This window comes from Poecilia reticulata, chromosome 5, assembly GCF_904066995.2.
Source record: "Poecilia reticulata chromosome 5, P_reticulata-male-v2, whole genome shotgun sequence".
Lineage (NCBI taxonomy): Eukaryota > Metazoa > Chordata > Actinopteri > Cyprinodontiformes > Poeciliidae > Poecilia > Poecilia reticulata.
Genome location: NC_088834.1, coordinates 32,894,601 through 32,966,689, shown reverse-complemented (window position 1 = coordinate 32,966,689; position 72,089 = coordinate 32,894,601). Strand labels below are relative to the sequence as shown.

General features: G+C 43.0%; 3 long non-coding RNA genes across 3 annotated transcripts; all 3 read right to left on the bottom strand.

Annotated features, from left to right (window-relative positions):
* Positions 1 to 18,735: 18,735 nt before the first annotated feature.
* Positions 18,736 to 19,444, bottom strand: LOC145551581 (uncharacterized). Its single transcript, XR_014087450.1, has 2 exons — positions 18,894 to 19,444; positions 18,736 to 18,824 (listed from the first exon to the last, which is right to left on the bottom strand). It is a non-coding gene; the product is annotated as an uncharacterized LOC145551581 (long non-coding RNA).
* A 10,466-nt stretch (positions 19,445 to 29,910) lies between these two features.
* On the bottom strand, positions 29,911 to 67,458 carry LOC103465596 (uncharacterized). Its single transcript, XR_533822.2, has 2 exons — positions 66,740 to 67,458; positions 29,911 to 30,112 (listed from the first exon to the last, which is right to left on the bottom strand). It is a non-coding gene; the product is annotated as an uncharacterized LOC103465596 (long non-coding RNA).
* Positions 32,589 to 41,865, bottom strand: LOC108166286 (uncharacterized). Its single transcript, XR_014087693.1, has 5 exons — positions 37,821 to 41,865; positions 34,606 to 37,786; positions 33,606 to 33,691; positions 33,443 to 33,495; positions 32,589 to 33,031 (listed from the first exon to the last, which is right to left on the bottom strand). It is a non-coding gene; the product is annotated as an uncharacterized LOC108166286 (long non-coding RNA).
* Positions 67,459 to 72,089: the final 4,631 nt, after the last annotated feature.

The window sequence follows — 72,089 nt, the reverse complement described above, 5'->3', positions numbered from 1 at the left end:
TTCACGACTGTCCTCATGCAAAGGTAGCTGGAAATAAGCACTCTCCAAATCTATGGTAGAAAACAGTTGCTCCTTTTAGCAGGCTAAGCAGTTCATCAATGTGTGGGAGAGGAAAACTATCTGTTATCACAGCTCCATTTGGCTCTTGCAGATCCACACATGCAAATTCTTCCTGATTTATTTTGGACCCAAGGTGATGCGTCAATTTTCTCAATCACACCAGCCTGCAGAAGACACTGAATTTCAGCACTCAGTGCATCTGATTGATGTAATAGACGTAGTTTTTTATGAACTGGTTGAACAGTCTCTGACACTTTTACTTTATGCACAAAACCTTTTGCACATCCAAAAACAGTAGTTAATGCAGGAGGAGAGGGTGTTGCAATAGAAGGCAGTGGAAGTTGTCATGATGGAACTGCATTCCTTAGAAGCAGCAGGTTGAACAGAGGATCCGTGAAAACAAAGATGCAAACCATTGATGAGATCCATGCTAAGTAGAGCAGTGCCAGTTTCCACAATGAAGAAGGAAGTTTTGTATGTCTTGTCTTTCTTAAGCACAGTTGCAGGTAAGCAGCCTATTTATTACAGGGATAGGAGCAACGGGAGTGTGTGACTAATTTCACCTTTGGAGGTTGCGGCTTGTCTCCTATGAAGTCTCTCTCATAGAAAGCTTTCTGCAGAATTGACACAGAAGAGCCTGAATCAACAGTTAGTTCAGCAGGCACAATAGCACATTTAATCTCAATCTTTACAGTGCAGCTGATCTTATCAGGTGCTGAATGTTCATGTAAGTAAAGGATCTGCACTTAAGGCAAGTCAATTTCACGCACAGAAACTGTTTGAGCTGAACGACATACTCTGGTGAAGTGTCCAATTTTATTACAGTTATTGCATTTAACTGATGCAGCAGGACATGAAGTGTCGTTGACTAGGTGCTTGTGAGATCCACATCAGAAACGGGTTCGGTTGCTGATGGGTCGAGCTGAAACAGGAGGAGCAAAATTAGGCAGATGTGAGGTAGTTGACGTGGGAGGGCTCTTCGGAGGTGCGGATTTACGTCTCCGGGAGGAAAACGTTGTGCCGACGGACACAGATTGTACTGACGCTGAGTTTTCTCCAGCAATAAGTCTAGACCAGGGGTCAGCAGCCCACGACTCCGGAGCCGCATGCTGCTCTTTAATCCCTCTGGTGTGGCTCAGCTTTTGAAAATAATGAGTTTTTAATTAAAATGTATATTATTTTAGTTCGTTCATTTTCAAAACGTAGAATTAAGGTGATCTTGTAACATCTAAATAAAACGTGTTAAAATATTTTTGTCACTCTTAAGACACGTCACGACTTCCAGTGACATCTGCCAGTGTTAGGTTTCTTGAACTTTGACGCCAGGTAGGCTAGCTATGGAGGAAAAGAATTGGAAGAAAAGAAAAATATCTAAAGGAAATAGGACGTTCAATGCTACGTGGGCAGATTAATTTGCTTTTGCTACTGACGAGACTGGTTTATCAGTGTGCTTAATATGTAATGAGGAACTAGCTAACAAAAAGTCAAATGTTGCAAGACATTTCCACCATAAACACGCAGTCTTTGCTCAAAAATATCTGTATTGAGATGAGAGAAAAAAGCTGTTTCGGAACTGATGCGGAAGGCTGATCTAAGCAAAAAGCACTTCAAGAAGTGGATGAAGTCAGCAAATTCAAGTACATATGCTAGTTTCATTGCCGCTCAAGAAATAGGAGGAGGAAGCCGTTCACAGATGGAGAATATCTAAAAGAGTCCTTTTATTAAGATTTCAGAACATCTCTTCGTGGACTTTAAAAACAAGAGTGACATTGTGCAGAAAATCAGGGATATGCCCCTCTCTGCATAGAGTGTGAAAGACAGGACCATAAAAATGGCAGAAGACAGCAAATGAAAGACATCAGTTCAGCTGTGGTCTACTCAATTGCCTGTGATGAATCTAAAGACAAAGGTGATATTGAACAAATAGCACTGTTCTGTCGCTATGCAAACTCTGCTGAGCCACAGGAAGAATTGGTTGAGCTGATACCACTAAAAGGCCAAACAAGGGCGGCGGACGTCTGTGAGGCCGTCTTGAATTGTTTAAGAGCCAAAGGAATAAACACAACCTATCTGGTGTCAGTGGCTACAGACGGGGCACCGAGTATGACAGGAGGAACAAGGGCTTTGTGGCTTTACTGCAGAAGTCGCTGGACAGAAAGTTGCTGACTTTTCACTGCATCCTGCACCAAGAGGCACTGTGTGCTCAAATATTTCCTCCAGAATGCACAGACGTTATGAATGTTGTCATTCAGATTGTCGATAAAATAATGGCGAAAGGTTTAAATCACCGTCAGTTTTGTTTGGTACTGGATGAGCTGGAAAGCACGTATTCTGGTCTCCTGCTGAACAAAGTCCGGTGCCTGTCCAGACGCGAGGTGCTGAAACGTTTTGCCGTGTGTCTGGAATTAGTGGAAACCTTCCTGTGCTTGCTCTTTTTCTCGACACCCAAGTCAAACAGTATCCCACCCGCGTGGGACACTACTGATGTTGCACTGGGCAACCTGTGCGGCTGTGACCCTCTGTTGGCTCAGTGGAGAGCCTTATCGTTGCTTTCTGACAAAGTGGCAGATTTGGAAAAACATATTTTCTACAGCCCAGACAAATTTTAGAGCCTCTTTCTCCACTGTGCAATATCAGCATTCAGCAGGATTTAAAGTTCTGGAAGCAAATGTAACAGTGCGTTCCATGCCATGGAACGCACTGTTGCTCTTTTTCTCTCAGCGAAGGCGGACGCTTTTTTCCTCTGCTCCGTCCCTGCCCGCCTTGTTCCTGTCCTGTCTTTTTCTATATTTTTGGAGCCTTTCTTTGCACATCCTCCGAATATACAAATTATGGATCTGGTCAACCGATCTCTCAATGCAATTGATCAAATTTTCGACAAGACAGGTCACAGGAGAGCCCTCTTGTCCTGCGGGACACACCCGGCGGGACTCGCAACATTGGGATTCATAACACCTTTATTGGATTTCTGCCGGGAGGCTGAGCAACGTGGTTTCATGGCCCTGTGATGTCACCGCCTTCACTTATGTCTTTGTTTTCTCTGAATGTTGGCATTTGCCCTAATGTGTCATTTCCTCTTTTTTGTTTCTTCTTTCCTTTGGTTTGTTATTTTGTTTGTATTTCCTTTTAACTCATGTAAAGCACTTTGAATTGCCTTTTTGCTGAAAATGTGCTATATAAATAAAATTACCTTACCTTACCTTACCTTACCTGACCTTCCTGGGCAGCAAAGGGCTCACGTTTCCTGAGCTGGAACAGCCAGAGTGACTGGAAAAGCTACACTGCTTGGTAAACATGACAGCACACCTCAACACGCTATACACAGCTCTTCAGGGTAAAGGACACACAGCCCTGCACATGTCGGAGGAGGTTTTGGCATTCGAGCGCAAGTTGACAGTGTTTGCCAGAGATTTACAGAAAGGTACACTGTCACACTTTCCCAGTTTGAGAGAGTTTAAAAAAGCTCACATGATGTATTTGGAGTATTTGCAATCTGTAGTCATCGCAATGCAAACATCATTTGGGAAACGATTCAGTGAGTTCAGAGGAAAAAAACTCACTATCCTTCCCTGCCACTCCCCTAAGCCTCAATCCATCCCTGTTGAATATGACAGCATTTCCAGGTGTGAGTCCACCAGATCTTGAGATGGAACTGGCTGACATAGCCGACAGACATGTGGGTGTCCAAGTTCAAGTGCTTGACAGCAGACCTTGAAAATGTTTCACGTCAGAAGGCCGTTCTTGCTCAGAATCATAAATGGCGTGATATTGAAAACCTCCCCAAACCAGACAAACTTGTGTTTGAAACTTGGAATGACATTTATGTGAACATTCCTTTCGATCTTTGGATCCATATATGTGTGTGAACAGGTGTTCTCCAACTTTATTAAAAACAAACATCGCACACGCCTCGCAGATGACGGTTTACAATCCTGTGCGAAGACGAAGGTGACTGCATACATCCCCGACATGCAGGTGGGTGCACTGAGGTTCAGGAGCAGAAATCACATTGACCAAATATGATAAATATTTTAATTGCCTATTGTTTTGCATATATTCATATTTTTTCATTGTTCAGACATTTTCTTTTTCAGGTTGACAGCTGACTGCACGGTGCCAGTAAAAGGATGAAAGCACACAGAGGGAACACGGCATTTTTGGTTTGAAGGCAGTGGATTATTTAAGTTTGGCGTTATTTTTTTATTACTACAAAAAGGGCTCAAATAGACATTGAGTCTACTTAACCTTCAACCCTACGTCTTTTTGGAGTTAAAAATATTTTGTTGCATGCAAAAATGTTATTTCATTTTCTCTACAGTCATTCATCGATTTCATAAATGTAACACATTATAATTTGTTTATACATAGCATAAAGTAAAAATGGTTCAAAAAGGTTTTGTGGCTCCCAGTGTTGTCTTTACTGTGTGAAACGGGTACAAATGACTCTTTGAGTGGTAAAGGTTGCCATCCCCTGGTCTAGACTGTTCCCAGAAGCTTCCAACTGTTTTTTGCAACTGTTATAGCCATCTGTAAAGTCAACTCTGGCTCAAGAAGTAGATGTTCTCTGATGCAAAGTTGTGAGTTTAATCTTTTGAGTTTGAACAAATACAAATTAGTAGACTGCAATTATAACTGATTGCTTTTTAGGTTGGCCCATTAAACTACTCGCTTCTCCCAGATTAAATCTAACACAGAAGCTGTTAGAGATGCAGATGTTTTTAGCAGCAAGAGGGGCCCCAAGTCAAATTCTGCTCATGGCCTCATACAGTCTCAGACCGGCCCTGCACGATGAATTAAATCCGCTGCACTGCGCAGAGATGCGCGACAAATGAGAGATTTAATCCATTGCTGCTAATGTGGCATTGGCTCTTCCATTTCATGTTTGTTGAGTTTTTAATAAGAGTCACAGAAACTGTTCTGGTTGGTCGAGTTTATGACTGCGGTAAAGCTAGCAGGTGTTCTGACTATCCGGCATACCCGTCAATCGAGCATACCATATGGTAATGCGCATCGATGTTACATCGCATACTGCTTACTCAGCAGATTTCTTATAAATCCGTCATACCCGTTTCATTTTGTGTGTTTTATTTCTCAGAAGTTTACAGTAAATTTTATTTAATCAAGCTGCTTTGTTAATCAAACATATTAACATAAATGACTTTTACCGTTTCCAATATTGTTATCATATTGTAAACAAGACATTAGTCCCGTCACTATTACTACAGATACTGTTTGACTACAAATTTGGTCGGGATATTTTGTCCAAACTGCACAGAATATGTCCTAAAAAAAAGCACATGAATAACGCTGGTTGCTGACCAAAGCAGCGTTAGGTAACAGGCAGAACACCTCTTTCTGGACACTGCGTGGAAATAACTAGATTTTTCTTATTAAATTTTTTTATTTTTCCTCTCTTTTTCCTCTCCTTGGGCTGCCACCTTATCGTGGTGGAGGGGTTTGAGTGTCCCAATGATCCTAGGAGCTATGCTGTCTGGGGCTTTATGCCTCTGGTAGGGTCACCCAAGGAAGACAGGTCCTAGGTGAGGAACCAGACAAAGCGCAGCCCAAAGACCCCTCATGATGGAGACAAACTTTGGATCTGGCGTTCCCTCGCCCGGACGCGGGTCACCGGGGCCACACTCTGGAGCCAGGCCTGGAGGTGGGGCACGATGGCGAGTGCCTGGTGGCCGGGCTTTTACCCACGGAGCCCGAAGAGGAGACGTGGGTCCCCCTTCTGCAAGGCTCACCACCTCTCCGAGGGGCCAAAGGGGTCGGGTGCATTGTGCTATGGGCGGCAGCCGAGGGAGGGGACCCTGGCGGTCTGATCCTCGGCAGAAGCTGGCTCTTGGGACGTGGAACGTCACCTCTTTGGTGGGGGAGGAACCAGAGGTAGTGTGCGAGGCTGAGAGGTTCCGGCTAGAAATGGTCGGCCTCACCTCGACACATGGCTCTGGTTCTGGAACCAGTCTCCTTGAGAGGGGCTGGACGTACTTCCACTCTGGAGTTGCCCACGGTGAGAGGCGCCGGGCTGGAGTGGGCATACTTGCTGCCCCCCATTTGGGCCCTTTGATACGGGCTGTCAGGTTCCTGTATGACTGGTCAGAGTCTGGTCCGCATTGCCGGCAGTAAGTCGGGCTCGTTTCCGGTGAGAGTTGGACTCCGCCAAGGCTGCCCTTTGTCACTGTTTCTGTTCATTACTTTTATGGACAGAATTTCTAGGCGCAGCCGAGGTGTTGAGGGGATCCGTTTTGGTGGCCTTAGGATCGCATCTCTGCTTTTTGCGGATGATGTGGTCCTGTTGGCTTCATCGGAACGTGATCTGCAGCTCTCACTGGAGCGGTTCGCAGCCGAGTGTGAAGCGGCCGGGATGAGGCTCAGTGCCTCCAAATCCGAGGCCATGGTCTTGAGCCGGAAAAGGGTAGAGTGCCTTCTCCGGGTCAGGGGGGTCGTCCTGCCTCAAGTGGAGGAGTTTAAGTATCTGGGGATCTTGTTCACGAATGAGGGAAGAAGGGAACGGGAGATCGACAGGCGGATTGGGGCAGCGTCTTCTGTGAAGCGGGCTCTGTACCGGTCCGTCATGGTGAAGAGAGAGCTGAGCCAAAAAGCGAAGCTCTCGATTTACCGGTCGATCTACGTTCCCACCCTCATCTATGGTCATGAGCTTTGGGTCATGACCGAAAGAACGAGATCACGGGTACAAGCGGTCGAAATGGGTTTCCTCCGCAGGGTGGCTGGGCTCTCCCTTAGAGATAGGGTGAGAAGCTCGGTCATCCGGGAGGGACTCAGAGTAGAGCCACTGCTCCTGCACGTCGAGAGGAGCCAGTTGAGGCTCGGGCATCTGGTCAGGATGCCTCCTGGACGCCTCCCTGGTGAGGTGTTCCGGGCACGTCCCACCGGGAGGAGGCCTCGGGGAAGACCCAGGACACGCTGGAGGGATTATGTCTCTCGGCTGGCCTGGGAACGCCTTGGGGTTCCCCCGGAGGAGCTGGAAGAAGTGGCTGGGGAGAGGGAAGTCTGGGCCTCCCTTCTGAAGCTGCTGCCCCCGCGACCCGACCCCGGATAAGTGGAAGAAAATGGATGGATGGAATTTTTTTAATTACCGTAAACTTATGAGAAATAAAACACACAAAATGAAACTTCTACAGTTATGATGGATTTATAAAAATGAGACTTTCAGATTTTCAGATCTCCGCGCAGCTGTGCGCATCAACTCTGTTTGACTAAGTGGACAAAGCATCTGATATGGTTTGATGCATCGTGTAACCGGAAAAATACTACTACTTAGTAGTATTTTTCCGGTTATTATTATAAAATATAATACCAGCGTGATACGTGACAACGAGAAGAGTGCGAAAGCTCCTCAATGGGCTGAATCTGCATGATGAGGTTAGCGTTCAACATGCAGATGAACCCTCACCTCATTAATCACTAACGTTCCGGTCAACCGGGACTACATACATAAACTTTGCAGGTGTAGCAGTGTGATGTTGTTACACTAGATTGTCAAGTGATAAGCTATTCCGGTGGGAACTCGTATGAGCACTGGTAGCTTTTATTTTGAGAAGACAGCAAATCCATTGCAAACAGCGGGTAACTTCCTGTTTCAAAATTATTATTTCTATTTAAATGTGGTGTGTTGTGAATGAAAATGTGAATTGTTTTCTCTACTATTGAACATATTGAGTTCATATATTGTTGTTTTGGGTGTTAATTTGGGGTTTAAGGAGAAAAATTAACGGGTCATACCATTATAGTTTATGAAAGGTTTTCCCACGCTCTCCGTCGCGCTCTTTCTGTTCGGATTCCATGGGAGAAGGTATGAAGTTTTGTTTTCTGTGTTTAATAAGTGCATTTTAAGTATAAGTAATATGTTCTTGTAAATAATGTGCTTTGGGGCACTCGAACCTTGCTAAACAGTGCTAGAACCGTGTTGGCAGACATTTAGCTGCTCTTATACTTCATAAAACATTGCTAATGAAAATGCTACATCCACGTGCTGAAAATAGTACTGTTCATGGTTAAACAGGCGCTGTGGAGCACTGATCAGAAAAGGCCTGTTTTGACCACTATTTTCTGCTGTTTGGATGCAGGAGCATTAAAAGTGCCTTCAGCTCAGCTGTTGTCTGGCTGTTATTTTCACAAGACACAACGCAGATTCAACTACGCTACACAGGGAAGACAGAACCGTACGCTGGGCAGCGTGTTGAGATGTAAACGGGCCATATAATTCTTTGTTCAAAGATAAATCATTCTCACCGCACCTCTGAATTCGCTACAAGTTATTCCTGTGGTTCACATAGAGCTGCGCAACCAGAGCTAACGCGGCAGGTTTTTAACTCCTACCTTCATTTCTCCAAAGAGACATAATTCCTCACAGTAAGTCGATGTAACTATCCATACAGTTCAGTCTGTATGGATAGTTACACTAATTTGATCCAGTTTGAGTGAAGGGAGCCGCGCGCGGTCCCGCTGAGGTAAAGTAAAGTAGCGGCAGCGCTCAAGGCAAAGCATAGAGATGCCAGCTGTGTTAATGGTCCATGTGCTGCCGGCTTTAAATACATAAACTAAACCTATCTATTATCCTATCTATTTTAAATCCATCCTTTAGGAATAAACCTGCTCCGCTAGTGAAATGCTCAGAGCAACAGAGATGCTTGCTTAAAAAAAATAAATAAGTGATCCCTCCCTCCCCCCTAAAAACATAAACAAGCAATGCTTAGCCTGGCAGTGGGGCTGGTAAAGCATGGCGGGCTGCCAGGCTTATAATACACTGGGGGAAACCCTGCAAAGCCACAAGGAGAGCACTGGGGAAAGATGTGAGTAGTTGAGGGGAAGTGATATCTCGGACTGGTGATTTGTGACAAATCATCACTCCTAGATTTAATTATGACGCCCCACATAAATATACAGGGATCGGAGTTTTTGCAAACGACCTCAGTGATCATTGTGCTGTAGGTACAGTCAGAAATCTCAAGTTACCAAAACCTAAGCCACGTATTTTGACCAAAAGAGATTTAAAATGCCTAAATGAACAAGCTTTTGTCCATGACTTGCTACATTGTAACTGGAATAGGCTCTCTCTTTTTGACAATGTTGATCTTGCCTGGCAGTATTTACATGAAGAGTTTTTAAGACTAATAAATAAACATGCTCCTGTACGTAAAATTAGGGTAAGAGGGTGAAATAACCCATGGTTTTCTCCTGATATTAGGGATCTGCTTAAATGCAGCTGGGCTAGAAAAATAAAACTGAAGAGCGCTGGCTTTGTTATAGGAAATTGAGGAATAAGTGTACCTTATTTATTAGGAAAGCAAAGTCAGACTATTTCCTTACAGAGATGACAAAAAATGTTAATAATCCAAAGAAATTTTGGACAACAGTGAAATCAGCTGCTGATCAGGCGCCACTGAGTGACTTTCCAAATTTTGTTTGGAATAAAAGTAAAATTGTGTTTGATAAATTAGCAATTTTAAATTGTTTTAATGAGCATTTTATTTCTGTTGGCTCTCTATTTTATAATTTAAATTAATCCGATGAGCAGTTTTTGAATAATGATTGTAACTTCACCACTTTTAATTTTTCCCGTTTGTCCAGTTGAGGTTCTCAGAGAATTGAAAAGTATGGACACCAAAAAATCAGCAGGGCCAGATAACCTGGATCCTTTGTTTCTAAAATTAGCTGCAGAGTTCATAGCAGAGCCACCGTCTCATATTTTTAATCTCTAATAAAATTCCTAGTGTCTGGAAGTCAGCATTCGTTTTGCCTCTATTCAAGAGTGGAGAATCGTCACAGGTAAATAATTACAGACCAATTTCTAAACTATGTATCCTAGCAAAAATTTTGAAAAATTAGTTGCAGATCAATTGAAGATTTTTTTAGATTCCAATTGTGTTTTACAAAATGTCCAGTCTGGTTTTAGGAAGAAACATAGTACTGTTACTGCCACTTTAAAGGTTATTAATGATCTTATTCAGGCTCTTGATAACAAAAAGCATTGTGTTGCTCTGTTTATTGATTTATCAAAGGCATTTGACTGTAAATCACAAGCTTTTAATTGACATTGTACACAGGATTTGCTCTCACATCAAGCCACCATGTGGTTAGCTGATTACCTGTCAAACAGAACCCAGAGAGTTTAATTGGCCGGCTTTACTTCTTCTAATCGTACAGTTTTAAATGGTGTCCCACAGGGCTCAGTTTTTGGCCCACTTTTATTTTTTATTTATATAAACAGCTTGTGTGAAAATCTGTCAAATGCTTCTTATCATTTCTATGCAGATGATTTAGTGATTTACTGCTGTTCTCCATCACTTGTACAGGCGATTCAGTACTTGCAGTCTCCTTTTACTATAGTTCAAGCTCATTTACAAACTATGAAGTTGTGCATAAGACAAAGGCAATGTTTTTTTCACACGCTAGGAAACTATCAGAGATCCCTCCACTGCTGTAGGGACACAAATTGAGTTTGTCAGAAATTATAAATATCTTGGCTTTATTTTAGATAAAGAGCTTTCTTTTAAAAATCACATTTGCTACAAACATTGAAAAATGAAGATTGGGTTTTATTACAGAAATGAATCTTGTTTCCCTCTTAAAGCTAGAAGTCAACTGGTGGCTGCAACATTCCTGCCACTCCTGGATTATGGAGATGTTTTATATATGAAAGCTTCGACCAAATGCCTTCAGTCACTAAATACTGTATCGTTGTGCTTTAAGGTTTGTAACCGGTAGCAGAGTCTCTCACATCGTTGTGAACTGTATGCAGAAGCTGAATGGCCTCCTTTAAGAGAAACAATCACCTGATGATCCTGATTTATAAATCTCTACTCGGTTTGGCTCCAGCATATTTAAACTCTCTTTTACATAGATCTGTTAATTCCCATTCTTTACGTTCCAACAACATTTTTCTTTTGCATGTTCCACGTTGCTGAACAGAAAAAGGGAAGCAAGCTTTCAGTGTGATGCTCCTTCAGCCTGGAATCAGCTCCAGTCTGAACTCAACATGTCAGAACTGGTTTCACTGGACTCATTTCGAGTGATTCTTAAAAACAGGCAACGAGATTCTTTTAAACAGTGTCACTGTTTTTAAATTGTTTTATACTTGTGTATATGTATTAATCAATTTTGTTTTGTAACCAGATTGCTGTGCACTGCAGACTTCTGCCCAGGCCCCCCTTGAAAATGAGATCTGGATCTCAATGGGGTTCATCTGGTTAAATAAAGGAAATTTAAAAAAAAAATGACAAGATTGTTGGACCGATGGAAGTTAAAGCCTGGACAAGCAGAGAGGGGAGTAATATTTCCAATGAATAAGTAGAAAGTTTCATTTTACCAATTAGTGAAGTCAGTTCATTTAATGTCATTGGAACAAAAGAAGAAAACAATCCGAACACTCCGCTCCGCTCCGCTCATCGGGAAAAGTAGAGCAGCTCAAAGATATTGGTTTTCAGGTCCATCACCTTCTTTATAAAAAAAACTGAAGGAACACATTACAGTTGACATTTGAGGTCAATGAAACATGATGTGTTGGAAGAGACAATACTACTGATAGTATTAAATAACACTTTATTATTTTTGTTCTGATGAATAATATTGCTAAAATAAAATGATCTGGCATCACTAACTGCCTTGTTATTGTCATGAAGTGTGGGTGGTGGTGAGGTAGAGAATGCAGGGAGATCCAGGTAGTAAGATGAATAATGGTTTAGCTCAGCAGTCCAGACAACAGGCAGCAAAGGCTCAGCATCAGTAGCAACTGAATGAACAAAGATTGACAACGTGAGCCGACACTGACTCAGGACTCCACAGTGCAACTAAGACGGCAAACAGCAATCTGACTACTATGACAACTGACAAGGACAACAGGTGGAGTTAAATACACAGGAGGTAATCACAGGGAACGAGACACACCGGGGAATAATCGAGACTTTTTTAAGAAGACCTAGTGATCTTGTGAACAATGTGAATTTTTGCTTGTATCTATTTAACAACCAGATTGTTATTCTGTGAACCTAATTCATTTGTTCACTATTGACTTTTGCTCAATTAAGTTTCTTAGATCTAAAACCAAGGCTGCTACAGCAGCAAGGCCAGAGGCCACACAGAACAATCCCAAACAACCCAAAGCAAACAAGACGAACAAAACTGGGGAAACGAAGCAGCAAGGTCTCCACCAAGCTGCAGTAGCTATTTATTTGAAAAGAAAAGACATTTTAATATGGTGGTTTAGGCAAATGGTAGCATGCAGAGGGAGAAGCAGTTTTCACCTACAAGCTGGATGAGCTCCTTCTGACAGAACAGCAGCAGGAGGATCCGCTTGCCAGTGATTTCTATGTACAAACAGTTGTCAGGGTTTTAGTACTATTGAACTATATGAATGGAATAAACAGTACATATCCCTTCTATGCTGCTATGATCAACTGGGGAGGTGAATTACTGCCAAACAAGCAGGAGACTCCAAGCAGTTTCTAAATCCACAAACAATTTGAATTAAACAACTGCCATCTCAGATCTTATGCAGGAGAAACAATACTTACTGAAGTTAGTCAAGTTATGACCAGTGCAAATCAAACAAGCTACACTCATATTGAAGCGTGACCATAAAGAGACAGGTGAAAGAGCCTCCTTTTATACTCCACACCCCTGTTGGAAGTTAATTGGATGCAGGTGTCCTCAGTCCTGGAGGTCAGGCTACATCCTGCTACACTTACATATAATTGATGTCACCACTGGACATCAATTATGGAGGTTTGGATATGCGCACATTGTTCTTAGTGCTCTTGCAGCCACTAGGGGGACCACAAGAGCAATTTAGTTTTTGATTTTACCCATACCAATGTTTTCTACCTGACAAAATATATGTTATTGTATAAAACATCTCAAGTTTATAATGAAAATTATTACTGTCACTCATATAAAAATTAATACGTACTATAAAAAAAATCAGCTCCATGTCCAGGACCCCTAGCAGCTTAGTTTGCTTATGCCTTGGGCTCAGACGTTCCAGAGATTTATGGATTCAGTCCTGCAGGGTATGCTGTTTTTGTTTGTCTATTTTATTAATTTCTTTTTATTATTTTTAAATTTGTGACAGTTTTGTCTGTAAGTATCCAAATAAACAAGACTTTAGTCTACAGACTAAATCTGTCTGCGGACTAAAGTCAAGCTGCTGTTGTTGGGATTCTGGATTGTTTGGGTTGTTTTGGGTTTTGTTGTCCTTCCTGTTGCTCGCCATCACCACCAGATGGCACCGTGGAGGCAAGGTCGGGAGGACTGGAGTGCTGACGTCACTGTCACACCGGTTCCCAATCTGCTCCTCAGCGGGGCTTCAAGAGATGTCGACTGCCAGCATACCGACGCTGGAGTGTTGGCCAGTCATGGTAACTCTGAGCCCTCCTGAGATCGAGTTTGTGTTTCCTAGTAGAATTGAAATAACGCTTTCTTGTTGTCTGGGTTCTTTTCAGATGTTTCTGCAACTCCAAGTCTGGCTCTGACTTTGAGTTTCCTTGTGACTCCGTGGATAAGTACCCATTGGTGCCCAAGACCTATACTCACCTTCCTCCGTTGAAAACCTCTTCAGTGTCTGAGAATCCCAGCTGGCAGTCCGCTTGCTCTCCGTGACGTATTCAAGTCCGACTACCTGTCCGCCCTCCACCTCCAGACTTTACTTATTGTTGCCGGTACCAGGGCTCGCTGTCTGGTGGGATCCTCCTCCAAGACTCTAGCCCAGATCCTGAGCGCCTCAGCCCTGGCTGCTTCGTTTCCCACAAGAGTAAGCATACTACTTTCAAGTGAACTGAAAATTACCATAGCCTCTGAACTCTCCTCCGGATCTGTTCTCATCAGCGTCCTGGAGTTCCTGTATGTTTTGACCACCACGAGTTATATGAGAACCTACTTTGAATACCTGTTTGTAAATAAAGCACTTTAACTGATTATTCGCATCCTGAATTGTGTTCTGCATGTGGATTCCTAATATTAAAACAAGCATGACAGGTGTTTAGCTTGACTGCCTTTGTATTTATATTTGAATAGTATTACTTTGATGCCTATCCTCAGTCCCTCAGTCCCTTTACCCTTAAAATAAAGTGAAAAACCAGTTAAACATGTCATGGCTGATGTTTACCTGCAGCGGAGCTCGATTAAGGAAGCCTGTGACTTTACGCTGATGCTTCTGTAATCTGGATGAGTGGCATTATAATTTCCCTGATGCTGCCATTCAAAGCACAAACATGAAATGTTGGTTTTAGAACCAGAAGACCTGCCAGAGTGAATTTCTAGTGCTTATTCAAATATTTCATTAAAATGTAAATTTCTACAAGCTGGTACATCAAGCTGTGCACAAGGCATTACTTAAGAAGTTATGAAGTTATTGAGAAATTTCTCCGATGCCATTTAACTGGCAGGTGTGTGTGTTAATGTCCTCACCTTGTTTCACTGCGATATAACGAAACTAAAGCAACTGAACTGAGGAGGGTATCGACAGCTGAGATTGGTGGTAGTTTGTGGGAAAAACGGTTTATATGAAGGCAGCAGCAGCTAATCAATTCTGTTATCTCTTAAAGTGCAAATGAAGTGGCTGAAATGAAAGCAGTACTAAAAAAGCAGGAGGAGGACGAGGTTTGTGCCTGCTCCACCCTGACATTTGTCGGCTGGAGAAAAATCCCGCTAAAGGGTTCACTGCACTCAGACGTATGAAAGCAACAAAATACGACAACAATGTGAGAATGTGACTGTGAAATTTAATGTAAGTCATGGTGATATAATCTTGAGATTTACGTCAAGATATGGTGGTTGGATGGGATCACCTCAGTTTTTACATTAAAGTTAGATTTTTTTTTTTCTTAGATTACCTTTGTGTTGTATTGAGATTTCTTGGGTGGCGAACGGATTCAAAATTAGATATTTTAACTCAAATTTGATTTACAGCCGTAAAAATTACTAAGTGAATTTTAGCAAGTTGAACTTTCCAAAATTTTGTAAATGAAATTCAACACAAAAGGGGAGAAATATTTACACAAAATATTTGACTTTTTTTCAGAAGATATCTTTATTTTAAAGCTTTTCAATGCCTTCTGTTATAGAATTTATTACAATCTCTAGATCATAATAAGCACTTACAATTTGTCATTGTTACAATTTGCTTTTATTCAGGCATTTTTGACAACTCAGTGCTAGAAAACATAGATTTTGTAAGACAAACATTTACAGTCACAGTGTAAAACTCAGTGGTGGAGAAAGTACTCAAAAAATGTACTTAAGTAAAACTACCACATTAACATTTGTACTTAAGTAAAAGTAAAAAAGTACTGGCTTTTAAAAATACTTAAGTATTAAAAGTAAAAGTACTTGCTGAATGCATTACCTAATCGCTAATATCATTAAGTGTACCAATTGTATTTAATTTTAATACATCATAAATGTGCCATTTTAATGAACAATGCCACAGATAAAGCATGTTTTTATTGAGTTTACTCTGTAACATAGTTTAGACTTAGATATGTGATTCTATGCATCATAATTTCAGGGATGGAAACATCTGGTCTCCTGTCCTAACATAACATGAACTTCACTTTTTCCCCCCACTAGTGGCTTTTATTTATAAAGAAATCCAACAGAAAGGGGATGGAAAGAAGGCGAGTGGAGGAGGACAAGGAACCAAGGAGCCAGTGTTGTAGTCTAGACCACCTAACTCAAGACCAGCACCCCGCGCTACGTGACACAAAAAAATGTAGTTTTACCTTTCAAAATTGCTTCTCAAATTGATCTCAAAGATCCACATTCCCATAAAAAACTAGATATTACATACTTAGAGCTGAAATAGATTTAATCAGTAAAGATCCATCCAGAAGAATCGGATCGTTCCTGAATGTTATATCACTATATTGCAGACTTTGGTCACAGCGTTGTCACATATATGCAACACCTCAGTCAAAACCTCCACACAATAATTCAGCGCATGAGTGACAACTTTTTTTTTATCGCAGATGCTACATGTGTGTCTGTCAGTACAGCTAGCTTTGCTAGCATCACGTCCACAGATCTTACCTTTCTTTAAGCTTTCCTTCCAAGTGACGTTAAAAATTGGACGAAGTTCCACCGTCTGTGAAAGCGAAGCGCTGCTGATTTTACATGTCGCCATATCTTATGATTTATGAAGCGCTATTATATTACTGACGCTCAGAGGAAACCACTGCACATGTCTGGAGCTCCGCGTGCGAGTAAAGGTGGAGCCGATGGGTGACAACAGACACTAAGTCACGTTATTGCTCGGATTTTACGGCGCCACTTTAAATCCCTGAACTTCACATTTTAATGGAAAAAAAGCTCAATGCGACTTGGATGTAACGAGTAACGCGACACTTTTGTAGAAATGTAGTGAAGTAGAAAGTACAGATACTTACTGTAAAATGTAGTGGAGTAAAAGTAGAAAGTACCCATTATTAAATCTACTTAAGTAAAGTACAGATACACGAAAATTGTACTTAAGTACAGTAACAAAGTACTTGTACGAAAACTCTTATGGAACAATTTGCTTGTCAGGTTGCTCCTCCTGGTCATACTTACCTGAAAACAAACAGTGAGCAAACAGTCGACTTTTGTTGATAACTGTGTAGCTTATTGGTGCAGTTTTTCCCCTCCTTCATCAGATGCTGAAACTTTATCGCTGAGTGCCTCAGGAGCCGTGTCGCTCGGGGTTCTTCACTCTCCCCTCTTATTCCTTTATTTAGGCTTTCATTTTTAACTTGCGGGGGTGAGGGGAAGAAGAAGACAAAATGGTTGCAGGTGGTGATGAAAATAAGAGCCATCCATCATTATTTATTAGGCATGAAAAAGATACACAATAATGTAATTTCATCTCTCAGCAGACAATTATTTCCACATATTGATAACGCAATGCGAAAAGTGCCATGAATCCTAATATGTTTGCTTTTTATTGGTGTATGATACAAGCAGAACAAATAATGTAATTGTATCAGCTCCAAAATGTGATTATTTCCACAAGCTAACATTATAATACCAATCTGCCTCTGACAATGTTATCATATTATTTTTGCTTTGCTTAACTAGTTACAATTTGCATTAAGTTATTATGTCTGGTTGGCAATAAAGGTGCCTCTCTCTGCCTCTGGAAGGTGCTTTTCTTAGCTCCTCATTACAGCTCATCAAACACTTTTGAGGCTTCCAAAAGCCAGCATGATTTCTGATTATAAGAGGGAAAACTTTTGTGTATTCATTTTTTTGCTTTCTGCATCTTTACCATATTTACTTTTTGTGCACAGCTTCAAGAGTGGTCGACTTATCTGCTGTTCATCCAGGCCAGACTGAGATTAAAGAAACCCAACACTATAAACATGGTTACTATGCAAATTACAGTGCTGGAAACAAAAACACATTTTCCATTAAAAAATAAAATGTAGGGTATTTGCATACAGGTGCACTGATTTGGTTTATTTGCAGTACCAAAATGATTAACATTAATGAAGGAGCAAGCAGTTTGATGTCAACTGTCAGGCCACTTCTGTTACCTCCTCCATGTATGTGTGTACTGATGGTGGTGTGTTCATGTATGTACACACATACATGAACACACCACCATCAGTACACACTGATGGTGGTGTGTTCATGCTGCAGTGAACTAATGACCAAGTCGGCCCCATGTAAAATTAGATGCTGCATCTACACATGTGTCTCTGACATTATGAAAATGTTTTATTGATAACTCATCATTAGCTGTCCCATGGTGAAGTGAGTTTGATCCACACGGAGGATGCAAAGTGTAATAATAATATTGCCTGGTTAATTATTAATACTCCAAACCTAATCCATCGCTGTGAAGAATATGTGCACATCTTATTTGAATATGGGGCAGCAAACACACCTAAAAACCATCAGATGGCCATGATAATGACAGGTATAAACGGGACGACTTTTAAGAATTATTATTTGCAAGCTGAAGGAATAGGGTACGTTTCCTCCTGGTGGGATTTGGGAAGCATCTCCACAGAGAAGTGAGCAGAGGCGTTGATCGACACCGGAGGCTAGACGAGTGTTTGCAAGTCATTAGCGGTTTGTAAATGATGTTTGGTCCCATGAGACATATCGTTTGAAAGGCTTTTCTAACACCCGGCAATAATAAAATAAGAGGGTTCTCATGTTGTGATCATGCTTTTCATAAATTTGCTGTGGAAAAACAGAGGGAGACGGTTTGGGATAAATTGAAACAAATGTTGCTCTCAGATGACAGGCTGTTGGGAACAATGGTCTGACCCCATCTGTGCTGGAGAGCAAAAAGCTGCTCGCTGACAATACCATTGGTTTTACCCGTTTTTTATATAATGTTCAAAATCTTAATGTATGTGTGATATAAGAAAAAGCAATGCAGTGCTTTGCTACTAATTGTCAACACTACGACAGCTAGATAACGAGAAAAAAGTTTTAAATAAACAAATAGCGAGGGAAAGAAGTAGTTCAGCTCTCATAATATTCTGTATTAATCATTATTGAATCATTGTTTTTCTATAATATATTGTATTATATTTGTATATGTGTGCATTACTAAATATATATATCAAATGTATGAGCATTTTATGCTTTGTAAAATGCTCATCATTCTGTCATGATGGGTTCAATTCTTTTAACCCACTTACGTAGAACACAACTCTGGAGACAAGCATAATTTAAAGGTTTTATTACGAAACAAAGTACAACAGAGTGTACAGGGGTCTGGATCAGGAACTTGTCAACGGTGGGGTGCTGGATCTCTGAATACAAAGAGGACCGGTAAGGTGAGTTCAGGTGCTGTGGGAATTTGAAGTAACTAATAGTCTTACTTGAAGGGTGGACTGGACCGAGGGGAAAGGCTACCGTGTTCCGGGGCTGGTGGTGAAGAGAGGGCGGAGGCTGCGTTGGAGGACGGAGAGGTGAGTGGAGGAGCAAGTTCTTTCTGGATCCGGGAGGGAGCTGCCGACCGGGAGGTTTGATGCAGGTTTGCTACAGCAAAGAGGTCCACAGCGTCTCGAGGGAACAGATCAGGCTGCCAGTAATCCTGGCAGTTCAGGTAGCCAAAGGCTTCACGGAGGTATAACCTGAGAAGAGGCAACACAGAGAGGATTACACAAGGATCAGGTTGGTCAGAGGTGAGCTCACTAATAACTACCATTACTAGCTAACACTGCTCCCTACTGATATACTCCTCCAAATGAGGGTAAGTGGCGGCAGGTGTGCAGGTAGGGAGCCGCAGGTCACGCCCTCCAGGAAAACCCCAGGATGCCCTCTGGTGGAGAAACTGAAAAATAGCACCAACAAACCTCCTCCAGATCCCAACACATTCATCAAATTAGAATCTTCTACTCTTATTCTGTTCTGTGTTCACCACTAAGAATAATAAAATATTCTGAACCATGTATCAGTCCAATTCAAAAATACTTTAAAAAATGTCCTTGTACATGAAGCTGTGATAGCTGTTTCAATAAGGTTTCCAGTAGAGATGTGCCGATCAGGTTTTTTCCTGCCGATATCGATACCGATCACCCATGAGGGCCGATCACCGATACCGATCACATAATTATTATTTTTTTATCATAAACACTACCGCTTACATTATGTGGAAAAAGGAATTCACCTTAATTTAGATAAAAACATGTTTTTAATAACTTTTTCCAAGAAGAAAACTAAACAAAACAGGCATTGTGCAAATTGTCCTGCTATCAATAAAACTATCTTTAACAGACTGATAACATATGGAGGCTCTGAAGAGGCTAAATAATGCAAAGAGCCAAAATAAAACCTCTCAACATTGCCCAAAAAATTCAAGTATAAAACTTAACATTACAAAGGCAAATACAGGTTCCATTACAATAACCAATCCTGAGTTACTGAATGAAGACTTCCTGATAGCATGGCGGCTAGCTGATTACTGCTAGTTCTGAGTGGCTGTTTCTGACTGAGCGGAGTACTTATGCAGAACAGGGAGGAGATCGATTATTTTTTTAGAGATTATCTGTCTCATGTTAGGACAGCGAAAGTTTTAATACTTGTATAAAATGTATTTTTTTGGGTTAGAATCTGCAGCTTTAAACAGGTTCGGTGTGAGAGTCACTACCAGGTGGAGCAGAAGCGGCGCTCCATCTGTGAAATATCCTGTAGTGCGTAGCAGCAGTTCAACAGCGAGAGCAGAACCAGCGTCTTACATCGCAGCTCGAAGACTTGAATAATTTTACAGGTTATTTGTTTAGCTTTCTGACCGTCATGCTAATCCGGGTGAGTGTTTGTAGCTGTGCGCTGCTTTACCTGCTATCTGATCCTCCATATGTCTTTTTTACCTCAGTGACCCTCGATGTAGCCAAACTCTATCAAGTATGGCATTGTTTTTATGTCGTATTAGCTCCGTTGTGTTGATGCATTTTGACCTGCTTAAATTTTCTGCCGCAACTCGCAAACTTCCCCATTCACTCAGTGCGTCATAGTTCCACATCGCTTAGGATTTGTTGCTGCGCTTTTGCGCAGTGTGAAGGAAAGAGGAGACCAGCTGCACAGGCAGGCTGAGAAATGAGATGCAGGTGATCGGTATCGGCAACAAGTGCCAATGATCGCTGATCACCGATCATGTACTTTTCACGAAAATTGGCCGATTATGATCGGTGACCAATCGATCGGCACACCTCTAGTTTCCAGCAAAAAAGCATGAAAATCTGTTTTGTATTTGAAAACAACTGTTATATCTGTCAGGAGAGTCTTGATCTCTTTATACATGAGTGGTGGTAAGGGACGATACCTTTGTTTAATGGGTAGTGTATCACCTGTGTGGATTTGGTGTTGAACCAAGTCAGTTCTTCCATATTCCTCTTCATTAACTGCAAACACCTTCCACCATCTCTGAAGTAGGGCCTTCTGTGGGGTCAAGCCTTTACAGTTAGTTAGTTGGCTCACCTCCTCCTTGGACATTGCAACCCCAGCTGCCTCCACCACAGCAACTACAACCACTCCATCTGATCCCATCGTCAAGGAAAGGTAGTTGGTCCCCTGGACATCAGACTCATTCACCCAGTACAGCTGTCCGAGTTTCTGATAACGTCCTATAGTTAGGATACAGACCCTGATCGGGACCCTTCCTGCTTTGACTATAGACAAGGTTCTGGCTACTCCCCAAGGTTCAGCATCAGGCAAAGCTTCTATCAACCCCACTCATTCTGCTGCGTTCTTGTATGTTCGTCCCCAAACCTTAACTTCACAGTTTGGGGGCACCCGAACTCCTCTGTCGAACTCCTCTGTGGCCAGTAGGGCGGACGTAGCCCAGAAACCCACAAAGACTGTCTGTTTATCAGTCTTTGTGGTAACAGTCTGCTGGCAAACAGCAAAAGCCTCTTTCCACGCTTTGTGGAATTTAAGCTTCTGGAGAGGAAAAGATTTTCCTTTGGTGAAAACATCATTCCAGCATGCACTAGTGGCATTCATCCTAACAATTAAAGGATGTGTGGAACAGACATTTCTCACAACCACAACCCCTTTACCCCTTCAACTTCAAAATCCATAACAGCATAACCTGAATATGGTACGTTAAGACCATTTGATAAGGTCTTAGATAAGGACCATTTTCAGAGCAAAAACCAAAGGTGTATCAGTCCTGTTCACTTCTCTCAGGTCAACAGTGTGACCTGAGAGACAGTGTCCAATAATTCAGTCATTTTAACTCCTCCCATGCACACTTCCATAAGAGGACATTGTCCAACAAAAGATGTGATGGACCCCTATTTATTCAACATGCACCCCATTCCCACCACATGGGCTTCTGCAGCAGGGTTCATTAGTTTAAAGGCCGTTGCCTTCTTTGTTGTTGTGGAAGTAATGGCTTCTTCCTCTGAGAATGTCTTTTCGGGTGATGTTGCTACATGTTATAACAGATAAGGACACTGCCTTAACTGGACTTGTTTTGGGGATGACACACACATTTCTCAAAAAAAGACATTCATTTCTGGGACTCTGAACCATCAATGATGGCTGGATATTCCCATAGGACCAATACTTATATAATTCTTTAAAGATTTAGAAAATGAGAAAAAGAAATGTCATGATCGTCTAGGGCTAGGCTTTCCCAGATTGCTTAGACTGTTGTCCTTGCATTTTAAACTTCTGAATTTGAAAAAAAGTAATAAGAAATTGAACAGCCTTTTTAGCTCATTATTCCTGCACTTAGAAAATAGAAATTCATTTGATGCTTGTATATTTGCATGGACCATTGATTAGCTTAAGTAGTTAGATGAAAGACCAAATGGTCTTTTCTTCTAAACCTAGTAGTGCTACCTATACTTGAACAATCTGCAACCAAATAATAATAATGGAATACAGTAGCTTAAATTTCATTGTTTTACTCATTTAAAAAAGGGTTAAAAGCTTTTTCACTAGCAAGGACCACGCCACAAACCTGTACGTTTAAAGATTTATTTATGAATGCATTAGGGATGAAGGGGAGAGGGATTAAAGGGTGAGGGAACATGGGGATGAAGGGATGAAAGTATGAAGGGATGGACGATCTTGATTCGGTCGTCTGGGAGAATGACGGAGGGCTTGGGATGTGGACACTCTGAGTGGGGGTATGTCTTCGGGAGGCGGTTCCTCTTATTTATTCCCGAGCCAACATAGGAGCCCCAAAAGTGTCTGATTTGAATTGAGATGAGAAAGGAATGGGTTGTGAAAAATCACAGAGGTGATACAGATGCGTGAAAGGTACACCTGTGATGACCGGCGAACTAAAACTTGAACCGTCTTGTAGGAGATAGCCTGAGTAGATGTTGAAGAGGCGGCTCCTACGTGAAGGAATAGGCGGAATGAGGTTTGAGAGAGATGCTGGACTTGACTAAAATAGCTTGGGCCGGACTTAAGTGACTGCATTACGGGATGCTGATGTGAGGCGTGGACCTTGAGAAGAAATGGTTGCTGAATTTCTGATCTGAATGCGAAGATGGGCTCATATGGGTTGAGGATGGAAGAGATGAAGTAGGTGAGAGAAAGCGAACTGATCGGTTAACTACTCTGAAGACTGATGTCTAAATGTTATGACGATGAATACCTGACGAGTATGGGTGGATAAAGAATTATGCTTGAAGAAAGGAACGGGGGAGTCGGTTGGACATTATAGAAGACTGAGAAATCGGAGATTAGTGAATTTCTGAATCTGAAGCTGAGTCGGAATTTGAAGGAAATGATGGAACATCGGGGATGTTCTGAGTTGCTGAAATGTGAGCTGCTCGAACCTGGAACTGATGCTGCGCTGAGACCTGAATGAGTCTGAATAGAAAAAAGTAAGCTTCTTACGCTGATCGTGTCCCCAAAGTTTCGCTGCCGTAGTGATGAATTCAAATGCGAAGTGAAATGGATTCTAGGCTGTTTGTTTCGTCCGTTTGTTTCTGGAATGGCTGCCAAGCGTCGGAGGGAGTTGGATGTCTTCGGGTTGAAGAGAAGTCATTGCAGGAGAGAGAACTTGCCCTTGCTAGAGAAATTGAGGATGAGTGAGTCTTGAACGAGAGGGGTGTTGACTGGAATGTAGGGTTTCTCTGAGGAGTGATATGAATGGCATGGTTCGTGGAACTGTTAGAAACGACCTTCAGTGGGTACGATTGAGAAGAATAAGTGGTTTCGGGGTTACGTGATGAACGGAGGTGAAGTAAAACTGAATTGGAAGCCCCTTCCTGAGACGTGCTGATAATGTCGGAATCAGGGTGAATGAAAAGGACTTTGAAGTGCGGGTGATATCTGCTTTAGAGAGCCCGTTGCCTTGACTTGCTGAGCGAATGAATTTGGTGATCTTATCTAGCCTACTTTTGGCTTCCGTGGCTACAAGTGAGATGACTGAGTTAGGGCTTAGGAGACGATTGAGATGAGAACGATAGTAGATAATGGATGGATGGATGGAAGGAGATTGAATTTGGAATGTCTATGCAGGAGAGAAACCCTCGGATGAATCCGTAAGAGAGAATTAAACTCTCCATTAGAATAATGTCTTAGGTAGGAGTGAGTGCGTTCACCTTGGTTTGAAGTGAAGAAATTGTTCTGAAAAGCTGGGAGAGGACTGGGACTGAGGAGTCGGAGAATCCTGCAAGGAAGCTGATGTGGATTGGTGGGCGGCGGGTTGCAGCTGGAGCCTGAGCTTCCGGGATCATTGAGGTATTGCAGATCATCTTGCCCCCCGGGTATGGGACGGTGTGGCCCAATTGTCGGTGCCCTCAGAAGTTGATGGGCTTTCGAGAAAGATTGATGTCTGAGTTTTGGGTTGATGTGAAGGGGAGGGGCGGTGGGGGATAGCCATTTCTCGTCGTATAGAGAAAGGGATGGATGGATGAATGTGGATAGGTATAGAATGAGGATGGATGGATCGATGAATGAATGAGTGGATGAATAGAGGGCAGGAGGGATGGATGTGAATGGATAAGCAGATCTGGATGGTTGGATGGACGGATGGATCTGAAATGGATGAATGGATGCAGGTAGAGGGATGGATGGATCAATGATTGAATAATTTGGTGGGTGGATGAATGGACGGAGGGATGATGGGGGAAGGACAGAGATGTGAATGGATGGATGAATAAATTGGTGGGTGGATGAGTGGATGGAGGTAAGTGAATGGATGGATATGATAATGGGTGGATGAATGAATGGATAAATGAATTAATAGATCGATGGGATGAATGAATGAATGGGTCAGTCAGTGGATGGAGGGATGTGAATGGATGGATATGAGGATGGGTGGATGAATGAATAGATCGGTGGGATGAATGAATGAATAAGTCAGTGAGTGGATGGAGGGACGTGAATGGATGAATATGAGGATGGGTGGATGAATGAATGAATAGATCGATGGGATGAATGAATGAAGAAGTCAGTGAGTGGATGAGTGGATGGAGGGATGTGAATGGATGGATATGAGGATGGATGAATGAATGAATGAATGAATGAATGGATCAAAGAGTGGGTGAATGGATGGAGGAATGTGAATGAGTGATGTAGGGATGGATGGAGGGATTGATGGATGAAACGAGGATGGAGAGGGAGAGTAATGGTACGAGTAGTTGCTGGATCAGAGGACTGCCGCATAAACTGCGTGAAAGACATGCAGGGGTGATTCGGGTTGAAAGAGCCCGGTATGGCCCTTGATAAAAAGGTAGAAAGCTGCCTGATATCTGGGCTGTGGACAGCATGCGATGTAGATGGGAGCCTGATCTTCTAGATTGAAGAATCATGTGAAGAATGATGAAGAGATAGCTATGGAATTCAGACCTGGGACCTGGATACTTGATGTGAAGTTCCTTTAAGGAATGTGAAGTTCCTCTACGATTCTGTTGTTGAGAGAGTCGTCTCTTCTGCCATCGTCTGTTGGAGTGGCAGCACCGGAATCGGGGACCTAGAAGTTCGACGGCCTGTTGAAGATTGGTTCAGTTCTGTAGAAGACGAGATAATTTGGATGGCTCCGGCTGAGCCGAAATGCTGTGCTTGTGTTTGGCTTAAACCTAGAATATAGAGCACATCGCTATGGTTCTAAGGTCTCTGCTCTGGCTCCCTGAAGCTCGGAGAGTAAACTAAGAATACTGCTAATTGTTTATGATACTTGAATGGCTTACGTCAAAATACGTAGAGATTTGCTTTTGAGATGGTTATTTGAATAATGCTCGCATGATCCCCGGCCTGAGAAACCCAAGCATCTTGGTTAGAGGTTTCTTCGGCTTTGTGTTGGACAGATCGCTACGGAGTATCTTTTCTGCCAAGGTACGACAACATCGTTAGAATTTGATGGTGAAATTAATGGTGAAGCGGGAGAGGGATTTTCTAATATGTTATTGCATGAAAGGGACGGAAGGGGGAGCTTTGATTATGCATGTTAGAGGGATGAAGAACGAAGAGAGAAGAAGGGAACGGAGGGCGGATGGTAGTCGGTTTGGAAATAGAGTGAAACCTAATGTAAATCGCTACTGCTCAGACTGGTAGCGGTGTATTTAAAGACAAGTGAAGATGTACTACTGACCTGCTGAGGTATTATGGAGTGGACAAACTTATATATATATATATAAATTCGAACTTTGAGAAGCTTGGGATTATAGTAATGAAATGACGATGCAGAAAGGGTCTTTGAACTGAGAGGATGCAGGCAGAGAGTGTGATACAACCTGGCTCCGCTAGGGGGAGCTGTCAGTGCAGGTAGAGGTCCGAATCGGAGCGAGTGAAGGTGGAGGTGACGTCATCGAGGATGCTGTTGGACAAAGCGGGAGCCTGGGATGTTTGAACTTTGGTGGTGGTGGTGCGGTAGACTGTTGAGTTTCGGAGGAGGAACGCTGAAATGAGGATATGTTTGTGTTGCTTGGCTGAGAGGCTCTGGAAGTTCGCGGGGATCCGAGAAGAGTCTGGCACTCGGGTGGATGTCTGAGCCGGCGTCGGAAATGACGTCACCGGGGATCGTAGATGAGGAAACGGCCGTGAACTTGCTGGGCGGCTGAAAAGGATTAGTTTCTCCTGTAGAGAGCGTTGGTGGTGAGGAATTGAGGCTTGGATGGGTTGATGCGCCTGCGATGCAGTGCTGAGGTGAGGAAGTGCTGGTGTTGTTCAGCTGAATGGCTCTGGGCGGTGCCCCGGAAGAACGAGCCTGCTGTCTGGCGTCTCTTGGCCTTCTGCGTTCGCTGAACTGGAATGTTGGAGGTGGAGGGTGAACCTCGAACTGATGTAGGAACGGCACTGATGAGGTGCGAGACTTGGAGCTGACTAATTGCTGGAAGAGGAAAAGAATGTCCGCGGCGGAAGGAATATTGAAGAACATCGTCTGAATCTGAAGGGAAGAGCTGGGTAGCCACGTCGCTTTCAGTGGTGAGTTGGATTGTAGGCTTATAATCGTAGCGGAAGTCACAGGTCTGACGTATGACGAAACACAACAGACTGAGTAGAGTGGGTGAGCGGAGTATAAATAGGCCACTTGGAGAGTTAGAGGTGTGGTTTGGGCGTGGCCCTGCTCCTGAAACTAAGTTAAAGTATTTAACTTTTTTTGTCAGGATCCTCCAGGCTCATATCTGACATCACCAGCATAGTAGAAATGTTACACCAGTATTGATCAAATACCATTTTTATGTAAAAGTTTTCAAAGTCAGAACTTTATCTATTATTTAAGCCACTGAAATGTTCTACTTCCAATATTGACCAAACCAGAAACCAATCGCATAGAATACACTTTTAATTTGTCCTGAAAGCAAGAAAAAAAAGCATCCAATGAATCAAAAATTCACTCCCAGCTATTATTCACTTTTAATAAATATTAACTTTATATAACACGCTGTCTTCTATTAGTAAACACAGACGCTTATGTAATGAATATATTTTGCATGATCAAATTATCAACCCCTAAATTCAGAGTATCTGAACCACTCTTTCAGCCACTCTCACTTATCGCCTCATGCACTGATTTCTCTTTCCAATTCTACCAGTCACTTAGACGTCCATTTACATAATGTCAGATGAGAAAAATTTGTCAGACAGATTGTAATTTATATATCCACTCTGTGCTCTGGTCGGCTTCAATACTTCACTTAGATCCCTCACATTTACATTTTATTCTGTGATTATAGCCTCTTCTCCCCTCAGCCGGCTGAAAGTAAATACTGGACTCCCCTAACTCCCACTAAACTACATTCGATGGGACCACTGGGATAGACATGAATATTCGCTGTAGTGCATATCTAAGTGCCACAAAATATTAAGTGGACCCTTTTATAGACTGCTGGGCTGTGTACAACACTGTATTGCACTAAAAATACCAAGCGACTGATCTGATTAAAATATTGGATTTTGGCTTTGGCCAGTTAACAGAATGCCACGTAACATTTTTCAAAGCAAATTTGTCCAGCACAAGCATTGTTGGCACTAATCACCTTCTTAAGAGAAAAGTCAGAACTAATGGCCGTGTAAGTATTCAAGCAGGTTTACCCATTTTGCTAAGGTAGAAACTCAAGTTGTAAGGTTTTTTATTGGGGTTTTATATGATACTCTTATAGTACTATGAAAATAACCCCTTAAAGATTTTTTTGTTTTGCTTATTTTAAACTTGGAATTTTTCAGATCATCGAACAATATTTATGTTAAGCAAAGACCACCTAGATGAATAAAAATACATTTTATCTATTAAAAGATAAAGGCTATTCAACACTAGCCTGTCCCTTGAAAAAGTTATTGCCCTTTTGTTATATTATCTATAATCTGTAATCCACCAAATATTTTGGCTAAATTCAGTAGCTGTCATGATCTGTGTTTCTGTGTGTTTATTTTTGAGTTTTTCTGTGTGATCCTGTTCCCTGTGAGTCCCGTCTCTGCGTCTTCCCCGTTGTCTCCCAGGTGTGTCTCGTTCCCTTGATTAACCCCGTGTGTATTTAGTCTCACCTGTTGTCTGTGTTCTTCGTCGGATCCTCGTCAGTCAGTCAGTCAGTCAGTCAGTCAGTCAGTCAGTCAGTCAGTCAGTCAGTCAGTCAGTTTCCTCAGTAGAACTGTGAAGTCCTGAGGTTGCTTGTTTCAGTCTTCAATCTTTGTCAGTTGCTACCGGTATTAGCTGTGTGCTAACTCCCTGCCGTGCCGCCTGTGTTGGACTGTTTTCTTCATCATTAAACATCATCATCTTCACCATAACCTGGGTCCCTGCGTTCATTCTCACCACACCCCCTGACAGTAGCCAAAATATGGTTAGAGAGCAGTCAAGAAACAGTGTTGCTCTCACCCAGGCCTGACTTAATTTCTCTCTAGGGTTCATAAAGTATTTTTTATATTTAACTGTTAGCTCTCTACATGAAGTAGGTTAAAAAGTTCTAAAAAAGTTCAAAAAATTGAAGGAACTTAGCAATTTTTGGAATCAATCTGGAAAAGATTGCAAAGCCATTTAAAGTCAGAGTTCATGATTCAACAAAATGTCATTAATAACAGTTTTGAGACAAAAACCGCTATTGAGCACCTGTCTCACTTACCAGAAAAACATCTTGAAAGACATTTGTTAAAATTTGCTGACTGAAGTGATAACAGCAGAACTACTTAGAAACTAACACAGCATAATAGAGAGAGAACATTTTATCATCTTTGCATCAACAGTAGTAAGATGTGTTGAAAACATGCATTTTACAAGACACATGCAAGAGTGCATCTAAAATGAATGCTACATGTATTACTTGTGACTCTAAGTGGAACAAATAAAAGTGGTGTTTGGTTATGAAAAGTAAAGATTAAAATAATGTTTGTAGGAGGTACTGTGAACAATGTTTATGGGCATTGCCATGTTGAAATTCCAACTCGTTGACCAGAATGCTGTTATATCACGTAAGACACCAAACCCAGGTCAGGTCCCAGTTCCCACTTCCAAGGTAACTGGAACGCAACATTAGACATCTTCTGACTAATGTAAAACTTACAAAAATAAATAGACAGTCTTCATCATTTCACATTGCATAAAAGTGAAAATGTAATTTGTTTGATGTTTCTTTGATTATCCCCACAGACAAAAGTGTTAAAAGAGAATTTTCTTTGTGAAACTCATCTAATGACTGAGTCCACAAACTGCAATGCTACTTTGTGTTGGCCTACGTTGTTTGTGGTTTGGAGGTAATAAAATGTCACAAAGGTCAAGGTGTGGCATTTTCACACCCTGGTTTTTACTTCTACTGCGGCTCACAGAACATCAGCAATATCTTGGAGCTCACGAAACACCCCACCACTTCCTGTCTGTCTCCATTCAGCTGCAGATGCAAGTGGAACATGTACCTATGTTGTTGCTTAAAAGTAAACTTTTGACATCCCTAGTGAGTTTTTTTTTTTTTTTTGTTTTTTCATGCAGACAACTAATAAAAGAACAAAAAGTGTTTTGTGAAACGGATGCCCACAATGGCAGTTGCTGGTCAATGTCGGATCGTGGAAAGCAGCCTTAGATCTCCAGCCTGCTGGAAGCAGTTAGAGGAAAAGTCTTCTGCCTTTTTTAGATGTCTTCACGTCCATGTCGTCCACTGCTGTTGGTAGACTTCTCCTTCGGTGGTAACTGAATATCCAACTTAATGGGGGGGAAAAAAATCTGTTAGTTGAGTCACCATGAGGCTTACAATCATTACTCTTTAATTACTTTCTAAGTGGAACATGGTTTGATTCGGGGCCCTGGCATCTGTAAGAAGAGCTCAGTGCTGCATGGAGGAAAAGTGTTTGGATGTTGTTTTATTTGCTTGCTTTGGAGCGGCTCTGGGCATCCAGCACCCTGCCCCTCTGTATCACACTGGAAGAAGAGGAGAAGAAAACCCCCACCTCCCAAAAACAGATACATTATAAAAATCACGCTTTGCCACAAGCTGCCTTCTGTTTTTCTAAGTCTGGTTAAAACACGTGTTGGCTCTGCACAACATTTAAGACATTTATAGGAAATAAATTGGGAGATGAATGCAAACCATATGGTATTCAGGGGCTTATTTGTAAAGTTCCTGCATCAAAGCTTTTTCCAGATCACACCGTATTAGCTATGTTTTTCCAGTCCAGTAAAATCAGGAAGCTAACCACAGACTTTCCCTGATGGGAAACACATGAGCGACCGTCAGCGGAGAAGCTGGGGGGGTGGGGGGGGGTAGTCTTTGCGGATGAATGGGAAGGGGGCTTTGTTGGAGCATCAGTGAAAAAAATTACTCCATACATTTTTGAATGTCATGTAACCATGGATTGACATGGATCAACAGTTTAACGACTCTACTTAACATGTGAATAACAACAGGAGACCCACGTCAATTGTCAGTTATTGGATGAAAAAACAATGACATCACAATTCATTACTGACACGTGATTGGTTGGTAGATATCTCCCTATTGGACACACTAGACTAGCGGTTCTCAACGTGGGCGGTACCGCCCCCCAGGGGGCGTTCTGAGGACGGCAGGGGGCGTTGGCAGACATTTTTACAAAAGGGGGGCGCTGGGATGCCTTTGGGGGGCGTTTGGTCGAAGGTAAACTTTACGCCTTAAATCCACAACAATACCAGTTTAGACTTTGAGCAACTTGGTAAAACTGTATTGTGTAACATTAAATCATGCTTGGCTGCAGCTGTATCGATGGCAGCTCTTCTTCTATTCAGTGTTTGTAGCTTCATGGCGCAGCTCCGCTCCGCATCAGTTCAGCGTTACACCGGTTGATGACGCTGCTGTGATTCACTTTGTCTGGTATTTATGTAGGCTGCATATGTTTTGGTAGTTCTGTGATCATGTCAAAGCAGCAATTTATATTAAAAAGTGTGTTTTTGTCCGTTTGAAAACTGCCCGCTTCCATGGAAGGACAACAGAAAATCACTCTTATAAACATGTAATTACTAAAATCACGATGCCCTGACATTGTATCCCTCTGAAAAATGAACCCATTTAAATAAAGAAATCCATCCATGGGTGATTCCATGATAGAGAGCGTTCATTTTATAGCGTTAACACCGGTGCTGTAAGTGGTCTGACATGAAACGGGTTTGATTGAACAACGGTACCACAGCACTTACATTTCAATAATCAGAACACCGGAATTGTTTCCGTTGTTTTAAAAGGTTTATGTCAGTCTGCCTTTTCCCCATCGATATGTTTCCCGACCGCCCTGCACCTTAGGGAGTTAAAAAACAAACAAAAAACCGCCGCGCACATTGCGCAAAACTCTGAAATAGGAGAAGCGGGACATAAAACGGAGCGACGAACTAGATGTGAATTATGGCATAAAAACAGAGAATCCGACGCTCAACAGTGAAAAATCAACACATGATGTGAAACACATGACGATTAGGCGGCGCAGCAGGTGATGAGTGAAGATTACTGATGGTCAATAAACGATAAAATAAATGTAGCAACAGTAAAGAAACTAAAGTGGACATAGCAATAAACCAAGAGAGGATAAAACTAATCAAATGAAACTAAATGGAAAAAATGAATGAAGAACAAAATGCAAGAATAAACTAAGAAACTAAAGTAAATACAGAGGAATAAACTGGTATGGCAAGACCTTTCGAGCAATAATGAATACAGAGACTGTATGGCAAGAATAAACAGACACTATGTCCAGATAAAAGGTAAAATAATATTGTTGAAATGTCATGGGCAGAAGCGCAACTACACATTATTCAGGTGGATGCGAAAACATAAATCGGCGCCCCCCATGAAGGAGCGTAAAAACATACACTGGCATCCCCCCAACCCCCTCCTCCAGACGCCGATACGTTTAGGAAATGTAGCGAGTGCTACATTTACCTCGTTATGTGCGCGAGGTGAAGGAGCGTAAGGCGCGCTGAAGTGTACTGGAAAACATAATCGGTGCGCCAATTCAAAACATCTACAATAATGATAGTAACATTAATAATAAAACAATTGTCAGTGCAAATACAAATTCTTTGGTGGGGGGCGCTGGCCCGAAAAAGGTTGAGAAACACTGCACTAGACCTTTATAATTACAGGCCTGGTTAAGCCCCTCACTAATAAATTATAAAAAATAACCCAGAAATAAAAATAAACCAAGCACAAGGCATAAGTTTATATTTTTAATTTTTGTTGAAAAAGAAATATGTACATACATGCATATAACACATCTACAAATAAAGAAACCACACATAAAATAACACATCTATAAATAAATAAAATATTCAGTTAAATTTAAATAAATAAATAGATTACAGAACAAAATGCTTGTCTACTTCTGGGCCATGTGGCGGCGGCGTTCTTTCTGAGCATGATCCAACATACAAACGCTTCTGACGCAACATGCTGTATTTACGGTTAGCTTCAAGTCTCTCTTGTAGTTTGGAGCAGAGGTTGTCGAGCTCCTGGCTGCGGAAACTCGGTGGTCTCACAATCCAGCCCGATACACCCTTGAAGACGCCATCCTCTTCATCAGACATGAGGTCAATGGTGACACCTTCCCAAAAGGAAATCTCCTCTGCTGCCAGGACGCTCTCCCTCGCCTCCAGCAGCTGTTGACACAGAACAGACATTAAGTCATAAAGAATCTTTATGAAAACATATTGTTGAAACTATACTGACATTTTAAGTGTCTTGGTTTAGAAACACCAAATATGGGGAGGTGTAATCCATTTGTCATTGAAAACTATGGCTATGTGGTAAAGTATGAACTCCTGAATATCATGTGAATAAACATATTTAACAAAACATTGATAAAAGTACTTAAGTGATTTGTCATTAACCATTGAGGCTACATTAAAATTATTGCACACCATCTTGTCCCAAAATGTTACAGCTTCTTAAGAAAATGTAATGTTATTTTTCTTTTCACTGCTGATTGCATTCATACACATATATATACAAACATGCATGAAAACTAAAGCATTTGATTCAATTGTGACATCTCTAGTAATAAATCTCACCTGCTCCTTTCTTTAGCTACATCTGGATGACTGGCAGTAGGTCCTGGAAGCAGCTGGAAAACATTTTTGTGCATTGTCAATTCATAGCATAATTACATTCTGTACATAAACAATGTTTAGAATGTTAATAAAATATTAACATTCTAAAATAGTAGATACTCACACACAGTTGCATCTCTGTCCTCATCACGGACATCAGAACGTTCCTGCAGAGTCTGATTGACACAAATGTGACTCATTCTGTGGAGTCTGTGGAAATAAATGTAAAATTAAAAAAACATTGTAGCAAATATATCGCTTTCTCAAAAATACATAAGTAAATAAGTTAAAATTATTCTCAACCAACCATTATACAGTCGGGTATCAACGCAGTGATTATACATACCGGTGTTCTGTCAATCCGCGTTTCCCCATCAGATACGGTTCCCCATGCGTCTTCTTGCCGCTCCGCCCCGCCCACGCGGCAAAATGCGTAGGGAACTACGGACACCGTGAAAGCTCAAACAACATGTTTTGGCAAAGTTGTCACTTTCTTCACGTTTTTGCGGGAAACCAATAGTAATAATACTAATAACAATAATAATAAAATAATGATAAATACATATATGTCACATATAATTATTATAAATGTATATATGTTTAATTATATATATATATATATATATATATATATTATATATATATATATATATATAACAGGGCAATGCATTTTAATGCTCAATATTACCCATCAGATACCGTTCCCTCACTTTAAAACAAGGGGAACGGTATCTGATGGGTAATATCGAGCATTAAAATACATTGCCCTGTTTTTATTTCATAAATATATATAACTAAACATATATATACATTTATAATAATTATAATATCTATGTGACATATTTGTATTTATCATCACTTATTTATTACTATTACTATTATTATTATTGTTGCTATTGTTATTATTGTTGTTGTTATTATTAGTTTCCCGCTAAAACGTGAAGAAAGTGACAACTTTGCCAAAACATGTTGTTTGATCTTTCACGGTGTCCGTAGTTCCCTATGCACGTGCTTTCTCAGTGCTCAGCACAAGAAAGCTGTATTTTGCCGCGTGGGCGGGGCGGAGCGGCAAGAAGACACAGGGGGAACCGTATCTGATGGGGAAACGCGGATTGACGTAACACCGGCTTCATGACTTCGTCCTCAGATCCGTCCGCCATTTTGTAGATCTTTACTGCGTTCCACACTCTGCCTTGCTGTACTGCGTTACAACAAAATAAATAAAATAACGGGAAGATCAGTTTTCCTTACAAATATGCGAATGTTCACTATTCACTAAATGTGAAATCATAACTTACTGAATTTCTCTTCGTCATGGTGGACTTGTAACGCTTCAGGTTGTGTTTAAGGGAGGAGAGGAGGCGGTAGACTCGACTATAACCCTAACCCTAAACTCACAACTTCACTGGTACTGAGAATTCCACAGTGTTGTCCTTTAATAAAACGCTCTTCACCAACCTTACCAGCCCGGCTGAACGGCTGCTATACATTCACACATGAAATAAGCAGAGTTCAAAGCAACCCGTAACGTCACCAACCTAAGAGAGTTATATGTCCGTCTCAGTCCAGGTATTGTAACAATTTGTAACGACTGTTACAGTATCCAACTCTCAGACGTTCTCTAAAAAGAAAAACAGCGACGCATACATGACGTCATCTGAGATACTAGAATGTCTGTCTGTTACTACCCGATAGTAAGTCCCGCCCACTCCTCACAACTCTTTGGACTCACTACGGCCCAGTTCTCTGTCTAACAGGTCCGGAAAATCCCCAGAAACTCGGGTCTTACCATAGCAATAGTTTATGGTGAATTATCTGTTTAAACTGGGGTCGGAAAGGACTCGTCTAGCTCTGACTACCTTCGATCCAGAAGTTATGACCTTTTACAGTTGGGGGGCAATCCGCTGAGTAGCCCTCACAGCGACATAACCCCTACAACCACTCCTGTTAACGGTAGCTCCTTTCCTAAAATAACGGCACTTGTTAACGGCTAGATTAAATTTAGTGACTTAGAGTTAAGTCCCAAGGTCATTATTTTAGTTTTGGCTAAAAGCAACCTATAAAACATTTCTACTTTTTCCTCCCAGAATCAAACTTCATAGCTATTTCACAACCATCAAAGAACTTTAAGGTGACTCATTAATTGAATGTCCACAACATCTTTTAGATTTTCTTAAATGCTAATTATTTTATTAGTAAGGCAATTTTGCAAGGGTCAGTACAGCTTAATTCAGTAGCAGAAATAATCAAATAAGTAAAATCAATAATCTAGCCTATCTTTCCCTAATGCTGACACTGAGAACTAAAAAAGGGAAACTTTGAGAGAGACGGACAGAGTTTGGCATTTTGAACCCCAGAACTGGCCTGATGAAGAAGAAGGTGTTGCAGCAGCAGGAGGTTCCCAGTACAGGAAGAGTACTGACTTAGAGCGGCAGGTCTCGGGCCTCAGGGTGACTTCCTCATGCGCGTAGCGGTCCTCAGCTTCTTGTCTTGCAGCTCTGTAGCTCCCTTCTCCTCGTCTCACGATCTTTCTGGTCCCACGGAAGGAACACACCAGTTCTTCCTCTTTGCCTTTGTTCTTTGCCTTTGTCTTTATCTTCATCTTTGCCTTGGTCTTTGTCTTTGGGGGTCTAAACCCAGCTGTTGAGAGAAGTGCGATTTGAAGCCACATGTTGCGGGGCTAACGGGTTGGTCCCCATGTGCAGAACAGTCTTCGGTTCTGTGGCCCCGGCTCTTCTTCAGCTGCAGAGTTCTTTGTCCATCTCCGTCTTGGCTCGAAGCTGCCTGAAGGATCCAACCAACGATTCCTCTGTTGCACCCACCTTATAAAGGGTTTATCCACCTTTTGGTGCGTTTGCATTGGCTAGCTTTGTTGCTGTGCCTGTCTCATTGGCTGACTGCTTGGACAGATGATCTCATCTCCATCACCCTGGAGACCTTATGACCGGATCTCTGTTCTAATGTCCCCAAGTTGCTCAATAGTTCCTCCTACCTCTGTTTCCTGCCCAACCTTTTCTTAGGCAAGTTGAAGTTTAGCAATAAGGCTTTATCTTCTCCACTCTCCTATCAGTTCCCCTTTTTGCCCTGTCCTTCCACCTACCATCTACCTCCAACACAACATCAGTGACCTTTAATTACAGTTACAACATTTTACACCTTTTCAAGTTCAATGTCAAAATCACATTTATAACCTTTTAGTTTATCTGATTCAACATTCATTTATAATGTTATAATAACCATAACTTATTAGTTACTCTTATTATAATCATAAGGTGAGTTATTACAGACATTTCTGAAAAGAACCCAATAATAATCCATTATTGTAATTATCTGATACCAAATTACAGTTACTTGTTTCACCTTTAAGTACTTCCACAAGTGTGAGAGTAAGTGTAAATATTCTTATAATCAAACCAACATCAACCACTGGTTAAACCAATATTAATTATTGGCATAATTATAAGTCATTATTTTAAGTATTTTACTCTGGGTTTTATCCAATCTCTCAAAATGTTTAGATTTTATTCTTTAAAAACCTTTAATGCTTTAAAATAAGGAATGGTCTGAACTATTTTTAGCCTGATGCAAGACAGTAACTTCCCCTTTTCTTCAGAAAACCAGCTCTTCCTGTTTCATGACTTTCTTTCTGCCTGACTATGATTTTTTATGATTAAATATAAAAAAGTAGAATTAAAGCAAAGTTTGCAGGACACAATAACAACACACACAACCAGATTCATTTTATTACAGTCTGACTCTATTGTTGGGTCTTGATGTCACCTATGTCATTAATTTTAAGGTAATTTTATTTATTATTACTATTAAACTAAAATCTCCAGCATGGGGAAGTGGGATGAGCTCGACTTTTCTCGACACCCCCTCCGCGAGGTCAGACCTTTCACATGCTGGGAACCCAACATCCTCTTGCAGGTCTGCGTCCTCATCCCCTGGAAAGAGAAGATGGCAGTCTGGGATGTGAAGATCCTCCATCGTCACCAAGGCCACAGCAGTCTGGGATGTGAAGATGCAGATCCTCCATCGTCACCAAGGCCTCAGCAGTCTGGGATGTGAAGATGCAGATCCTCAGTCGTCACCAAGGCCTCAGCAGCCTGGGATGTGAAGATGCAGATCCTCAGTCGTCACCAAGGCCTCAGCAGCCTGGGATGTGAAGATGCAGATCCTCAGTCGTCACCAAGGCCTCAGCAGCCTGGGATGTGAAGATGCAGATCCTCAGTCGTCACCAAGGCCTCAGCAGCCTGGGATGTGAAGATGCAGATCCTCAGTCGTCACCAAGGCCTCAGCAGCCTGGGATGTGAAGATGCAGATCCTCAGTCATCACCAAGGCCTCAGCAGCCTGGGATGTGAAGATGCAGATTCTCAGTTGTCACCAAGGGCTCAGCAGTCTTCAAACTCCACTGCTCTTTGACACCCCCTCCTTGGAGTTTTGATGTCTCTCAGGAAGTGACGAATGTTGAAGAGAACCCAGGTCGCTCTGATCCTTTAACAGTGACAAAAAATCCTCAGCTGAATGAAGCGTTGGTTCTTCAGGATGTGGAAGATTCCTTAGGGACAGGTTGATGGGCAAAAACCCTCAATAAAAAAAACTCTGGGTGTTCAGTAGAGCAAAACAAAAAGCATAAGCAGCATGACGCTTTATCCATAATCATAATCCTTTTCCATCGCTGGGGTCGTTAAAGGGTTACTGGAGTTGTCGGAGGCAACAGGACTCTGTCAGGCAGGACTCTGTGAAGTCCACAGGTTGCTTCCAGGTGTTGGGTGTGATTTCAACACTTTGTTGCAGGATTGATCTTGGTGGTTGTCTATGACGTCACTCCTTCCTCATGACTTCAGTCCCTTTTCCTGTTTAATCCATCCTTTTGTGACAGGAGTTCTTCTTTAGCATAATCCAATTTCTTCAGGGCCCTCCTAGTCCTAAGCCTTGAAGTTGTTCTTTGAATGGCAATCATCCTGTAATAGTAGCCAGTCTAACACAGGATGGCATGATGCTTGATTCTTGCAATGTTCTGGTTCGCTTTAGCTAAGAACTGGCTTGAACACTGACCTCGTGGACCCCTTTCTTCATAAGTAATACTTTTTTACATTGCAGTACTTGCTTCACAAAATTCATTCCATTGAATTTTAACTTGATCACCGTGACTACAGGCCGATCTTGATCTTTAATCCAAACTTTCTGTCCTGTTTTCAATGACACTGTAAACTGCAACTTCCCCTTTCCCTCTCTGGGCAAAAAGGAGAAGTGCCTTCGCCTTCCTGCTTTCTGTGACGTGAACGGAGTTCCTCCGCAGGGGAAGACCTGCTCTTTTTCAGCTGTCACTGTTACACCATGTCCATCAGCACCAAGAGGTACTCCTCACCTCTCTTTTCTGTTATCCATGGGGCCTGCTACATCCATGCAGATTGAACCCCCGGGTAATGTGCTCTTGATGAACAACCCTTCCAACCGCTGCCCTCGGCGGCCTGCGTTGTATTGTCCACATACCTCACAGCCCCGTAGCACGCGTTGGACTTGTTTCACTGGGATCCAAAGCTCATGCTCATCCAGCTCCTTACGGGTGGGTCGTACGCCTGCATGTCCAAGGGCTTCATGCACGCTCCGCACGACCTCATCCACGTACTCTTCTGGGACCTCCCGTCCTCTGGGAGTAGTGTCCCACTTCTCGGCTCAGACAAAGACAATTTTTCTCTGTTGGACATAACAGTCCACTTCATCATTTCCACGCCAATGAGCTCCCTCATGCGTGTGCTCTCAGATGCTCGACCTTGAGCTCCAGATGCATTTCACCACTTCCTTGTGAAATTACTTACATCTTCTGGACGTACGACCTTGCGTCGTACTCCTCGGTCTCTTTGTCTCCGAGTCGCCTATCCCCCAAAGCCTCTCAGGGTACCTTAGAGCAGGGATGGGTCTAGGCTAGGTTGGCTACTGGCTTCCCTTCTTGATGCAGCTGTTCATCTTAAGCGGAAGCTTTTCCCTCGCCTGCACGCTGTACAGTTACTGCAAGGGTCGCGGCTGACAAGCCTCATCAGTCGCTCCCAACTCTATTTCCTAAGAGTTGGTCTCCCAAGTGAGCTATTCAGACCCTCTCGTCTGTTTTTACTGACTTGGTCAAAGTAAGGCCCTCCTACTCATTAGGGTCGAGCCCACCCAGGGACGCCATGTCTGTTACTACCCGATAGTAAGTCCCGCCCACTCCTCACAACTCTTTGGACTCACTACGGCCCAGTTCTCTGTCTAACAGGTCCGGAAAATCCCCAGAAACTCGGGTCTTACCCTAGCAATAGTTTATGGTGAATTATCTGTTTAAACTGGGGTCGGAAAGGACTCGTCTAGCTCTGACTACCTTCGATCCAGAAGTTATGACCTTTTACAGTTGGGGGGCAATCCGCTGAGTAGCCCTCACAGCGACATAACCCCTACAACCACTCCTGTTAACGGTAGCTCCTTTCCTAAAATAACGGCACTTGTTAACGGCTAGATTAAATTTAGTGACTTAGAGTTAAGTCCCAAGGTCATTATTTTAGTTTTGGCTAAAAGCAACCTATAAAACATTTCTACTTTTTCCTCCCAGAATCAAACTTCATAGCTATTTCACAACCATCAAAGAACTTTAAGGTGACTCATTAATTGAATGTCCACAACATCTTTTAGATTTTCTTAAATGCTAATTATTTTATTAGTAAGGCAATTTTGCAAGGGTCAGTACAGCTTAATTCAGTAGCAGAAATAATCAAATAAGTAAAATCAATAATCTAGCCTATCTTTCCCTAATGCTGACACTGAGAACTAAAAAAGGGAAACTTTGAGAGAGACGGACAGAGTTTGGCATTTTGAACCCCAGAACTGGCCTGATGAAGAAGAAGGTGTTGCAGCAGCAGGAGGTTCCCAGTACAGGAAGAGTACTGACTTAGAGCGGCAGGTCTCGGGCCTCAGGGTGACTTCCTCATGCGCGTAGCGGTCCTCAGCTTCTTGTCTTGCAGCTCTGTAGCTCCCTTCTCCTCGTCTCACGATCTTTCTGGTCCCACAGAAGGAACACACCAGTTCTTCCTCTTTGCCTTTGTTCTTTGCCTTTGTCTTTATCTTCATCTTTGCCTTGGTCTTTGTCTTTGGGGGTCTAAACCCAGCTGTTGAGAGAAGTGCGATTTGAAGCCACATGTTGCGGGGCTAACGGGTTGGTCCCCATGTGCAGAACAGTCTTCGGTTCTGTGGCCCCGGCTCTTCTTCAGCTGCAGAGTTCTTTGTCCATCTCCGTCTTGGCTCGAAGCTGCCTGAAGGATCCAACCAACGATTCCTCTGTTGCACCCACCTTATAAAGGGTTTATCCACCTTTTGGTGCGTTTGCATTGGCTAGCTTTGTTGCTGTGCCTGTCTCATTGGCTGACTGCTTGGACAGATGATCTCATCTCCATCACCCTGGAGACCTTATGACCGGATCTCTGTTCTAATGTCCCCAAGTTGCTCAATAGTTCCTCCTACCTCTGTTTCCTGCCCAACCTTTTCTTAGGCAAGTTGAAGTTTAGCAATAAGGCTTTATCTTCTCCACTCTCCTATCAGTTCCCCTTTTTGCCCTGTCCTTCCACCTACCATCTACCTCCAACACAACATCAGTGACCTTTAATTACAGTTACAACATTTTACACCTTTTCAAGTTCAATGTCAAAATCACATTTATAACCTTTTAGTTTATCTGATTCAACATTCATTTATAATGTTATAATAACCATAACTTATTAGTTACTCTTATTATAATCATAAGGTGAGTTATTACAGACATTTCTGAAAAGAACCCAATAATAATCCATTATTGTAATTATCTGATACCAAATTACAGTTACTTGTTTCACCTTTAAGTACTTCCACAAGTGTGAGAGTAAGTGTAAATATTCTTATAATCAAACCAACATCAACCACTGGTTAAACCAATATTAATTATTGGCATAATTATAAGTCATTATTTTAAGTATTTTACTCTGGGTTTTATCCAATCTCTCAAAATGTTTAGATTTTATTCTTTAAAAACCTTTAATGCTTTAAAATAAGGAATGGTCTGAACTATTTTTAGCCTGATGCAAGACAGTAACTTCCCCTTTTCTTCAGAAAACCAGCTCTTCCTGTTTCATGACTTTCTTTCTGCCTGACTATGATTTTTTATGATTAAATATAAAAAAGTAGAATTAAAGCAAAGTTTGCAGGACACAATAACAACACACACAACCAGATTCATTTTATTACAGTCTGACTCTATTGTTGGGTCTTGATGTCACCTATGTCATTAATTTTAAGGTAATTTTATTTATTATTACTATTAAACTAAAATCTCCAGCATGGGGAAGTGGGATGAGCTCGACTTTTCTCGACAGTCTTAAAGAGATACTACACAATTACGACTGTTACATATTCCCCCCAGGTCAGAATAGGCTGCCCTCAGCCGAACACAGCAAAGGCACAGTCAATACTTAACAAACCTCCATACATGGATAAGTTGTTAAAAGTAAACCGGGAATATACAGCATAATATTGAAAAGCCGACATACATGACAGTTTAACAACGGCAATATCTACTTTGACGAGTACTGTAAAAACAAAAAAATAAGGCAGGCAGGACGATTACAAAAGTGGAATTCCTTTTTTTTTTGTCTTTTGAAAATGCTAGAACCCTTAGCATAACATGTGTTAAACGTTTGAACATGACCCGAACAAAACGTAAGTGACAGTCACAGAACACTACTGAAACTAGCAAAACAAAGTTCAAACAAGGTCACTTCAGGTTAAACCTGGAGGTATGAAAAGGGTTGGTCCATCTATTGACTGACCAGTCAGTGGTGACCCTCGGAACACGTCTCGGTCTAAAATTATAAGAGACACCAGCAGCACACCCATTGTCCGCAGGGGGCAAACTGTTATGAGCCGTCTCCAAAGCAGTGTCAGTGTCTTGCACAGGGTCGTGGTCCAAAAAGGCTGGAACAGGATCCGCATATTCCCAATCAGTTTTGACTGGGACGTCATCAGAGACGTCATCAGAGACGATATCAGCGTCGACATCATAGTCAGGTTCTGGGTCCAAAAGAACCGGGGAAAAACTGTTGTCTGGTGAAATGGAAACCAAATCTGCAGAAGTGGTTTGCTTTGAGTGTTTGTTAGATGAAGCTGTAGCCCAGGTGTAGAATGGTTGAAGGTTTGCAACATGAAAAACTCCAGCTTTCTCTCCAGTGTCCACCTTGGTTAGACAATAGTTCACGTCAGACATCTTTTTGTAGACACGGTAGGGACCCATGTAGAGAGGCGCCAGTTTTGCTGAAAAGTTAGATGATGCATCCGACTTTGGGTGTGATTTTGCTCTGACCAGATCTCCGACTTTAAAAGAGATTGGGCGTCGTCTTAGATCATAGTAATGCTTTCGCCTTCTATGACTTTCTGTGAGAACTGTACGGGCATGGTCATGAGCATCTTGAATCGAGGCTCTCAGGTGATCTGGGTAAGAAGTCTCAGGGTCGTCCATTCCTTCCCACGACGGCTGAGTGATGAGGTCCAAGGGAGTGTCTAACTCTCGTCCATAGAGCATCATTGTGGGACTCAGGTTTGTACTTTCATGAGGTGCCGTACGCAGCGCGAAACAAATCTGGGGAAGATATTTGTCCCAAGAAGTGTGTTTGTCCTCAATATATGCTCGAATGGCTGTTTTCAACGTGCGATTTACACGTTCAGTTGCATTAGTTTGAGGATGGTAGGCAGTTGTCATTCTGTGCTCAGTTCCAAGTGTTGACACATGTTCAAACAGGTCGCTGATGAAAGGTGTTCCTCTGTCTGAAATAAGGTATTTTGGGGAACCATGTCGGGCAAATATGTCGTTGATGAACTTATTAGCAGCAACTCGAGCAGCTGCTTCCCTGACAGCACTCACTTCAATCCATTTGGAGAAATAGTCCACAAAAACAAGGATATATGCATTTCCCATTTGTGAGCGGGGGAGTGGGCCGATGTAGTCCACACCCGTGTACTCCCATGGTCTCTGTGGTTGGATTGGGACCATGAGGCCTGCTGGTTTTCTTTGAGTCGGTTTAGTGACTTGGCACGAACGACATGACACCACATATTTCTTTACATCAGAGTTGGCCAGAAGAACCTGAGACGCAAGCGTGGCAGAGTTTTTGCAACACCCAGATGTCCAGCTGTAGGATGGTCATGATAATACTTGAGCAGATAACTACGGAGTGCAGTTGGAGCAAAAAGTTTAATCTGCTTGAGTGGGTGAAGACCGCACTTTGTTTTTGGATCAATGAAATATAAGAGTCCATCTTGTATAATGAACTTTTGCAGATCTTGGTTATCCTCCTCACTCTGTTGGTCATTTTCAAGTTGGCAGAGTAAGTTGGCTGTGACTGGGTCCTCCAGTTGCAACTGACGAACATGAGGACGGTCCGACACAATTACAGAGGGCAGAGCACGAAGATCCATGCTTCCAATCACGGCATAGAGAGGAAGAAGATCTATGGGTGTGTCCAACTCTCACCGGAAACGAGCCTGACTTACTGCCGGCAATGCGAACCAGACTCTGACACCGGTCATACAGGGACCTGACAGCCCGTATCAAAGGGCCCGGTACCCCATACTCCCGGAGTACCCCCCACAGGGCCCCCCGAGGGACACGGTCGAACGCCTTCTCCAAGTCCACAAAACACATGTAGACTGGTTGGGCGAACTCCCATGCACCCTCCAGGACCCCGCTGAGGGTGTAGAGCTGGTCCAGTGTTCTAAAATATTTTTCTGGAGATCCAATGAATCATATAAACATTGTTGAAGCATGTCCACCTCTTCTTTTAGACTTTGTACTTTGAGTTCTAGGTCAGGGGTTTTGCGCCTGACGGTATTTTGGTTTGGGAGCAACCTAAAGTCCAAATCATCACACAGGTCAGCCAAGTCAGGACGAGTAGCCATCATGCACACTTAAGTGAACCCGAGTCCGTGCAATGCAAGTTGTGCTAGGATGAATTCAGTTCTGTCTTTTCCGTTTATTTATTTATTTATTTTTCCAAGTACTCACAGCTTCAGTTCGTATTTTCTCTGATGGACTTAAAGGCTCGCAGCACTGATCCGGTATAGAGTTGACTCCAGTAAGAAATTTCCGAAGGGAGTGTTCAGAGAAAGAAAAAAAAAAAAGGTCTGCCGCGCGCTTAGCCGATGAGGGGTTTTCCGCTTCGCTTCGCCGTGCCCACAAGGTAGGGCGGCGGACGTCCACTATACTGTAAAGTACTTCTTCCACGTTTCAAATATTAGCTGGTAGAAGATACTGCATTCTGAGGTCCAAGAGAAATTGTTCGGGCGCCATTTGTAACGCTTCAGGTTGTGTTTAAGGGAGGAGAGGAGGTGGTAGACTCGACTGGACGGTTAGAAACTCACAACTTCACTGGTACTGAGAATTCCACAGTGTTGTCCTTTAATAAAACGCTCTTCACCAACCTTACAAGCCCGGTTGAACGGCTGCTATACATTCACACATGAAATAAGCAGAGTTCAAAGCAACCCGTAACGTCACCAACCTAAGAGAGTTATATGTCCGTCTCAGTCCAGGTATTGTAACAATTTGTAACGACTGTTACAGTATCCAACTCTCAGACGTTCTCTAAAAAGAAAAACAGCGACACATACATGACGTCATCTTAGATACTAGAATGTCTTAAAGAGATACTACACAATTACGACTGTTACAGACTCCGTAAGAGCTCTTCGGCACCGTGGTCTGAGGTCTGGCTGTTTCTGCTTGGCCATTTTTCAGGTCTGAAAAAAATCAAAGAAGATGCGAGTATTTTTAAGAGTTCAGAACATCACATGTAATAGAGATTACAATACAAAATCTCACCCTACACTTGTTTCAGCATTATGAAAACGACAGACCGCTTTCTGTAAAACAAACAAAGCAACTGGCCTCGCTCCACGTGTTATTTAGAAAAGCTTTCTTACCGTTTTTAGCAATTAATTATGTTTATTTACTCAATTCTACTTTGAGCTGTCTCCTTTATAGTTTATACAGAATATGATTCATAATCCGTGAGTTATATTTAATGCTTAACTAACAAAACTTAAGAAAAAGAATACAAATGTTTATATTCTATCAGAAGGTATCACAAACTTTCAACCGTTTTGTTCTTCAATTTAAACTTGAGAGTTAAGCAACTGAATACTGAAAAATCTGTAGTTTCTTAAGTTCTGTATTGTGATGTGGAATGACCACTACCACTCCTATATAGCATGACTCTGGGTCTATAAAGCAATCAGTGAACATTAACATTAGTTTAAATATTATTCACAAAATACTTTATGTACAATCTACCACTCTGGAATATGGTTTTTATTATTATTTTTGATTAAGTTGTGCAATTCCTCCCATCACAAGATAAATCTTCAGATAGGAGGAATGTCAAAGTAAGATCCCGTTTCACAAAAGTCTATTTTATGTATTCATGCATATTCTTCTTTTATATCATCAATTCAACCAAAACTAAGTTTTTCAGTGCTCCTAACACACATGTAATATATATTTTAATGGATAAGATGGATTGTTTTCTTCAAACATACTTCTTTATGGTGAACAGAAATTAAAAAGGATTAGCTACAAAATGAATAAGAGTCAAAAGGCAGTGCTCAACAGTTGATTTACATTTGCATGGCACTCAGCAACTTCATTTAAATACGAAAACCTCTGCAAGGCACGAGGGGAGGGGGGTGATAGGGGAACACAGACACGCAGCGTTTTTGACCATTTTTGGCTGAGCTCGACTGACTAAAACCTCTTGCCGAAAGCCCTCAATCTCCATGCGCACGGCAGAACAAGGTGTGAATAGCTGACGAAAATCCCATTTTTCATCCTGTGATAGTTTTATTATGCTTTTATTTCTTATGTCAGTTTTTCCTCCATAGTTATTAGGTACACATTTCTGTATAAAAATTCTTTATTTGGTCTGTAATATTCTAACCTTAAGTGTTGTGGTTCCATTGTAATGAAAATCATCTTAATAGAAATAAAGGCTTGAAAACATTAATCTATAATTAATTTATATAATGTGTTATCAACATATATAACCTTTTCAATAATATTCTACTTAAATTTTAATACGCTGTTCAATTAATTGTATAAATTATATTTGGCTAGATTTTATTCCACTTTTGTACCATTAAAAGATCCAAAAATTCAAATTTTACTCTGTGGTAGTGGATATACATACAAATGCTTACACACATACACACTTTCAGAGTGTTATATATATATATATATATATATATATATATATATATAATTCCCTTCTCACCCTCCGCGGGTGGTCTGTTTCATCCTCTGAGCTCGGGTCCTCTACCAGAGGCCTGGGAGCTTGAGGGTTCTGCACAGTATCTTGGCTGTGCCTAGAACTGCACATTTCTGGACTGAGATGTCTGATGTTGTTCCTGGGATCTGTTTGAGCCACTGCTCCAGTTTGGGGGTGACTGCCCCGAGGGCCCCGATGACCACAGGCACCACTGTGGTCTTCACCTTCCAGGTCTTTTCCAGTTCCTCTCTGAGGCCCTGGTATTTCTCCAATTTTTCATCCTCCTTTTTCCTGATGTTGTATCACTTGGTATTGCTACATCCACCACAACGGCTTTCCTCTGTTGTTTATCCACCACCACAATGTCCGGTTGGTTCTCCATCACCATCTTGTCTGTCTGGATCTGGAAGTCCCACAGGATCTTAGCTCGGTCATTATCCACCACTTTTGGGGGTGTTCCCCACTTTGATCTCGGGGCTTCCAGTCCATATTCTGCATAGATGCTCCTGTACACTATGCCCACCACTTGGTTATGTCGTTCCATGTACGCTTTCCCTGCCAGCATCTTGCACCCTGCTGTTATGTGCTGGACTGTCTCAGGGGCCTCCTTGAACAACCTACACCTTGGGTCTTGTCTGGTGTGGTCCCATATATATATATATATATATATATATGTATATATATATATATATATATATATGTGTGTGTGTTTTTTTATTTTTTTTATTTTTCAAAGTGTGTATGTTTCTCCCACAATAAAGTTCAAGTCGTCCCTCTGCATCACACGCAGGAGCTTAAATGCTCCTTGTTCTGTTTGGGTAAACTGCGTAACAAATTGGAGAGAAGAGGCTTGAGCCAGAGACAGAGAGTAAACTCCCTCTTGGACAATTCCTTCCTGTATTATTAATGTAGCAGCACTGGTCCTGGTGTTATACCCTGCAAAAGATGGGGGGAACATGCTCATTGATGATATCAAGGTGACTGAGCACACGCACAGCAGCGAGCAGCGAGCCAGCTGCTGTTCAGGCAGCACGATGGAACTCACGCTGTGGACTAGGTGCCTGACTGCATAATTAGAAATTATTAAACAAGGTTCTTGCAGTGAGGTGATCATGAAATTGTATTTTCAGTCTTGAGAGACGGAAGCAAAAATTTAAATGTTGTCGTTTGTTAGGATGTGAGCAAAAAAAAACTAATTCAAGATGGATATTTTAAAACATCCAATGATTCTGTTTCTTTCTAAGGGAACAATGGAAATACATTTGGACATGCAGGGGAGATAGATGATACAGAAGGCTGTTGTAATTTGTACGTCGTTGTAAATCACAATATAGATATTTCTACAGCGAGTCATTCAAAATGATGAAATATGACAAATACGTTTTTCTGCAAGCGAGACAACCAAACCGCCAGTCAAGATAAACTAGGAGAAATTTTTTTAAAAAAGCATAAAACAAGCAGCAATTTTAGAAATCTTTCTTTTAAAATTGAAAGTTGTATTGAAGAAATATTAAGTTGTAGTTATTCCAGATTTGTGACGGTTTATGTGCTAAGACTGAATGTTAGAAAATGAAGAGTACAAATAACAAAATATGATGTGACTCTGAATTTCATGTTAGGATATATTTACATGCAATTTTTAAATAAAAATCAAAAAATGACTTAATACTCAAACAAAAGCACAAACTATTCCTACAGAAACTACATCATTTCAACTTTTTCTTAAATACATGTAAGATAATTTCATTCAGATTTGTTTGAAAATTATAATTTTGATTTATAGATTGGTATAAATACCTTGGTATATGTGTTAAACCAGTGGTCCCCAACCCCTGGTCCAAGCAGGCTGTGGATATAAGCAACACCTCGGGTGTCATCACTCCCAAATGGGACCGTCTTATTGCAGAGAAACAAGCTCAGGGCTCCCGTTAGTCATTATCGTGAGTTAAAATTTTCACGAAAGTAAAATGTTCGTTTTTGTGGCCCCTCTGTATCTTATTTTGAAGGGATATGTAAACGTTACCATAGCGACCAGAGTCAGAGAGGGTTTAGGCAGTGGTCGAGAGGAGATGAGTAGAGCTTGTGAGTTTTAAGTCTGGTTTTGACGGAAAGATTTAAGAATTCTCAGCCGATTCTCCAAACCTCTGTGACCACAGAGCTGATAAAAGTACAACAGGTTGGATCGGTTCTTGTCTCCAGCCACAAGGCAGGAGCAGCACAACGCACGAACCGATTCCAGTCACGAACATCCCAATTCCAGAGGATAATCTAGTAAAACCCCCAACATAGCGGGAATTTAGAATAACCAAACACGGATGACTATGAAGAAGCAATAGTGATAGTTTGTGGAGTCATTTTAAGAAATAAGACGTAACAAAAAGAAAAGGCGGTGGATAAAAGACAATGGGAGCAGCCGCTCTATTTGCTGCACTATGATTTGGAGGTGACCACGTTTTTTCATAGTTTACATTTTTAACTGAATAAACATATAAGATAATGCCGTTAACACAGTGGCGCAACTACACATTATTCAGGTGGATGCCGTTCTACAAAATATTTTAAATTAATTCCTGTCATTGACACATTTTCTCACACACAATAATATATTTGGTAATCAAAGAAATGACTAAAGACACAGTTTCTAACTTTTGATGTGATTATTTAATTGTTTTGGGGGATTTTAAAATAAAGTGCACAATGTTTGTATTAGATAGAAGTGATTCTGATCATTTTTATATTGACATTGATGAACATACACACTTTTATAGTGATTTATTAAAGAACATATTTACATAATTCCATAATTTAATGTTTCAAGACAAGAAAAAATATATATTGTATTTATTTTTAAAATTATTTTATTGATGAATGACCTTTGATTTATCAGTCATTGTCAAACATTAAACTACATATTTTTCTTACTTTTTTCCAGAGAATAAATATTTATTACAGTATGTCAATTCTGCTATTGACAGCAAAGAGTGAAAATAACTCTAGCAGAGTAAATTATTTTTATTTCATTATGTAAGCTGTATAAATACACTAATATTCAGATCGAGATATTTAAAAATACACAAAAAGTGAGAATAAAACATTTATTTATTGTACTTGGAACACTGGCCAGAGGCTTTAGTCTGCTGGTCACACTAGAAGAACTCCTCAGTGACTTCTGAGACGTCCTGGTTCACAGGCTAAAGCCAAGGATAAAAGTGAAATTATCCAAAAGTGTAATAGAAAATACATATACGTTTCCTTCACATTCAGAAAAAGACATTTTCAGCATGTTGGGCTCTGACTCGTAGCATCTTCATAGCTAAATACCGACATGGTGAAGCTGAGAAGCTGAAGACCAGCAGCTCCAGCTCTGATCCTGACTGATCTTTCCTCACTAAATCCCCTGGTTTTTAACTAACTTCTCCTCTAACAGCGGTTTTTCATCAGCTTCTCTCATTAGAAAACAGCGTGAAAACGTTAGCTGCTACGCTAACAATGAGTGGTTACTTGGGGCCAATTTAGCTACATAGGAAATATTTCTCGGCTGTTTAGAAGCGAGTTCCTGTCTGCAAAGTCAAGTAATTCTGCTCTTTCATCCTTACATGTGAAAGGTAATGCCAATGAATCCAGTTGGTATTGTAAAATGGTTGAAACAAGTCCACACAGCACAGGACTTGGGGAGCTCCGATCGCTCTACTGCCACATAGAAGACAGTGGCGACGTAACGTAGAACTCAGCGCTCAATGAGTCATCTACGTATTTATGTTGGGATGTAAATAAGACCATAGACATTAATACGTAGACACTTCATTGAGCGCTGAGTCCTGCGTTACGTCACCGCCATCTTGTATTTGGCAGTTGAGCGAATTAACGGAATTATTTTACGGCAGCAGCACAGCTTAAGCGCGCATATATGCGACATATCAGTCAACACCGCCGCACAATAATTCAGCGCATGAGTGACTTTTTTTCATCAGATGCAACATGTGTCTCAGTACAGCTAACTTTGCTAGCACAGATCTTATCTTTCTTTAAGCTTTCCTTCCAAGTGACGCTAAAAGTTGGACGAAGTCCCACCGTCTGTGAAAGCGAAGCGCTGCTGATTTTACATGTCGCCATATCTTATGATTTATGCAGCGCTATTATATTATAGACAAACATCTCCTCCTGCTCAGAGGAAACCACTGCGCATGTCTGGAGCTCCGCGTGCGAGTAAAGGTGGAGCCGATGGGTGACAACAGACACTAAGTCACGTTATTGCTCTGATTTTACGGCGCCACCTTAAGTCCCTGAACTTCACATTTTAAAGGAAAAAAAGAGCAACGAGACTTGGATGTAACGAGTAACGCGGCAGTTTTGTAGAAATGTAGTGAAGTAGAAAGTGCAATATGCAATACACTTCTCCAGGTCTTCATAGCGCGTCCTGCCCGTCTCCTGCCCGATCTTTAGGGGTTCATAGTAACTGCATGGAGTTTGCATGTTCTCCCCATGCATGCGTGGGTTCTCTCCGGGTACTCCGGCTTCCCTCAAAAGTCCAAAAGCATGACTGTTAGGCACCTGATGATCCTACCCATGGGATCACTAATCACATCATTAATCACGTGTTTTGGAGCTGTTTCAGACCAGCCACAGCCACAGAAGCAGCCACCAGTATTCAGACGCGAGGTCGGAAACTTCTCCACTACACTTTTGAAAATGCAATATGCAATACACTTCTCCAGGACTTCATAGCGCGTCCTGTCCGTCTCCTGCCCGATCTCTAGGGGTTCATAGTAACTGCATGGAGTTTGCATGTTCTCCCCATGCATGCGTGGGTTCTCTCCGGGTACTCCGGCTTCCCCCAAAAGTCCAAAAGCATGACTGTTAGGCACCTATCCTACCCATGGGATCACTAATCACATCATTAATCACGTGTTTTGGAGCTGCTTCAGACCAGCCACAGCCACAGAAGCAGCCACCAGTATTCAGACGCGAGGTCGGAAACTTCTCCACTACACTTTTGAAAATGCAATATGCAATACACTTCTCCAGGACTTCATAGCGAGTCCTGTCGCTCTCCTGCCTGATCTCCAGGGGTTCATAGTAACTGCATGGAGTTTGCATGTTCTCCCCATGCATGCGTGGGTTCTCTCCGGGTACTCCGGCTTCCTCCCAAAGTCCAAAAGCATGACTGTTAGGCACCTGACGATCCTACCCATGGGATCTATGACTAATCACATAATTAGTGATGTGATTAGTAATCACATCACTATATATATATATATATATATATATATATATATATATATATATATATATATACGCAAAAAAGCACAGTGTATGTGCTTTTTTGAGCACATACACTGCTCAAAAAAATAAAGGGAACACTTAAACAACACAATATAACTCCAAGTAAATCAAACTTCTGTGAAATCAAACTGTCCACTTAGGAAGCAACACTGATTGACCACGGGGACCCTCGTCGGCTTCAGTCCTTAGGACTTAGTAAAGATCCGTCCAGAAGAATCGGATCGTTCCTGAATGTTATATCACTATATTGCAGACTTTGGTCACAGCGTTGTCCCATATATGCGACACCTCAGTCAACACCTCCACACAATAATTCAGCGCATGAGTGACAACTTTTTTTCATCAGATGCAACATGTGTTTCTGAACAGCTAGCTTTGCTAGCATCACGTCCACAGATCTTACCTTTCTTTAAGCTTTCCTTCCAAGTGACGCTAAAAGTTGTACGAAGTCCCACCGTCTGTGAAAGCGAAGCGCTGCTATTTTACATGTCGCCATATCTTATGATTTATGCAGCTATTATCAATTAAACAAACATCTCCTGCCGCTCAGAGGAAACCACTGCGCATGTCTGGAGCTCCGCGTGCGAGTAAAGGTGGAGCCGATGGGTGACAACAGACACTAAGTCACGTTATTGCTTGGATTTTACGGCGCCACCTTAAACCCCTGAACTTCACATTTTAACGGAAAAAAGCGCAACGAGACTTGGATGTAACGAGTAACGCGACAGTTTTGTAGAAATGTAGTGAAGTAGAAAGTACAGATACTTACTGTAAAATGTAGTGGAGTAAAAGTAGAAAGTCCCCATTATTAAATCTACTTAAGTAAAGTACAGATACACGAAAACTCTACTTAAGTACAGTAACGTTACTTCCCACCACTGGTGGCGAGTTATATATTAATGATGTAAACCTGTGTTTAAGTTTGTGTCCTTTGAATATTGCAATATTAAGTATTGACGTTTTGTTTTGTTTGTCTTTTTTTTTAACGTTATTTACAGTTTAACCGGCATGTCCGCGTAAAGCACTCGGCAATAAAAAGAACAGTTACAACATCAACGGCTACCTTATGTTCTTCGTAACACTATACGACACGGACGTGGCTGACCCAGAAGATGTCGCCTCTTAATTCAGCAGTATATCTCTACCTTCTGTCACGGGAGAGGATCGTGTCTTCTTAGATGCTGCTATCACTCCGGAGGAAGTTTGGGCTGAAATTAAATCTATGCCAAACAGAAAATGTCCTGGACCCAACGGGTTTCCGTTGGAATTTTTTAAGTCATTTTGGCCTGAGATTCAACCAATATTCATGCCCGCTGTTGATGACATTTTGAGAAATGGCATCCCCCCCCTCATGGAGACACTCCTCCATTAGTTGGCTTTTAAAAGAAGGTAAAAGTCCCCTGCGTTGTTCCTCCTTTAGACCTATTAGTTTACTTAATGTCGATTATAAAATTGTGGCAAAAGTATTAGCCCGGAGATTGGAAAACATCCTCCCTAAAATAAAAAACCCAGATCAGGCGGAGTTTATAAAGATGAGATATGGCACAGACAATATACGACGCGTTCTTAATGTTGTTCAGTACCTTAATACTCACAAAGAGCCAACAGTAATTGTTTCCCTCAATGCCGAGAAGGCTTTTGACCGTGTTGAATGGCCTTTTCTTTTTCAGGTGTTATATAAATTTGGTCTGGGCCTAAATTTGATCAATCTGGTTAAAAGTTTTTACTCAGACCCAACAGCCTCAGTTAACACAAATGGTTTGATGTCTGAGCCCTTCAAGAATCATAGCGGTTGTAGGCAGGGGTGCCCCCTTTCACCCTTATTGTTTACATTGTTTATTGAACCTCTGGCCGAGATCACCAGGACTAATCCAGATGTATCTGGAATTAATATAGGCAGTAGAAACCATGTGATTTCATTACTCGCAGATGATGTGCTTTTGTATCTGTGCAATTCTGAGAAATCAATTCCAGCTATCCTGGAGTCTATGGCTACATTCAGTGATTTGTCAGGATACAAAATCAACTTAGGAAAGTCTGTCGCCACCCCTTTCAGCATCCCCCCAGAAAGGTTGATGCAATCTCCCTTTCAAATGTCTATGAGAGGCTTCAAATATCTGGGTATTTTTGTTACACCTGATCTCAATTATCTCTTTGAAACTAATTATTCACCTTTAATTCAGAAGATAAAAATTTATTTAATAAACTGGGCTTCCCTACCAACCTCTTTCTAAGGGAGAATTAACACTATAAAAATGAACATCCTTCCGCGACTCAACTATTCATAGCAAAATCTTTCCTGCTACTTATCCTCTGAACACTTCAAATCACTAAATTCTTATTTATCTCGCTTTATCTGGGACAATAAACAGCCAAGAGTCAAGTTTTCTATATTAACTAAACCAAAACATCTTGGAGGGCTATCATTACCATCCCTGCAATTTTATTATTGGTCAGCACAACTTAAAATCATATCAAATTGGTTTATGAATAGAGGGAACTCTTTATGGTTGGATCTGGAATCTCAGTCTTATGTATTACTCACTTGGCTGTCCAACAGTTTGACTACTTGGAACCAGGCCCGGGAATGTCTGTCTGTACTTTGTGTATGTAGGCTACATGTATGTTTTTATGCGAATACTGCAGTGCTCCTTGTTGATTTATGGTGGGTTGTTTTTGTTTACTTCTTTTGATGTTTTATACAAAGTTATACAAATCAATAAAAAAATAAAAAAGAAAGTGAGACTGGGGGAGGCGGAGTCTTGCAGTAAAATCGACGGGAGTATGTGTCCATGGACCTATCATGAGAAAAATAAAGACATTTCTGTTCATTTAGCCTGTATTTAACAGATGAGACAAAATGGTAATTTATTTTGTTAAATTTATTGTTTTATGAAAAATTTAGCCCTTCATGATAAATTTTGCTGAACGATAAATTGTCCCAGAAGGTACTGCGATTAACGATGATATTGTTTTGAAACCATTTTTAATTAATATAATGGTGTTGGCATAATACAAGAACATTCTCAAAGATCAATAAACTTTAAACGCTGGAAGTGGAAAACATTTTAAATGGTATACATAAAGCGAATAAAATGAATTATGAAATCTCTGGAAACAAAATTGTCTTAAACGTCTAACTAAAGAATTATCCAGTTTTTGGAAAAACGATAAATAATGCAAACTGAAAATATTGGGTTTGTTTTAATTTACTATATAATGAACTGATTTATTGTGACGGGCCTATCAATCAATCAACTTTAGATTAACTCAATCGATAACTTTCATCCCTTCTTAAAACACAAATGATGAATTTATGCTAAAGTAGATCAAGACTTTAGTCAGGTAAGTCGAGGAGAGTCACCAGAGAGTTGTGAAGAGCCACCAGAGAATCGAGAAGTGCCACCAGAGAGTCAAAAACCACCAGAGTCGAAAACCACCAAAGTCGAGAAGAGCCACCAGAGAGTCGAAAACCACCAGAGGCGAGAAGAGCCACCAGAGAGTCGAAAACCACCAGAGTCGAAAAGAGCCACCAGAGAGTCAAAAACCACCAGAGTCGAGAAGAGCCACCACAGAGCCGATAAGAGTCACCAGAGAGTCGAGGACAGACACCAGAGAGTCGAGAAGAGCCACCAGAGAGTCGAGGAGAGCCCCCAGCGAGTCGAGGAGAGCCACCACAGAGTCGAAAACCACCAGCGAGTCGAGGAGAGCCCCCAGCGAGTCGAGGAGAGCCACCAGAGAGTCGAAAACCACCAGAGAGTCGAAAACCACCAGAGGGTCGAGGAGAGCCACCATAGGGTGGAGAAGAGCCACCAGAGAGTCGAGGAGAGCCACCAGCGAGTCGAGGACGGCCACCAGCGAGTCGAGGAGAGCCACCAGCGAGTCGAGGACGGCCACCAGCGAGTCGAGGACGGCCACCAGCGAGTCGAGGACGGCCACCAGCGAGTCGAGGAGAGCCACCAGCGAGTCGAGGACGGCCACCAGCGAGTCGAGGACGGCCACCAGCGAGTCGAGGACGGCCACCAGCGAGTCGAGGAGGGCCACCAGCGAGTCGAGGAGAGCCACCAGCGAGTCGAGGACGGCCACCAGCGAGTCGAGGAGAGCCACCAGCGAGTCGAGGGCAGCCACCAGCGAGTCGAGGAGTGCCACCAACGAGTCGAGGACGGCCACCAGCGAGTCGAGGAGAGCCACCAGCGAGTCGAGGACGGCCACCAGCGAGTCGAGGACGGCCACCAGCGAGTCGAGGAGAGCCACCAGCGAGTCGAGGAGAGCCACCAGCGAGTCGAGGACGGCCACCAGCGAGTCGAGGACGGCCACCAGCGAGTCGAGGACGGCCACCAGCGAGTCGAGGACGGCCACCAGCGAGTCGAGGAGAGCCACCAGCGAGTCGAGGACGGCCACCAGCGAGTCGAGGAGAGCCTCCAGCGAGTCGAGGACGGCCACCAGTGAGTCGAGGACGGCCACCAGCGAGTCGAGGAGACCCACCAGCGAGTCGAGGACAGCCACCAGCGAGTCAAGGACAGCCACCAGCGAGTCAGGCAGCCTGCAGCGATTCGGGAAGCCAGCAGCAAGTCGAGGACGGCCACCAGCGAGTCGGGTAGACTGCAGCGATTCGAGAAGCCAGCTGCGACTCGAGAAGCCAGCATTTACAAGGGGGTAACCAAAAGTTTCCAGGATGACGCTGCTGCACGCGCAGTTTTTGTAGTCCGCTAGTTATTTGTTCGACCACGCATTCTCAATCAGTGTGCCAAGCGGTGTTGATGTGGAAGGTTTCGTCTACCTGCAGTGAACTTTCTTGGAAGAGCTGTTTTGTCCAGCCGTCGTTTTTCTTCATGGAGAAGTTCTATGAGCAGCGCATGGCTGAAGCTTTGGTTCCTGCTCGGGGAAAGAAGCAACGAAAACCGTTCAAATGTTGAAGACATTTTACAAGGATGACGCTATGTGTCGAGCTCAAGTTTACTCGTGATTCACCCACTTGAAAAATGGTTAAATGTCAATTGAACATCAACTGCTTTTTTTTCCGAAGCATGAAGCAAAACTTCACAGCTGTGCTGTGAAGCCGTAAAAAAGCAGTTGATCAATTGACATTTCACCATTTTTAAAGCAGTGCGAACCACGAGTAAACTTGAGCTTGACACATAGCGTCATCTTGTAAGCGGTCTTCAACATTTGAACGGTTTCCGATGCTTCTTTCCCCGAGCAGGAAGCAAAACTTCAGCCGTGCGCTGCTCATAAAACTTCTCCATGAAGAAAAACGACGGCTGGACAAAACAGCTCTTCCAAGAAAGTTCACTGCGGGTAAACGAAACCTTCGACATCAACACCGCTTGGTACACTGATTGAGAAGGCGTGGTTGAACAAATAACTAGCGGTAGAATCGTGTACTACAAAAATTGCGTGTGCAGCAGCGTCATTCTGGAAACTTTTGGGTACCCCCTCGTAGAGAAAGCACCAGTTTTAAAGACCAACCCAGTGGAACTAGAATATCCATAACGGGACAAAATATCTCAATGTTCCCGACTGGTACATGGTCTTTAAAACTGTGCCTGTCCGTGCAGCGACTTCTCTCACAGCTGATGTTGGCTTCTGCTTCTTGTGTTCTGCCTGCCCTTGTCGAAGCAGAACAACTTCGTCCATCGCCTCTGCTTTCTGCTTCATCAGGATCTTGATTCTTCTTTGATTGGTCCGCTGCAGGCCGCGGAGATTGTCAAGCTCTCCCCAAAGATCGTCCATCTCTCTAGCCTGATGGTCTATCTTCTCCTCGGATGTTTCTAGCTCCGTCCGGTGATCCTGACATTCTTGCTCTCTCTGGTCCAGCTGTGCAGAAACTGACACCAGCTGCTCCTGGATAGCGCTGTACTTGCTTTCCAGGAGGGTATATTGTGCTTGCAGGCGACTAGGCCTGCAAGGGCGAGAGTTTAAGCTCTCGACTTTTTGCCGGAGGGCTTCGACGGTCTGTTTAAGCTCCTCATTTTCTTGCTCTCGTGTTCTGTCCATCTCGTCTGCAGTGTTCTTCTTCTGACATGTACAGCAAATGAGTTGGCATTAAAAGGAGTCATTAGTGATGTCATAGAGCATGAGTGACATCACTGGTACATCAAAGCCACTAGAAGCCTGTTGTGTGTGGGTGTGTGTTCTGTATTTGATGCCTTGTGGGACCATTTTACTGGTATACAGGGGTGAGGGCTGTCTGCTCCTCTTCCGTGCATCAGAGCTGGCTCTGCAGCCATGTAGCGATGGCTTATTTTGACACACAGACCAACAAAACTGCTACAAACACTGCACACACACTCACGAATTCCAACTAACACACTTATTGTCTAAAAAACTCATCCGAAACACTCCTAGTAAAATCCAAAGCGTCGCTGCTCTCCGGTCTCTTCCCGTCTCCAAAACTCTCCAGAGCATCTCGCACCACAAGTCTCCTCTCTCCCGGGATGGGGTTGGTGTTCCCGCTAAATCCTGAATATACCCAATTTGGGTTGTCTTGGAGTTTTGGAGCTTTTTCCTGTCTGGGAACGAGAATACGACCTGCTGAATGTGACAGGTCGCCTGTGACGGTCCGACCAGTAAAACAAAAGGACAAAGGCATATATAAAAAAAATATGTTCTATTTATTTTTTCCAATTAATATCTTAACAAAAAGGTTCAACAACAAATCTAAAAAATATATAACAAAATGGGCCCAAAAGAAATCAACTAAGGCAACATAACTCAAGGTAACAAACCAAAGACTGACCTAACAATGAACATACAGGGGAATTTCTACAAACAGGCTAGCCTACACAAACGAGGAGGGGTAGGGAAGGAGACAAAGACAAATAATGTATAAACATAAATGACTAATTCAAAGTAAAACATTTTAACTTTATCACAACTATAAAAACCAAAATAACCTAATACCAAAAAGGTTTTAGCAATTATGCTATTAGTGGAGAGAGGCAGATTGTTTCACATCAAGTCCCCTGCTTCCAGCAGCCTGATGGATTGTTCCACTTCCTGGTTTTCTTTTCAGCCAACCCCCTTCTGCCAGCCAGTCCTTAAACTCAGCAAAAAAAATTAGTAACGATCTTAAATAAACATAAGGTGTTTACTAAATGTGTGCACCCAAATTAGTGAACAACCTAATGCAATAACCACCACCAAAGAAAAAGTGAAATTCTAAATATATTATATGAAAACATTTAAATAATTACTAACACTGAGGAAAAGGTGGAGGAACCTCCACATCGCCAATCAAAAAGCGCGGTGACGTAAGAACACAGGGGAATCCCAAACAGCTGACATATTGCGCAACTGAGTCGGGTGGATATCGGAGTTAATATGTGGAAATGTTTATTATTAAATCTAAAGGTCATTATTATGTTTATTCAGTTAAAAATGTTAACTATGAAAAAACATATTCACCTCCAAATCATAGTGCAGCAAATAGAGCGGCTGCTCCCGTCATCTTTTATCCACCGCCTTTTCTTTTCGTTACGTCTTTTATCTCTTAAAATGACTCCACAAATTATCACTATTGCTTCTACATTGTTATCCGTGTTTGGTTATTCTAAATTCCCGCTATGTTGGGGGTTTAACTGGATTATCCTCTGGAATCGGGATGTTCGTGACTGGAATCGGTTCGTGTTGCTCCTGCCTTGGACACACGAACCGATCGAACCTGTTGGACTTTTATCAGCTCTGTGGTCACAGAGGTTTGGAGAATCGGCTGACAATTCTTAAATCTTTGTCTAAACCAGACTTAAGACTCAAGCTCTACTCATCTCCTCTCGACCGCAGCCCAAACGTTCTGACGCTGGTCGCTATGGTAACGTTTACCTATCCCTTCAAAATAAGATACAGATGCGCCACAAAAACTAACATTTTACTTGTCCCCACCATTTGTGAGAGCGAAGCGCTGCTTATTTTACTTGTCGCCATACCAATTTTTGCAGCGCTATTATATTACTGACATTAGATGGACATCTCCTCCCGCTCAGAGGAAACCACTGCGCATGTCTTGAAGCTTCGTGTGCGAGTAAAGGTGGAGGCGATGGGTCACAACAGACACGTAAGTCACGTTATTGATCGGATTTTACGGCGCCACCTTAAATCCTTGAACTTCACATTTTAACGGAAAAAAAGAGCAACGCGACTTGGATGTAACGAGTAACGCGACAGTTTTGTAGAAATGTAGTGAAGTAGAAAGTACAGATACTTACTGTAAAATGTAGTGGAGTAAAAGTAGAAAGTCCCCATTATTAAATCTACTTAAGTAAAGTACAGATACACAAAAATTGTACTTAAGTACAGTAACGAAGTACTTGTACTTCGTTACTTCCCACCACTGCACTGGACCAGCTCTACACCCTCAGCGGGGTCCTGGAGGGTGCATGGGAGTTCGCCCAACCAGTCTACATGTGTTTTGTGGACTTGGAGAAGGCGTTCGACCGTGTCCCTCGGGGAGCCCTGTGGGGGGTACTCCGGGAGTATGGGGTACCGGGCCCTTTGATACGGGCTGTCAGGTCCCTGTATGACCGGTGTCAGAGTCTGGTTCGCATTGCCGGCAGTAAGTCAGGCTCGTTTCCGGTGAGAGTTGGACTCCGCCAAGGCTGCCCTTTGTCACCGATTCTGTTCATTACTTTTATGGACAGAATTTCTAGGCGCAGCCGAGGTGTTGAGGGGATCCGTTTTGGTGGCCTTAGGATCGCATCTCTGCTTTTTGCGGATGATGTGGTCCTGTTGGCTTCATCGGAACGTGATCTGCAGCTCTCACTGGAGCGGTTCGCAGCCGAGTGTGAAGCGGCCGGGATGAGGCTCAGTGCCTCCAAATCCGAGGCCATGGTCTTGAGCCGGAAAAGGGTAGAGTGCCTTCTCCGGGTCAGGGGGGTCGTCCTGCCTCAAGTGGAGGAGTTTAAGTATCTGGGGATCTTGTTCACGAATGAGGGAAGAAGGGAGCGGGAGATCGACAGGCGGATTGGGGCAGCGTCTACTGTGAAGCGGGCGCTGTACCGGTCCGTCGTGGTGAAGAGAGAGCTGAGCCAAAAAGCGAAGCTCTCGATTTACTGGTCGATCTACGTTCCCACCCTCATCTATGGTCATGAGCTTTGGGTCATGACCGAAAGAACGAGATCACGGGTACAAGCGGCCGAAATGAGTTTCCTCCGCAGGGTGGCTGGGCTCTCCCTTAGAGATAGGGTGAGAAGCTCGGTCATCCGGGAGGGACTCAGAGTAGAGCCGCTGCTCCTCCACGTCGAGAGGAGCCAGTTGAGGTGGCTCGGGCATCTGGTAAGGATGCCTCCTGGACGCCTCCCTGGTGAGGTGTTCCGGGCACGTCCCACCGGGAGGAGGCCTCGGGGAAGACCCAGGACACGCTGGAGGGATTACGTCTCTCGGCTGGCCTGGGAACGCCTTGGGATTCCCCTGGAGGAGCTGGAAGAAGTGGCTGGGGAGAGGGAAGTCTGGGCCTCCCTTCTGAAGCTGCTGCCCCCGCGACCCGACCCCGGATAAGCGGAAGAAAATGGATGGATGGATGGACTCAAACTAAAACTGTCCCTAAAGTCCCAGCTACTCAGATTACTCAGCCTTTTCCTCAAGCATCATCTACTCCATATGTGCCTAGTCTACATGCCAGGAGAAAAGAGCAATGCGACTCAGCACCCGACCCCACTCAGACCACAAGGGCTTCGTCTCAGACCCATTCGGATTCGCTGGAGTTAATTAATACTACCAGAGTGCTCGCTGCAGCGTTGCACCAAACAAAATTGGAGCCCCCTGTGTTCACTAATGATGGTGGTCTTCACCCAGAGGAATGGCTGCAGTCTGTCAATACTTACAAGACTTCTTTAGACTTAACAGACACACAGATTCTCAGAGAACTACCACATTTTCTAGCTAAGGCACCAAGGAAGTGGTTTAATGTTCTCAGCTCTCATGTCTGTACGTGGGCTGAATTTTGTGGACTTTTCAGAACTGTGTTCTTACCTGCTGACAACCAGGAAAATATTATGAGGGGTATCCTAGACAGTTTCCAGCACCCCGAAGAACCTCTCCCTACATTTGTGGCCCATATGGTCAGTGAGTTCAAAAGACTGAGGAACGCTCCGCCTGAGCAGGAGCAGATTGACCTTATCTGTAAACATGCAGTAGAGAAGTACAGAGTGGCACTGTATGGAACACCTGTCAGGTCAGTAATGGACTTGGTGCTGCGTGCCCATGAGCTCCATTCTGTTCTCGGCACCAGCCTGTCACAACCATCAAGGGTCCAGATGAAAAATAAAAATGATGGTGGTCTCTCCTGTTTTAGATGTTCCATGCCTGGTGTTACATCCCGCACATGCCCAAACTGTTCCACTGAGTATCAGGGAACTCGACAGTCTGCAAGACCTGCTAGAGAGCATCCCCAAACTGCACCTGCAGAACCAGAAAGTGCCAACATGATGTGAGAAACACAACCAGTGAGTAGAAAGCAGGAAAACTTCAGAGGGGGGAGAGTTTTTCACAGGGCCAACCCTCCTCCCAGTCAGTAACTCCGCCCTCATTGCCTGTGTCAGTTCCAAGTTCACCACCTATGCTCAATCACGTTGAAGATGGAGCTTCACAATCATCTTGGAATACCCCTTTCAGAGTTAGAGTGAACTTTAAAGGAACAGCTCTGGAGGCCACACTTGACACAGGTGCGTCGCTTTCAGCAGTAAACGCAGACCTGATACCCGAAAAGACCCAAAATATGTCGTTAAAGAATCAGTGGCATTCCCCACCCATAAGACTGGCCAACGGCACCGACTGCAATCCGTTAGGTGTAACCTGGTTGACCATTGGATTTATGGGCAAGTCAGTCTATCAACGATTTGTGATAGTGCAGGACCTCTCATCCCCCTTAGTTCTTGGAATGGACTTTATGACTCGCACTTCACTAACAATTCATGTCCCAACCAGAACAGTAATTGTGGATGACAATTCCCCATTTCTGGATGAACCCTGTGAAAATGACTTTGTGGAGGCTGATCTTGAGTGTGGAACGATGACTCTACAGAACACTCCACAGCTCTCACTTAAGGAAAAAGTTGAAGAAGCTAACTTGAATCCTGAGGAAAAAAATGGACTGTTAAAGTTGATAGATAACTACAGTGATCTGTTTGATGATCATCTAGGTCGCACTTCTCTGACAGAACATGTCATTGTCACTGGGGATGCAAAGCCAGTTAACTTACCGCCCTACCGCACCTCCCCAGCTAAAAAGCAAATCATTGAAGAGCAAGTACAAAAGATGTTAAAGGATGACATCATTGAACCTGCGTCTGGACCATGGGCGGCTCCTGTGGTCATTGTGACCAAACCACCCCGTGAACCACGGTTTTGTGTTGACTTCCGGGGTTTGAATCAGCTGACTGTGAAAGACTCTTACCCACTACCACGAGTGGATGAGTCATTGGGCTTTTTATCAAGAGGAAAGTTCCTGACAACATTAGATCTTGCTCGAGGTTACTGGCAGGTCCCCATTGGCGAACAGGCTAAACCTAAGACTGCTTTCATCACGCATTGTGGCCTGTTTCACTTCAAGGTCCTTCCTTTTGGTCTATGTAATGCTCCTGCGACCTTTCAGCGACTTATGAACAATGTTCTAGCTGGCCTGATTTATAAGTCGTGTGCAGTGTATCTGGATGATATTGTTGTCGCATCACCAACTTTTGAGCAGCATCTACTTGACCTAGAGGAGGTCCTTGACAGGCTTAAATCTGCTGGCCTCTCATTGAAACTGAGCAAATGTCAATTCTGCCTTTCGGAACTCACCTTCCTCGGCTACCGTGTCACACCATCTGGCATTCATCCTGACCCTGACAAGGTGAGAGCTGTGACTGAGTTTAAAGTGCCAACCACGACAAAGCAGGTGCGACAGTTTCTTGGCTTAACAGAGAGAGCTGAGCCACAAAGCGAAGCTCTCGATTTACCGGTCGATCTACATTCCCACCCTCATCTATGGTCATGAGCTTTGGGTCATGACCGAAAGAACGAGATCACGGGTACAAGCGGCCGAAATGGCTTTCTTCCGCAGGGTGGCTGGGCTCTCCCTTAGAGATAGGGTGAGGAGCTCGGTCATCCGGGAGGGACTCAGAGTAGAGCCGCTGCTTCTCCACGTCGAGAGGACGCAGTTGAGGAGGCTCGGGCATCTGGTCAGGATGCCTCCTGGACGCCTCCCTGGTGAGGTGTTCCGGGCACGTCCCACTGGGAGGAGGCCTCGGGGAAGACCCAGGACACGCTGGAGGGATTACATCTCTCGGCTGGCCTGGGAACGCCTTGGGATTCCCCCGGAGGAGCTGGAAGAAGTGGCTGGGGAGAGGGAAGTCTGGGCCTCCCTTCTGAAGCTGCTGCCCCCGCGACCCGATCCCGGATAAGCAGAAGAAAATGGATGGATGGATGGATGGATGGATGGATGGATGGATGGATGGATGGATGGATAGTGTGTCCAATAGGGAGATATCTACCAACCAATCACGTGTAAGTAATGAATTGTGATGTCATTGTTTATTGTTTTTTCATCCAATGACTGACAATTCATCTCCTGTTGCTATTCACATGTTAAGTAGAGTCGCTGAGCTGTTAACTCCTCAAGCTCTTAGAGGTTCACTTAGGGACTGTCAACAAATCTCCGAACCAAACACTCCTGTCAAACAAATGTTAATAAATGTCTTGCCTTGTGACCAACTGATACAAAAAAGTGGTGGTTCATGCTTTTACATGAGACACACTAGCCTCTATTAAAATCTCTCATATTCAATATTTTAAATAACTTTAATGTTCAATAATATGTTTACTTCAATAGCTTCCATATTGTGTGCCACATTGACTAGAAATTTGTGTGTAATTGTACTAAACTGTAGATATGAAGCATATGCATTTTTATTCTATTGTAACAACATTTTCATTTTTACCTATTTTTTTGTTTAAATTTAGTATTTCTCTTCAATAGCGTCTAGGTCATGTGACCTATTGAGTCAAAATCAGTGTGAAATTGTAAAGACCAGTCAGTACAGATGAGGTACTCATTTTTGTTCGATTTGACCCTTTTTATTCCCCGTCGATGCACAGCTCTACATTACCATGTCACCAGGTGACTCTGAACCCCTCCAGTCACTGAATAGATGCTTAAAACAGATAAATGTGCCAAAACCTTCTGCAGCTGAACAGAAACAAAACTTAAGTTATTATCTTTGGACCTAAAGCGGAAGAGTCTAGAGTTATAGATCTAGATTTGTAGATCTATAGTAGTGATGGACTCTGACCTGAACGTTCAGAGCCACATTAAGACAGTCACGAAGTTGGCCTTCTATCACCTGCAGAACATTAGAGGATTTATGTCTTAGCAAGATCTAGAGAAACTCATCCATGCGTTTATTTTTAGTCACATTGATTACTGCAGCAGTGTCTTTACAGGTCTGTCCAACAAATCAATCCTCCAGCTGCAGCTGATACAAAACGCTGTTGCTGGTGTTCTCACTAAAACCAGGAAGATAGAGCACATAACACCAGTTTTAAAGTTCTTACACAGGCTCCCTGTAGCTCAGATAATAAACTTTAAAATACTGTTGTTAGTTTATAAATCACTGAATAGCTTAGCACCATGATAAATTTAAGATCTGCTGCGGTTGTACCAACCTTCCAGACCCCACAGGTTCTGCTCTGCATCCCCAGAACCAGAACTAAACAAGGCGAAGCAGCATTCAGCTTCTATGCACCACAAATCTGGAACACAGCTGAAACACTGGCTTCCTTTAAATCTCAACTAAAAACCCACCTGTTGGAATCCGGGGTGGTGGTCTATATTTTGCTGCTGTTCTCCTTTTCATCCACCAGAGGGCGACCGGAGGCTGCCTTACATCTGAGGCCCTGATCAATGTCCTCTGGTGGTTCAGCTCACCTGTAAGCTAACAGGTTATCAGTGGAGTATACGAGGATGGGGCGGCCAACACTTCGATGCCAGAGTGTTAACCAATGTTTGGTACAACAGGCCTTCGTGATCTCTCTGTGTTTCCTTGTGTTTAGCCTCCGAGTAAATCTCTGTGTCCCTCCTCTTCAGGTGAACCCTTGCGACTCCATGGATGTTACCCACTGGTGGCTCAAAACCCGAACATTCCCTGTGCAATCTGTTCCTCGTGACGCCGTGGAAGTTGCCCACTGGTCGCCCGAGTCCACTGACTCCATAAATGACTAAATGACAAGTATGTTTAATAACCACTTACATGTTATTGTCAAAAGATACTTTTAATTTGACCAACGAGCCTCCTCAGAATGCATTTTTACAGAATTTGACTGTGTTAAAACCAGAAATATAAAAACATCAGCTCAATTCCTATCGTAAATGGACTTTAGTCAAACTAACTCGATTCAAGCTAATTAGAGACACAATTTTGCTTTCATCCAACTGGTATATGAAGTGACTGAAATAGTAGCAAGTTCTTTAAATTTATTCTAACAAGACAACTACATTTTTTTCCCAGGAAACCTGAGGTAAGATGTGCCCATGTTTAGCAACAAGGATAAGTTCAGCTGGCTGGCAGAATTAGCTAGTTTAGCTTTGCTGCTAAGCAAGCTAAGGCTGGATACTAAGTTCAGTTCAAGACTCCTCTCTCCAAGCTCCGCTCCACCACCAGTGACTGGACCCGGGGGAAGACCTACCTGAGCTTCGTTCGAGTCGATCATTCAAGCTCGCTGCGATTCTCAGGCCGCACATCTCCCGCCAGTGTCCGACCGCCAATAAAATTGTCTCATTGCTGTTTCTCTCTCTGCGTGAGTCTCTACAGATTGAAATGTAGATATAGTTGTTATTCATCACTTTAAGGAAATGTCCAAACAAAGCCGCTCAAAACAAACCTTCCGTTCTCAAACTAAATATTAAGCTAAAGTTTCCAAAGTAACGGCTCTGAAGAGTGTGACAGATGATGTGCCTGTTTAAAATGAGCTCATCTCTCTGGAATCATTAGTTTGGGGCTGCGAGCAGAACATTTTCCACCACAGCAACAGTTTCAAATTACAATGCAATTATATTCTCCGGTCTAATCTGAAATTATGTCGAGGGGTGAAAGGGTTGCAAGTGGTTTGATGTGGCAAAGGAACACTGGATCTTAGTGGATTGTCCCACATTGCTCATGTATTCATGGATTACTTAATTATCCACCTGTGCTGACATTCTGCTCTGTTAATGGTGAGTCCTTACCTTGCACAAGGAATAAATTATATTTCTCCATCTTTGAAATGAACACTTCCTCTGACACATAAACATTCTACCGTTGCTCCCTTTAGGTAAGTGTTCCTCAATTGTTTTCTGTCATGCCAGCCAGGGATGATACATTTTTTCATGCACCCCCAGTGCCCTTCCTTCCTCTGAAGGAGGACTGCAAATCTGCAAATCTGATCACATTTATTACAAATCACTGGCTGAAGCCTTCCTGATTATCAAAACAGCTATTTTATTGTTTTAAATCTCAAAAGATTTTTGAAGTTCAGTTTATTAACCCAATCAATAACATTTTATCAAGACTACAAAGTCTGAAAGATAAAAAGTGCAAATGATTCACTGCATTTTATTCAGATAATATTTTTAGGCTTAACACAGTACAACTTTTTGAAACTGTAAACAGTGATCACCTGTCTGCTTGTTCAACTTACTGTTTTTCAAAAAGTATATAGTTTAACATTTATTGTGCAAAATTTGCAACAATATTGCTTATATTTCAGCTTGTCAGAAGAGATGAAAAGTGACTAACATTTTGCATCAACACTATAGGTAGGATTTGTCAACGTCCTGGCCTTTTTCTTCAATCTACAGTCACTTGGGGAAGGCTAAAGGTTTTTTTTACTTGTTTGATCTAAATATGAGATAAGTTGTGCAAGAATAAAGTTGTAATTTTATGATAACCACACTGCGCTAAAATAAGGAATACTGAGCATTTGTGAAGTTGTAGTTGGTATTGTTTTTTTAAATAAGGACTAATCTAATCTTTTGACACCTTGGAATCAAATTATCTGCTGAAATGATTGTATAAGTAAACAACTGTTTATTTCAAAGAAAGACTTGCTGAGACTTACATCACAGGTAATTATCGAAACTTTTTTTCTTATTAAAATGACTTTTTACTCATAATTTAACAACTTTCTTCTGGCAATGTAGTATCTTTTTTCTATAAAGATGCTATATCTGTATAATGTTAATGAAGAATTATTTGTGTGATTAAATTTAGAAAAGAATCTGGCTCTCCTTCTTCCTGTTTGGATCCCGGGTTCTCTTGATGGTGGCGTGTGTGGGACAAAACACAACAATGCATGATGACGTCACAGAATTTCAGAATTTAATCCAAATCGGAAGAAAGTGAGAAGATACAACAGAAAACTACAAAATAATAGAGACACACATTCATTACCTGAGACAAGAGATAGGGACAGCAACGATATCTTTGGAGAAATTGCAAGGGCAAGATCTGATTTGTTACTCTTGTGTGGAAAGTTTTATCTTCTTGTATTTATTCAAATAAGGCGAGTCTTTGCTCATCCAACCAGGTCCTGTCTCTGACCCTTTTTTTAAAGTTAGAAACTCCCTGCAATTTGTTCACAAGATCAAACACCAGTTGTCTAAATAAGTGAAAACAGGGACTCCTCTAGTCCTGCTGCTTCATGGCTTTCACAGATCAGGGTGAAAAGCTGGAACTTCCTACTGATTACTACTGAGGGCAGATCAAAGATCTTGGCAAACAGTCTGCCTTAACTACAGGTAAAATAAAGCTCAATAGACCAGAATAAGTTATAAATTTTAAAACTATAATTAGGCTATTTTCAATCAAGTTATGTTAAATTTTAAAACTAGCATATTTTAAATATATTTTCTTAACACTATCCGGCCTCTTGCGGTTCTACAGCCATCTGGGCAAAGAGAAACAGAGGAAGGTAATTTCACAGGTAGCTGTGAAATTCTAACATCCCTTCCGCTTTCTCTTCCACCAGATAGATTCTCGGGAACTAACCCTTTAATCCTGTATTTAATTCAAGAAAAAGTTAATCTTACAGGAACCCATTTTGTTCTTCTGCACTCAGAAAAATTCAAAGATCTCCTGCAATAAACCAAAAAGTTATACATACAATCAACAGAATAGAATAGAGTAAAATTCCTTTTTCTAACCTAATATAATGTTCAATGCTAAGTATAAAAAATTAACACAATAATTTTCAGAAATCCCATTCACCATAAACCTGGACAATTTTCTAATACTTAAAACATTTTCATATCATACAATTTCCATTTGATTCTGATATAGTGAAAGATAATACAATTTCAAATACATTCATCATCAACTAAATGATTCTAAAACTAGATAATACAATTTTCAGTTAAAGCATGTTATTAATATCCATCCATCCATCCATCCATCCATCCATTTTCTTCCGCTTATCCGGGGTCGGGTCGCGGGGGCAGCAGCTTCAGAAGGGAGGCCCAGACTTCCCTCTCTCCAGCCACTTCTTCCAGCTCCTCCGGGGGAATCCCAAGGCGTTCCCAGGCCAGCCGAGAGACGTAATCCCTCCAGCGTGTCCTGGGTCTTCCACGAGGCCTCCTCCCAGTGGGACATGCCCGGAACACCTCACCAGGGAGGCGTCCAGGAGGCATCCTTACCAGATGCCCGAGCCTCAACTGGCTCCTCTCGACGTGGAGGAGCAGCGGCTCTACTCTGAGTCCCTCCCGGATGACCGAGCTTCTCACCCTATCTCTAAGGGAGAGCCCAGCCACCCTGCGGAGGAAACCCATTTCGACCGCTTGTACCCGTGATCTCGTTCTTTCGGTCATGACCCAAAGCTCATGACCATAGATGAGGGTGGGAACGTAGATCGACCGGTAAATCGAGAGCTTCGCTTTTTGGCTCAGCTCTCTCTTCACCACGACGGACCGGTACAGCGCCCGCTTCACAGTAGACGCTGCCCCAATCCGCCTGTCGATCTCCCGTTCCCTTCTTCCCTCATTCGTGAACAAGTTCCCCAGATACTTAAACTCCTCCACTTGAGGCAGGACGACCCCCCTGACCCGGAGAAGGCACTCTACCCTTTTCCAGCTCAAGACCATGGCCTCGGATTTGGAGGCACTGAGCCTCATCCCGGCCGCTTCACACTCGGCTGCGAACCGCTCCAGTGAGAGCTGCAGATCACGTTCCGATGAAGCCAACAGGACCACATCATCCGCAAAAAGCAGAGATGGGATCCTAAGGCCACCAAAACGGATCCCCTCAACACCTCTGCTGCGCCTAGAAATTCTGTCCATAAAAGTAATGAACAGAATCGGTGACAAAGGGCAGCCTTGGCGGAGTCCAACTCTCACCGGAAACGAGCCCGACTTACTGCCGGCAATGCGGACCAGACTCTGACACCGGTCATACAGGGACCTGACAGCCCGTATCAAAGGGCCCGGTACCCCATACTCCCGGAGTACCCCCCACAGGGCCCCCCGAGGGACACGGTCGAACGCCTTCTCCAAGTCCACAAAACACATGTAGACTGGTTGGGCGAACTCCCATGCACCCTCCAGGACCCCGCTGAGGGTGTAGAGCTGGTCCAGTGTTCCACGACCAGGACGAAAACCACACTGCTCTTCCTGAATCCGAGGTTCGACTATCCGACGGACCCTCCTCTCCAGGACCCCTGAATAGACCTTACCGAGGAGGCTTAAGAGTATGACCCCCCTGTAATTGGAGCACACCCTCCGGTCCCCCTTTTTAAACAGGGGGACCACCACCCCAGTCTGCCAGTCCAGGGGAACTGCCCCCGATGTCCATGCGATATTGCAGAGTCGCATTAGCCAACACAACCCCGCAACATCCAGAGCCTTAAGGAACTTCGGGCGGATCTCATCAACCCCCGGGGCCCTGCCACCGAGGAGCTTTTTGACCACCTCGGCGACCTTGTCCCCAGAGATTGGATAGCCCAGCCCAGAGTCCCCATGCTCAGCTTCCTCAACAGAAGCATGTTGGTGGGATTGAGGAGGTCTTTGAAGTATTCCGCCCACCGGCCCACAACGTCCCGAGTTGAGGTCAGCAGCGCACCATCCCCACTATAAACAGTGTTGGTGCTGCACTGCTTCCCCCTCCTGAGACGCCGGGTGGTGGACCAGAATCGCCTCGAAGCCGTAAGTCTGTCTCCATGGCCTCTCCAAACTCCTCCCACGCCCAAGTTTTTGCCTCAGCGACAACCCGAGCCGCATGCCGTTTCGCCCGCCGGTACCTATCAGCTGCTTCTGGAGTCCCACAAGCCAAAAAGGCCCGGTAGGACTCCTTCTTCAGCTTGACAGCATCCCTCACCGAAGGTGTCCACCAACGGGTTCGAGGGTTGCCGCCGCGACAGGCACCAACAACCTTGTGGCCGCAGCTCCGATAGGCCGCCTCGGCAAAAGAGGTACGGAACATGGTCCACTCAGACTCAATGTCCCCCACCTCCCCCGGAACGTGTTCGAAGTTCTGCCGGAGATGAGAGTTGAAGCTCTGTCTCACAGGGGACTCCGCCAGACACTAGCTCCGGTTTTTTCCCCACCAGAGAGGTGACGTTCCACGTCCCAAGAGCCTGCTTCTGCAGCCGAGGATCAGACCGCCAGGGTCCCCTCCCTCGGCTGCCGCCCGTTGCACAACGCAGCAGACCACTTTGGCCCCTCCGACAGGTGGTGCGCCCATTGGAAGGGGGACCCACGTCCGGCCACCAGGCGCTCACCATCGTGGCCCTCCTCCAGGCCTGGCTCCAGAGTGGGGCCCAGGTGACCCGCGTCCGGGCGATGGAAAACCAAGTCCAATGTTATTACTCTTCATAGGGGTCTTCAGGCTGCGCTTCGTCTGGTTCCTCACCTAGTACCTGTCTGCAGTGGCGCAAAAAGTGGGTATGCAACTTTTTGGCACGCCCCCCTCCAGATGGGGGGCGCGCCGCCCCCCCGTCTGGAGGGGGCGGCGCGCCGATGATGTTTTCCCATATACTTCAGCGCGCCCTACGCTCCTTCACCTCGCGCACA